General features: G+C 35.8%; 3 protein-coding genes and 1 pseudogene across 9 annotated transcripts; all 4 read left to right on the forward strand.

Moving 5' to 3' along the window:
- Positions 1–12,358: 12,358 nt before the first annotated feature.
- On the forward strand, positions 12,359–14,614 carry LOC113751896. The gene has a single exon (XM_027296043.1). It carries the CDS (start codon positions 12,359–12,361, stop codon positions 14,612–14,614), a length of 2,256 nt encoding a protein of 751 aa, XP_027151844.1.
- A 7,971-nt stretch (positions 14,615–22,585) lies between these two features.
- On the forward strand, positions 22,586–35,632 carry LOC113751897 (annotated as a pseudogene).
- Positions 35,633–37,030: 1,398 nt separating this feature from the next.
- LOC113753491 (transcription initiation factor TFIID subunit 12b) lies at positions 37,031–46,225 on the forward strand. 4 transcript variants are annotated; one of them, XM_027297655.1, is made up of 10 exons: positions 37,031–38,102; positions 38,558–38,764; positions 41,937–42,548; positions 42,789–42,863; positions 43,776–43,854; positions 44,297–44,361; positions 44,442–44,528; positions 44,796–44,831; positions 44,922–45,021; positions 45,834–46,225. In XM_027297655.1, exons 1-9 carry the CDS (start codon positions 37,299–37,301, stop codon positions 45,009–45,011), a joined length of 2,055 nt encoding a protein of 684 aa, XP_027153456.1. In that variant the 5' UTR covers positions 37,031–37,298; the 3' UTR covers positions 45,012–45,021; positions 45,834–46,225. The 4 variants fall into 4 exon arrangements, with proteins under 4 accessions (XP_027153456.1, XP_027153455.1, XP_027153457.1 ...); XM_027297654.1 differs by having other exon boundaries at positions 45,850–46,225; XM_027297656.1 differs by having other exon boundaries at positions 44,448–44,528; positions 45,850–46,225.
- A 3,004-nt stretch (positions 46,226–49,229) lies between these two features.
- Positions 49,230–53,688, forward strand: LOC113754336. 4 transcript variants are annotated; one of them, XM_027298723.1, is made up of 6 exons: positions 49,230–49,999; positions 50,485–50,615; positions 50,715–50,785; positions 50,903–50,984; positions 52,580–52,690; positions 52,782–53,688. In XM_027298723.1, exons 1-6 carry the CDS (start codon positions 49,414–49,416, stop codon positions 52,836–52,838), a joined length of 1,038 nt encoding a protein of 345 aa, XP_027154524.1. In that variant the 5' UTR covers positions 49,230–49,413; the 3' UTR covers positions 52,839–53,688. The 4 variants fall into 4 exon arrangements, with proteins under 4 accessions (XP_027154524.1, XP_027154525.1, XP_027154526.1 ...); XM_027298724.1 differs by having other exon boundaries at positions 52,580–52,677; XM_027298725.1 differs by having other exon boundaries at positions 52,638–52,690.
- Positions 53,689–72,089: the final 18,401 nt, after the last annotated feature.

The following is a 72,089-nucleotide window of genomic DNA, read 5'->3' on the forward strand; positions in this document are numbered from 1 at the left end:
GACCCTGGCCACTGTTGGAGCATCAAAGGGATGTGTTAGGCTAGTAATGTGAACATATTTGGTGAACCTGTCCACAGTCACCATGATAGTATCTCTCCTTTCTGAAATAGGCAGTCTTTCAATAAATTCTATGGTGACATGGCTTCAGGAGTACTGAGGTGTGGGTAAGGGTTGCAGGAGACCAGGATAAGCATTATGCTCATCCTTGCACTTTCTACAAGTATCACACTGCAGTACTGTAGCTTTGACTTCCTTGTACATTCTGGCCAGTGAAAAAGGCGTTTGGCCCTTAGATAATTGACCTGCACCCCAGAATGTCCTCCTAGCTGGGAATCATGGATGGCAATGATGATTTTCCTCCTAATTCCTCCTTCTTTTCCCACCACTACTCTCCCTTTGTATCTAACTATTCCATCTTGGTAAGAGTAGTCCTGCAGGGAGCCAGGTGTGAGAACCAGTCCCTTGATCATCTCCTGAACTTCTTCATCCCCTTGGTAACTCTCCATCACCTCCTTTGCCCATTCAGGGATGACACAGGTCATCTCTGTAAAATCTCATTTTTCTTTACTGGTTCTTCTGGACAGTACATCTACAACAACAATTTCTCTTCCCCTTTTGTATTGGATTTCATAACTTTACCCCAACAGCTTAGTGAGCCATTTCTGTTGGAGTGGAGTGGTAACTCTCTTCTCTAACAAGTATTTAAGGCTCTGGAGATCTGTTCTAATGATGAAATGGTGGCCCTCCAAGTAATGCCTCTACTTGATGACTGCAGTAACTAGTGCTAGCAGTTCTTTTTCATAAATGGATAGTCCCAAACTCTGGCTTAGGTATGCAATAGGCCTCCTTTCCTGCATAAGTACAGCTCCTATCCCTCCACGGCAAGCATCAATTTCTATGATGAAAGGTTTATCAAAATCTGGTAAGGCTAGTACAGGTGTGCTACACATAGCCATTTTTAGTCTCTGAAATGCCCCCTCAGTCTCCTCGTTCCATTGGAACCCTCCTTTCTTCAGTAGTGATGTCAGAGGGTTGGCAATGGATCTTTATCCACTCACAAACTTCCTATAGTACCCTGTCAATCCTAGAAATCCCTTAAGTTGTTTCACATTTTCAGGTCTTGGCCAGTTCACCATACCTTCAATCTTCTTAGGGTCTGCCTGCACTCCCTAAGCAGTGATTATGTGGCCTAGGTACTCAATTTGAGTTTGTGCAAAACAACACTTACTCTGCTTAGCATATAGCTGGTGCTGCCTTAGTAGTTCTAGCACTTCTGTCACATGTTGGAGATGATCCCCTATTGTAGGGTTGTACACCAAGATGTCATCAAAGAATACTATAACATACTTCCTCAACTGCTCCTTGAAAACCTGGTTCATTAAGCTCTAAAATGTAGCAGGAGCATTAGTCAATCCGAATGGCATAACCTTGAATTCATATAGTCCCTAGTGAGTTCTGAATGCAGTCTTATGTCTGTCCTCCACCTTGACCCTGATCTGATGATATTCTGCCCTTAAGTCAATTTTAGTAAAGTACCTGGATCCATGTAACTCATCAATCAGTTCATCAATCAGAGGCATTGGGAATTTATCCTTTACTGTGAGCTCATTGAGTTGTCTGTAGTCCACACAGAACCTCCAACTCCCATCCTTCTTTTTGACCAACAGCATAGGAGAAGCAAATGACCTGTTGCTAGGTTGTATAATCCCCATCTGTATCATCTCTCTTACTAGTGTCTCTATTTCAAATTTCTGCACATAGGGACATCTGTAGGGTCTAATCTGAAAAGGTTTGGCTCATTCCTTTAATGGTATTCCATGGTCATGACTCCTAGGTGAAGGCAACCCCTGTGATTCAGCAAATACATCCTTGAACTGATTTAGGATCTCTTCCAAGCCTGCTGGGATCTCTTCTTACCCTACCTATTCCTCCTCTACCATGGTTAGGTTGGCAGTGACTCCATACACCTGTTTCCTCTTCCACTTGGCTAACTTGCTCCCTTTGATAGCTGTAAGTTTCAGATCACCAAGTTCACCTTTCAATTCTATCCTTTCCCTTCCCTTGCAGAACTTCATGCTTAGTTTGTTGAAATCAAACTCGATGGGACTGTACTTGGCTAGCTAGCCAACTCCCAATACCATATCATAGCTCCCTAACTTCGGAGTGTTGAGGTTATGTTGAAACTCATACCCTTGTACCCTCCATTCCAAAGGTCTGCTGAGTTGTCTGGACTCCAGTCTTTCTCCATTAGCTACTCTAACTGTCAGTGGGGCTCCTGTTACTTGTAGCTGTAGGTGTGTAGCCAGCCTTTCATCTAAGAAACAATGTGTGCTACCACTGTCCACTAATATTAAGACCTCTCTTCCTCCAAGTGCTCCTTTAAGTTTGAAGGTTCTATGCCCACTTCCCCCAGCCAAGGTGTGAATTGATACCTCTATTTTCTTATTATTGATTCCTCCTTCAATACAACCACAGAACTCCTCTCCTTCATCCCCTACTCCATCAGTAACCTCAACCAGCTCAGTCTGCTCATCCTCAAAGATATATTGAATCTGAGCTTGTTTGCAGACATGGCCTAGGGTATACGGTTCTGTACACTTATAACATAACCCCCTCTCCCTCCTGTAATTAAATTCTGAGGGGGAGATCTTCCTGAACTGATCTGTTGTTGTACCTCCCATCCTATTTCCTTTGCTGTCATTGTTTCCAGGACTCTTAGAATTACCATTAGGCCATTTGTATCTCATCTGTGTTGCAGGATTTTGCCTGTTAATTCCAATGGAATTTGAGTTAAATGGGTATTTCTGAGGTATTATTCTTTGTGTCTTCCTTTTAGCTTCCAAATTCTTCTCCTGTAGTTTAGCAGCCTCTATGGTATCTGCTAAGGTGCGAGGTCTAGCCATTCTCACCATGCTTACAATTTCACTCTTCAAGCCACTTAGAAAGCATGATTTGTAATATGAATCAGGTTGACTAGGAAGTAATGGCATTACCAATGATTTTAGCAGTTCGAATTTCTCCAGATAGTCAGCTACACTCCCAGTCTGTGTTAACTTGTTGAACTCTTCTATGGTCTCTTCTAGCATCCCTCCTCTAAATGTCTCGCACACTGCCATAGACAGTTCATCCCAGGCGACCATATCTCTTCCGTGGTACATCCCATGGAACCATATGTCTTCTTTCCCTCTGAAGTGCAATTGAACCAGGTCAAATTTCAACTCCTCTTCGACCCCTTGGATCTGGAAATATTTGTTGGCTTGCTTGACCCATTCTCTGGGATTATCCCTATCAAACACAGGGAAGTCAAGTTTAGGTAGCCTAGCTCCTCCTTTCCCTTCTGTCTTCTCAGATTTCCCTTTAACCACGTCCAACTTCTGATTCCCTCCAAAGCTGCTTCCTTCTTTTATTCTCTCTTTGTCATTCAACTTGGCCATCATCTGAACCATCATGCTCATCATACTCTCATACTTCTGATCCAAGTTTTTTATGGTTTTCTCAGTACTCTCTTGCCTGTGTTCCATGGCTCTTATAGCCTGCTCCAGTCCATCAGTCTTATTAGCAAATGTTCCCATGACACTCCCCAGCTCAATCATATCCTTCTTTAACATTTCTTCCTGGGTCTTAGTCATCCCGTTGGCTCGTAGCTGGCTCTGATACAACTGTAATGGTATCAAGCTGAGCTAAGGGAAATGAATCAGAATGTGGAAGCTGAGTTTGCAAGTAGACTTGACAAGGAACTCAATTGTAGTAGAACGAACAAGAATTCAATAGAACAATATGAACTTGTATATTGATATCAATCGAGAGAATACAGAAAGGGTGGGAAAAGGTGAGAGGATGAACAAGAAGGGAGGAAACTTGGGTAAGAGGGAGACTAGGAAGGAATCCCAAATCTGATCAAATACAAATGAATCCTTGATCTATTACAAGAACAAATCTCGTTATTTAAAGCTATTTAAATCCGTAACTAACTTCTAAAAGCCACAATCAGGTAAAGACACGTGTCTTCTATCGCGTCCAAGTCGCTGTAGGACCACCATTGCTACTTCACATTGATGAACTGAATTTTTTGGAAAAGGCGTGCTTCCAGAACCACGTTTTCGTTTCTCCTGCTTCTTTTCTGATCGCGCCTTCTGCTTCTAGTTTCGCGCCTTCTGCTTCTAGTTTCACGCCTTCTGTTCTTTGTTTCTTATTTACATTCTGCTTCATGACATTGGATACTCTATTGTTTTCTTCATCTTCCTCATGAGACCCGCATACACTTTCACACACTACCCACAAATCCTCAATTTTGACCATTAAAACTTTATAATTTCTTCGCCAAATCATTATCCCTATCTTTAAAGCTTGTTTTACCAATTGAAATCCTTCAAAAGCACCTCCAGATTGGGATTAAGGTTAGGTGCCTTAGGGTTTCAAGGACACTAAATCTTTCCATTAGGGTACAATTTGCACAATGTTTTTTTGGGATTTTTGCATCTTTTGCATCCCCAATCATGGTTCGACAAATTGGAGGTAACAATTCCTCATCAAAACTTTTCATTTAAAATTTGCCACTGTTAATTATTGATGAATTTTTTGGACAATTTTGAATTTATTTATTTTGTGATATTTGTAATTGTAGTCGGTTTGGTTGATGTTATTGATGTTATTGATGTTTATTAATGATGGTTATATGATGGGTTGATGGTTATTTCATGCATTTGGTGAATTTTGGGGATTTTATGCTAAATTTTACCTTCATGAATTGTTGAGAATTAATGGTAAATGTGGTAATTTAATTTGCTCAGTAGGAATGTTGTCAAGGAGATATTGGTCTTCTAGATTACCTAAATGTATGAGAATGTGAAATGGTTTATATAATTATTGAATTTTTAGGTAATTCCAGAAGTTGAGTTGAATTGAAAAATGACCTTCAATGGGCAAAATTCATGAATGAACTCATGCTATTTGCAGTTACATGGTAATTAGCATTCCGTGAATGCTCAAAAAGGCCATTAATATGTTAATTTTGTGTGTTTGCCTCTATTTTGGAAGTAATTGTGGACTTGTATTAAATTTGGGAAAATTGAACATTAATGACAAAATCCAAGAATGATACTCACATTGTTCATAATTGTTGGCAAAATTTGTGAAGTTAGTTTAACTTTATTTTGGATATTAATGCATATACTTGTTTTGTAAAATAAGCTAATTACATATTTTGATCATCCTTTGAACTACAACAAAAATGGCCTTTCCTGCCATGCCTATAAGGACATTTGATGGTTTGTGTCATTATAGCACTTCTATCATGACACTTGTTATCAACTCAATAATATATACTCTTTTTTATTATTTTATCTGATATAAGAATAATAATGTGCCTTTAGACTACCTATCATGACACTTGAAAAAATGTGAGATATACCCAAATAAAAAAAAAAGAAAGACACTAAACGACATCGTACTCAATTGGCGGAAGATTCATTTGCCATGAAATACTCAAAACTTTCAAATTGCTGGCCAAAAGACTTAGCCCACAAATATCTTACGAAAAAATGGGTGGGGAAGAAAAAGCTTCTGCGAACGCCCATACCATATGCATTTCAAAAAACACTTGCCGGACATCTTCTCATGCCCGCCATTAAGCTCAAAAACCTCGGCAACCTTTTCCGTTCGCCTCTAAATTCAAAACCACCACTGCCACACTGCCACCTCAGCTGAAGACGTTGCTCTGAAAAAATACATCTCTTCCATAAATGTCTCCACCTGCGAGAGTATCCGCAAGTAGTTACTCAACTACAAGGCACCTAACTCAGACATCTCTTCTTCTTCTAGTATTGATACTGTTTCTTTCCTCAAACCTCTCGGGGATATCGGTGGGATCGGAAGCCTAAAGCTTCTCTCTGCTGCTGATAATAGTATTTAGTTCATCATTTTCATTTTTTGCTTCAATTTTGTGACTAGTACCGTTACTTTAAGCTATTTTTGTTTTGCTAATGGTGTTTTCTGGCTGTTGTTGCAAGTAGACGAGTCGGTGAGGCTGCTGTCAGAGAAGATATCTGCAATATTACGTGGTTGAGTAAATCATTTTTCGATTTTTACTTGTACTTGTTTTGAAAATTTTTGGCCATTTTTGTACTGCTTGTAGGATGGATATTTAAATAAATAATAATAATGTTATTGATTGGAATTATAGATATTCAGATAGTGTTTGTTATATTTGCAGTTTGTGGAGAGAATGATACTGTTATTTAGTGAAATGTTAACTCTTGCAGTAATTACATATCAAGATGCTTCCAAAGCAGCTTATTTACGTGGTATAACATTAAAATGTCCGGAATGAAATACTTGGTCATTTAAGGTCTCTGATTAGTGGTTAATGCCCTTTGTTCCTTCACTCTCAGTTCTCACTGTCCCCATTTGGCCTTCCCTGCTTCTGTTTTCCCCTTTAGAAATTGTTTTAGAAAGAAGGAAAAAAAAGAGGTTCAACCTGTAGAATAGAGAAAGTTAAACATTTTTTAAAAAATATAATTGACATTTAGAAAAAGGTTTGATTATATTATAGGAAAGCATTGGGTCTTAGGGCTTGCTAAGATGCAGTATTATAAGTTTGTTGACTGGATGTAGCCAGAAATTTGAAGTTTCGAGAGAGCATGGAGTCTTGCTTATGATGATCTTCTGCATAAGTAAGATATGAAGTTATGTGTCTGCACATTAAGCTTATAGGTGCCTGACGATTAAAGGTTTGTCCTATTTAGGACATCATAATGGACCAAATGGAAAATTCTTTTGTTTTTGCATTGTGAGAATGGAAAGTATTGGTTGGATTCTACCATTTTATTTTTGTTCTTGACGGTTAATGCAGGTGAGCGAGATTACTATATGGATGGCTCATATGATTCAGCGAGTGATAGTGAAGAATCTTTCAGTAATGTTTTGCATGATCCATGGATCTCACGCTCAGCAGACAACAACATATCTCTGCGTAGAAAAGAAATATCCCGGGAGCGAAAGCAGAAGTGGATCTTTAGCAGTAGTCAGAAAAATAATTTTGACCGACTAACAATAATGTGTGGGGAGAAGTTGGGGCCAGATGTGACCATTCATATACTTGGTAAATTGGGACGAGGAACTGGATTGAAAGAATTTAATGCTTTAATTTGACTGTGCATAGAAATAGCCAGGAAAACTGATGATGAAGAAGCTTCCCTACAGTAGATTTTCAAGGCTTACAAAATTTTTGAATGGCTGAAGGAGTTGGGATTCCCAATAGGGGGAATAACTTATGGTCCCTTCCTTAGGTATCCTATTGATTTTGGTTTGGTTCCTGAGTTTCACTTCTTCTGTGAACTAATCAGAGACGAGAATTCACTCCCCAAATTAGCTTTCTATGAGATGCTTCTTTACATTGGAGTGAATGATGAAGAAAAGATACAGGAGCTTTGTTATAATCTTGCACTATATGATGGCAATGATAAGTCCTCCTTTCAACAGAGCAATCTATTAGCATTTTGTGAAAGTAACCGGAAAAATATAATTGACATATTTCTCATTGGCTTTCTGCTGTAGGGGCTTCCAAGATTGTCAGTTTGTTCTAAGTTCAATTGCAGTCCCATTAAAGATAGACCTTTCAAGATGCACTTGGTGCACCAGCTGCTTGGCCTTGTCATTTGGTGAGATATGCACTTACTTACATTGTGGCCTTTCTGGAATTTTATTGCTAGCTATGATGATCCAATGATCCCCACAAACTTTGTGCACAGGTGGAACCAGCTAAAGATTGATGGGGACTTCGTGGTTATGATTGAAGCTTCTCATTTCATTGGAAAGTTTGGATGCTACTACAAGTTCTTTCAACTTGTTAGGGATGAAAATCTTTTAGTTTGTGCACAAGAGAGTCTTTCAAGTTTGTGCACATGAGAATCTTTTAGTACTTGTTAGGGATTTGCTATGTTAATACTTGTTACCAACTTTTAGTTCAACAAATTATATTTGAGCATTGACATTTGCTTTTAAATTACTATATGCATTCTGCTCTTTGGGATAATTTTACAAGTCCTTTGGGTTTCTGCTTGACGGAATGTACAGCAGGGAGCACTACCTGCAGGTTGCTTCTATATAAAAAAAAGAAGAAGAAAAAAAACTCCTGGCAATTAAAAGTGTCAGCATAGCTCAGCTTCTAAAGCAATATCTAATGACACTTTCGATTCTAAAAAAAAGGGATTTTGGTTAGCAGATGAGACGCTATAACAGCATAATTTTCCTGACACATTTGAATGCTATGAGCCTATCCCCACATTGGAAGGGGCGACATTTGTCCGAGGTGTGAGGAAAGGTAAAGTGTCAGTTTAGATTATCTATAATGACACATTTAAATGCCGTTAAAGGTCATTTTTGTTGTAGTTTGTTGGATCCTCATGCTTGACCCTTTCCTATTCTCTCTTGATTTGCATGAATACTTTTTGATGGTTGCAAGATTTTAATTTTTAGTTGTTCTTTGTATTTTTTTATTTTGGTTTTGCCTTTGGAAGTGATGCATTAATTGAACTCTCCTTTATTTGATCTTTCAAATAAGGTTGGAACAACACAACAAGGCACTAGAATTGGATACCATGAGTTCATTAGGGGAGTATTATCTCTTACATTTTCTTTATTTTCCTTTTCTCACATTGAGGACAATATGATGTTTAAATGTAGGGGAGGGGGAATATATGAATTTGCAATTTTGTGCTTTGTGATGATTTTTTGTGGATTGGAATGTTTAAGAAATATTAGAATTGTGATTGGAATATTGCCTTGTGAAAATTTTGTTGAAAATTAGGCTTGCTGGCAAGAAGTTTTATTCAATTATAGGGGAAAACTCTATTAAAATCTTTTCCAAAATTTCAATATGACGCAAAAACTTTTGCTTTGTGGTTTTTAAAGGGCAAAGAAGTTCCAACTTAAAGCATTTTGATTCTCTTACTTGTTGAAACTTTATATGTGCGTTGAAAAATTTATTCCTCATTTGATTTGGAAATAACTATTATGTAATTAGTATTTTTGCATTTTAGAAAGTATATCTTATAAAGTATGGAGTACATTATGCTTATATCTTACATGTTTAATGAGATTTCTACTTTTTACTTAATTTTATAAGTAAATGATTGATATAGTCAATGAAAGCAATACTCTTCCTACGATTATTTCTATTTCTTTAAGAAGGTCATGTATTTCTTTGAAAAAAATAAAAAAAGTAAAATAATAGTTTTTGCTCTACTTTAATGATTCTTATGCCGAATAAGTGAGAGTTTTCATCTAAAAATGTTGACTTTCATATAAGGAGTTACGTGAATTAAGAGTATGTAAAGCAACTTAAATAAATAAAGTGTTGAGTAACTAAGGGTTCTCATCCGAAAATGTCGATCTTCACGTCAAAAGACACTTTCATAATTTGAATAAGATAGTAGTAAAATATGAATAATACCCTCTTTGACCTTGCACTTGAGAAAAAGATGACTATAGGAGAAGGATTGCTATGAATTGATTATATGAATTGCTTATTTATGAAATTAGGTTAGGATGAAATATTAAGTTGAACTTGTTGATTTTAGGGTATAATTGTATATTCATTACTTGATATTATAAGTATTCACTACAAGAAATATATTTTTCAGTGACAAAAATTTATGTGACAACAAAAATCTTGTCATAGATAACCTAATTCAGTGACGACATTAGGTGTCATCACAGATGAGTACAGCACAAGCATAATCAGTGACAACATTGGAAGTTGTCATTCTCAACTCGTCACGAAATAGTTGGCGCGCATCTCATTTGATGCCGCGGGAAATGATTTTATGACAACTCAAGTAAAGTCGTCACAAACGCTCTCTCTACAGTGACAACATAACTTGTTGTCATTGAAAGTCTACCCGGTTCCAATTTTGTGACAACTTTTTGCGTCACTGTATACTACAGTATTTTCATCAACTTTCACTAATTCTACTATGACACCCTAATTTTATTATTTAGCCCCCAATTCTTTTATATTAGCAAAAGCACCGAAGATATGACACCCTAATTTTATAATTTAGCCCCTATTCATTGTGTATTAACAAAATGCAAATGATATAATAACAAACTATTTTTAGATATTTGTAATTTTTGCTAAGTTGACATAATAGACATGTCTGAGCATAAATTTTTTTTCATGAATTGTTTATTATTACTTATAACAACCCCCAAAAATCAATAACTGAAATAATTTGAAAAAGTGTAATTGAATATAATTTGTAGTCTAATGTTAGCACTGTGAAAGATTAGTATAACGTGTAATACATCATAAGTAATAATTATTTTCATATGGAATGGGTATATACGAAATTAAAATTATTCAGTAAAATATCTGTCGTGCAATAAGATTGAGAGTTGTAACACATTTAACAGAATATTTGATTACATGTTTCTTTTAATTTATTATAAAAACTAAGTAATAGACAAAGAGTAGGATAAGCATGAGTAAGAAGTGCTATACTGTATATAAGCAATTCTATAGTATTTTCATCAAATTTCACTAATTCTACTATGGCACCCTAATTTTATTATTTAGCCCCAATTCTTTTATATGAGCAAAAGCACCGAAGATATGACACCCTAATTTTATAATTTAGCCCCTATTCATTACGTATTAGCAAAATGCAAATGATATAATAACAAACTATTTTTAGATATTTGTAATTTTTGCTAAGTTGACATAATAGACATGTCTGAGCATAAAAATTTTTTCACGAATTGTTTATTATTCCTTATAACAACCCCCAAAAATCAATAACTGAAATAATTTGAAAAAGTGTAATTGAATATAATTTGTAGTCTAATGTTAGCACTGTGAAAGATTAGTATAACGTGTAATACATCATAAGTAATAATTATTTTCATATGGAATGGGTATATACGAAATTAAAATTATTCAGTAAAATATCTGTTGTGCAATAAGATTGAGAGTTGCCACACATTTAACAGAATATTTGATTACATGTTTCTTTTAATTTATTATAAAAACTAAGTAATAGACAAAGAGTAGTATAAGCATGAGTAAGAAGTGCTATACTGTATATAAGCGATTCTATGCATGTTAAATTTTTGAAACATGTTTTATTGTGTAAGTTTTATTGTAAGGTAATTTCTTAAATAATTTGTATATTGAGTTGTCCAAACCCAAAAAGATGTATATAGACACAAACAAGCACACATATATATATATATACATGCACAAAAAAGAAACCAATATCAAATAATTTATTTGATATTTATAGATGAGATTAAGGAAAAAAAAAAGAGATTAAGTATGAAAAAAGAAACCTGAAAAAAAAATTTGACCAGGGAAAAAAAAAAGAAAAAAAATGTATGAAGCTAAAGGTGTGAATCCTGGAATCTCAAAGATGTGCTTAGATGCCAAAAAAAAAAGAGCGCCAGTCTGAAATCTGAAAGAGGCGCGAGGCGGGTGGCTGAAATCTCTACAAAACGACGTCGTTTTTGGTTGTTCACACACAAACAAAAGTCTCGCCGCTTCTCTCTTCCAACACTTAGACAAATTTCATTCTCAGTCTTTCCTTCCTATGGTGAACTAACCCTTCCTTCCCGTAGATTCGAAATGCCGCTCGCCACCGTTAGCCGCTGAAGTCCGCCGCTATCCACCACCATCAGCAGCTGAAGTTTGCCGCTACCCAGCAACTTGAGCTTTATTCTTCAGCCTTTCCTTCACCACTGACGATGACCCTTTCTCCCCTCCATTGACCCGCAACCGTGTCGAAATGCCGCTCACCACCGTTAACCGCTGAAGTCCGCCGCTATCCACCACCATCAGCCACTGAAGTCCGAGCTATCCAGCACCATAATTTATTCTTCAGCATTTCCTTCACCACTGACGATAGCCCTTTCTCCCCTCTATTGACCCGCAACCGCGTCGAGCTCTTTAGCACCAGCAAATCCAAGGCAATTGGGGAAAGCTATACATTTCTTAGGTAAGTTCAACTGAAGTTTGTTCTTTGTTCTTCATTTCCTTGCCATTTTCGAACCTACATTTTAATTTTCCCCTGTTTTTGTTAGCTCATTATCCAATGGCTTCTGTCCTACCCCCGAAAGGCTTCATTTCCTTGCCATTATCCGAGGCAATTTGGGCTTCTGAAATGTTGCATTTTACATATTACTTTTCTTGATATATGATACTGATTTCATGGCTTTTCATATGAATTTTCATATTACTTTTATGGCTGCTTTTCATATGACTTGTAGCCTTAATTTTTGAAAAGGCTAGTTAACAAATTATTCTCTTTAGTTTGATATTAGAAAAGTATTTTGTACTAAAGGCTGATGTGTCTATATCTAGGACATGGATAAAACTTGGATGAAGATTAGCAATAGGAAGGACAAGGCTTATGAACTCGGAGTAAAAAGTTTCCTCAAGTTTGCATATTCTCAAAAAGTTGAAAATCAGAAAATCCCATGCCCATGTACACAATGCAATAATTTTTGTAACCAAACTAAAACAGTTGTGGAGGATCATTTATTGACTCAAGGCATTCGTAAAAGCTACACAAGATGGATACACCATGGGGAACAATTTCGACACCAAAATTGTGGGGATAGTACTAAACATGGGGATGGAGAGGAGGATAGTGATACTGAAGATTTAAATGACATGTTGCACGACATTGGGACAGCACAATGGGGGGACAATTGGGCTGGTAGGGAAGAATCAACGGATGATAGTCTAAATGCGAATCATAGTGACACAGATAACTTTCTTAAATTGTTAGAAGATGCAAAAAAGGAGCTGTATCCAGGGAATCATTTTTACTCAAAGCTATCCTTTGTAGTCACTTTGCTCCATTTGAAAACAATGAGCGGGTGGACTATAAAGTCCTTCAATGCATTGCTGGAAATTTTTAGGCATGCACTACCTCCTGAAGCCACAGTTCCCAAGTCTTTTGCTGATGCTAAGAAGCTCATTCGAGACTTAGGTTTTAAATCTAAAAAAATCCATGCTTGTGTCAATGATTGTGTTCTCTTCCGCAAGGAAAATGAAAATTTTGACACTTGTCCAAATCTAAATTGTAAAGAACCTCGCTACAAGATGGCAGGTTCAAGAGTTCCACGCAAAGTTTTGCGTTACTTTCCTTTGAAGCCTAGGCTGCAACGATTATATACCCACAAAGAAATAGCTTCAGATATGAGATGGCATAAAGAAAAGTGTGTGCATGATGATAACATCATGCGGCATCCAGCAGACAGTGAAGCATGGAAACACTTTGATAGGTTGCATCCGGACTTCGCCGTTGATCCTAGAAATGTGAGGTTAGGTCTTGCAACTGATGGTTTCAATCCTTTTGGGACCATGAGTAGTGCTTATAGCATCTGGCCTATTTATCTAGTGCCATACAATCTGCCCCCTTGGAAGTGTATGAGAGATCCTTTCTTTTTCCTATCAATGCTAATTCCTGGGCCTAAATCCCCGGGAAATGAGATTGATGTTTACATGGAGCCTCTAATAGATGAACTGAATGAAATGTGGCTTGGTGTTGAAACATATGATGCATATAGTGGCAAGAAATTTGACCTCCGGGCAGCTTTACTATGGACTATAAATGATTTTCCAGCTTATGCAATGCTGTCCGGATGGAGTACGAAAGGGTATCAAGCATGTCCTATTTGCATGGTTGAGACAACTTGCGTACATTTACCACACCGAAAAAAGTTGTGTTACACAGGTCATCGCCGCTTCTTACCCATTGACCATTCTTGGCGGCGAGAAAAAAAACCTTTCGATGGCAATGTGGACTTTAGGAATCCTGTTGCACCTTTATCTGGAAATGAAATTTTGGATCAGGTACAAAATATGGAGGTAAATTTTGGGAAGACCAAGGCGCAATCCAATGCAAAGAAACGCAAGCGTTCTGAGAGTGGTTTGAACTGGACAAAGAAAAGTTGTTTCTTTGAGTTACCATATTGGGCAGACCTCCTTCTTAGGCATAATTTGGATTTAATGCATGTGTCAAAAAATGTCTCAGAGGCTGTCATTGCCACAATTATGGATATTGAAAACAAAACCAAAGACCACTGGTTGTGTCGTCAAGATTTGAAGGATTTGGGTTTGAAAAAAGAGCTACATTTGATTCCAAATGGCGACTCTTATATCATGCCACATGCCTGTTACAGCCTAACCAAGGAGGAGAAAAAAAAAGTATGTGAGTTCTTGAATTCTGTCAAATATCCAGATGGGTTTGCCTCAAACATTTGCCGATGTATAAAGAATGGCCAGTTTCAAATTTCTGGAATGAAAAGTCATGACTTCCACATTTTTATACAAAGGCTACTCCCACTTGCAATCCGTGGAAGTTTAACAAAAGAAGTTCGGCAAGTGCTATTCGAGTTAAGTGAATTCTTCAAAAAATTATGTGCTAGAACATTACATAGAGAGGTTCTGGAGGAGTTAGGCCAAAAAATTGCAGTCATCTTATGTAAATTAGAGAGGTTGTTCCCTCCAGCTTTCTTCGATATAATGATGCACTTGATGGTTCACTTGCCTGCTGAAGCTATCCTTGGCGGTCCAGCTCAATATCGTTGGATGTTCCCATTTGAGAGGTAGAGAGTTGTACATATAGCCTTGTAAGTTTTTTTTTTATTAAAGACCACTGCAATCTTCTAATTTCTTTTATTTTCCTTTGAGAAAGACATATGGCAGTGCTGAAAAGTTATGTTGGGAATAAGGCCCGGCCAGAGGGATGCATTGCTGAGCGGTACATAGATAAAGAATGCTTGACATTCTGCTCTATGTACCTAGACAATATCGATACGATATTCAACAAGCCTGAACGAAACAATGATAGGGGATATAATACTGGTGAATTGTCCATTTTTTCATGCCCTGGTCGTCCATTTGGAGGTCCCAAAAGGGGCAATTTCCTTGACTCAGAGCTGGAAAAAATTCATACATTTATATTGAACAATTGTGATGAGCTTGAGGACTATATAAAGTAAGCTTTTAATGTTAATTAAAGCTTGTACCTTTGTTCTATATTTTGATATGTTCAAAGGCAAATTTATACAAGGTGATTGTTTTTGTCTATAGTGCGCATAAAATGGAGTTGGAGGCAGAGAGTGCTGAAAATGTGGACCAAAGGCACGATAGAGAATTTGCAAAATGGGTTAAACAACGTGTATGTTTGTAGTGTCATTTGGACAGCCTACTTTTTTTTATCTCTAATACAATAAATTACTGATTTAGGTGAAATTGTCCTTACTAGGTTATGTATGGCAGCGAGGCTTCCAATGGTGAGCTTAGAGCATTAGCATTTGGGCTAGACAACCGAGTTTGCATGTATACGGGTTGCATGGTTAATGGGTATAGGTTTCACACGGAAAATCGGGAAAGGCAAAGAAAGACTCAAAACAGTGGTATTGTAGTTAGAGGTGAGCATGGTAACAAAATGATCGATTTTTATGGTGTGATACAACAAATTATTGAAGTAAGATACTGGCTCGGGAAAAAAAAGGTTATAGTATTCAAGTGTGACTGGTGGAAGACCGATGATAGTGCTGGGATGCAAGTGGACAAAGAATGGGGTATCACAAGTGTCAATTCGTCTAGAAAATGGTATGAAGACCAACCATATGTCCTCCCTCAACATGTCCAACAAGTCTTTTATCTTGAAGACTTGAAACTAGGCAAAAACTGGTTTGTCGTCGAGAGGTTCAGTCCAAGGCACTTGTATGATGTTCCTGAAGATTTAGAAAAAGAACCAATTGTTGAGGAAATATATCAAGAAGAAGCAACTGGGGATTTCACTATTATAATAGACCTCGACAATCCACCATTACTTTCAAGAGAAGACAATGAGATACCAAAGGCTGTACCTTCATCCATTGTACATGCTGAGAAGTCAAAAAATAGCTCAAATGGCACCTTTGAAGACTTCATTAATGATGATGATGAAGTGAATGAACATGAGTCTAACAATGAGGAAGACAAAGAGGAGATTCTTAGTGATAATGACATCGATTCGGAATAGGTGAAATTGATGAGGACTACATGACACTAAGTTTAATCTCTTTAACTTCGGCTAACTAGTTTTTATTCCTAAATTATACTATGTTGTAACACTAACTTCTTGTTACTTTTAGATGGCTGGACCAGGAAAGCGAGGCCAAATGCTGCAGAGAAAAGCTCAAGGTGCACAACAGCCTGCAATACCTAATTCAGTTGGAAGCAATCAACCAAGAAGTGCATCCAAGAGTGTATCCTCAGAGAATGCAATATCTGTCACTCCAACTTCTTCACCTAGAGAAATTGCTAGTGAGAGTAGGATGATACACCCTCAGACATCTGAGTCTCGTGTATCCGGAGAAAATGAGACTATTCCAGTTTCTAATGAGCAAGAAAATGGTAAGTTAGACTTCATTTTCACGGCTGAAATTAAAAACCAAGTTTCTATTTCATGACTGACTTTGTTAATGTGGTCAAAGTAATGTATGGACTGATATTTGTTAATAGCTATGCTGCTGTCAGCAAGAAGAAGAGGACATACACGAAATCTATCATTATCAAAAAAAAGGGAGGCTAATGAGATGCTCACCATTGAAATTGATGATTGTATTCGGCAGATTGTTGGGAAGGATTCTCAATACTTCATCACAGAAGGGGGTTGTGTTGTTAGGAAGGTTACTAGGCTTAATGTTCCAAAGTGGTCCCATCTCAATCCCGGTGACCGAGAAGGCATATACAGCACGGTTACGGTATTTGTTGACCTGTTAATACTCTAATTTCATCCAGAAAGTATGAGACATTTTACTGCTTTAGATTTGCACTACTTTTGCACTCAAATCTTCCTTAGATTTAATATGTCATTTTCACATAGATTTGCTTGGTTTTAAGTAGATTGCACTGTTATTGTAGGATGACTTTCGATTTCCAGAGCACATCACCTCAAAAACTGCTATTAATAGGCAGTTAAACACACAATATCGAAACCATCGATATCGGCTTCACAAGTATTTCCAGAGTTTTGAATCAAGGCAAGAAGCATTGAGGCAAGTTCCTGAAGGTGTGAGTGAAGAAGATTGGAAGTGGCTGGTCAGCTACTTTGAAAATGATGAATTTAAGGTTAGCTTGTCAAAATAACCTATCCTTTTATTAAATTTCAGATTTCACTTCACAAATTTGCTAATCTTTGTCAGTTAAAATTTTCACTAATTTGTGGCAGAAAATTAGTGAACGTAACAAGCAAAATCGTGCCAAAAATGACTGCCACACTACTGTTGGCACAAAATCGCTTGCAAGAGTTGTTGAGGAAAAGGTAATCTGAAACCCAGCCAACACTTGTACATGTACATCCTTTTTGTCATATGACTGAAAATGAAAAAATTGAAAATTTGGACAGAAAAGGAAAGAAGATGTCGAGCTTTCAGAGATAGACATGTTTGAGTTAAGTCGAAAGTCAAAGAAGTCAGGGGGGCTGGTAAATAACAAAGCAAAAGAGATCTTGGTGAGCTGTTTCACTTGGATAATGGATTTTTAAATTATTGACATCCATTCCAGCTACATAATGATCATATTTTTTACTTGCCTAGGACAAAATGAGGGAATTGCAGGCTACAACTTCAATGACTAGCAAGGAAATATGCGAGCAAGAACTTGGTTACATACCTGGACACATCCGCGGTCGTAGTGCAACCAAGAAGCAAGCTGCTGAGGTAGAACGCTGGAGGCATGAGATTGAGGACAGCCGAAAAAGAGCAGATGAAGCAGAAAAATGAGCTGCAGAAGTAACTCAACAATTCACTGCTCAGCAAGAGTTGATTAAGACCTTGCAACAGCAACAAACAGAAACAAGAAGCCTGTATGATGAGTTAGCTAACCAGCTGAAAGACTTGCACAAATAAGCAACTTCTGTGTCAGGTATAAATAAATTGTTTGCTCTTCATAGTTATTACAATTGAGGCACTTGAATTCTGGTTCTACAAAATAGAGATTCATTTTTAATACAATTGGGTTGCTTGATGTCAATTTAGTTGCTTGATGGCACTTGAAATCTGGTTCCACCAAATCTGATTCCTGTTTAATGCAATTGAGTTGCTTGAGGCTGATTTAGGTGCTTGAAATCTTGTTCATGTTTAATTACAGCCATTGAGGTGCTAGATGTTGCAACCAAAACTTTGGTGTTTTTAAAGCAAAGGTGTTTGAATGTTGGGATGTATTCCACTTTTTTCTTTGTCGAACTCATCTAAATTTTTCTGTATCAGAATTTTTTTTTGTGCTAAGGAAAAAGAGGCACCTGTGATTGTGCGTGTGTGTGTGTGTTTTTTTTCTTGATATACTGTGTGGTTCACGATCATCTAGGCTCTCAATGATTTTAGGATTTTATTGTTGTTATTGTTATTGTTATTGCATATATATTTGTGAACATGCAGATATTTATTGTGTTTGTATTGTTATTCTATATTTCACAGAATATACATTCAATGTCTTATTTGCTATAATTTCACTTTATTTTTGTGTTAAGCAATTTACTTAGATTGCTATAATTTCAAATTAGAGTGACATTAGTTTTTATAATATGGTGCCTATCTAGAAGTGTAGTTCCAGTTTTAACACCAGTGCTCATTGCTTCAATTTTGGTAACGTGTAGGTTCTAACACGATTCCCAAGAAGAAGAAGCCAGTCATTGCTGTGAAGATGGTTTTTGATTTGAAGACTACAAGGCCTATCGTGCTCATGTTTTGTTCTAGATGGGAATCGTGCTCATATTTTTGTATAGAACTTTACTACTCTCTATTGTGGATGGGAAATCACTAGTATTGTAACTGAATGGCTTATTTTGGATGGTGCATGGTTTATGACTCATTTGAGGCAACATTTATATATATATGTATTTGGGTTGATCTTCTATTGGAAATGAATGTTGGCTTTCTTTTCGTATGTTGGCTTTTTTTTTCTCCTTGCTACTCAATGAACGTTTTGTGATTGTTGGCAGCTATGTTGCGTAATTAACATTAGATTATTGCTTTTTACAAAAAAATAAATGACAATAAAAAAGTTGTCACTGCCAACAAGTTTCACTAGTGACACCAGAAAGTCGTCACTTTTTATGGATGGAAAACAATGACAACAAAAGTCGTCACTGAACGGAAGCATAATGTGACAACTCCAAGGGTTGACTATGACAAGAATTTAGCCAGCTTAGTGACAATAAAAGTCGTCACACAATGTACAACAATGAGTGACGACAAGAGTCATCACAAAAGCGAAATCGTTTGTGACGACTTTCAACAGTCGTCACATGGACCCCCTTTTGTGACATAGAACTAGTGACAGCTCTGTGACAGCAGTAAAAGTCGTCACTGACTTTTTTTGTGACGACTTCTGAATTTTTAGTGACGACTTTCGCCTGTCACAGAAACGCAATTTTCTTGTAGTGATTTGATGTGAACTAAATGATTGTATACTGATTGTTTGTCTAGTTATAAGGAATTGAATTTGAAAAAGTACATGTAGTGTCTCAACCCTTGAATCATTGTTGGTGATTACATGTTATTATTGCTTGAAAATAATTAATGATTTAAGTGTGGGGAGTTGACATGTGACTATTTTGTGAGATAATTAGATGATATTTTTAGTGACTTCTGTAATGGTACAAGAAGTAAAGGGTCCATTTTTATTATAATTGGTTCTAAGCACTATCTAGGGTTTTAATTGAAATTCTGTCCCTTTTAATCTCATAATTTTGTTGTTTCTGTAGGATTTGAAGAATGAGATTGAACTCAAACGTGAGACGAGATCATGATGCATTTGATAAAGTCCAAAAGCTCATGAAATTGGCAAGTTTCAAAGGAAAGTTGGAATTGAGCGCGACATGTACAAGATGAAGAATTGTTGAGCAAGAAATTATCCAAAAGAAACCTTATCAAGGTGTTCAATTAAAGGACCCAAAAGAAACACATCTTGTATCTTCCTTCCTAAGAATTGATTCTAACTATTGTCTCTAAGGGTTTCTTTCATGTAAATAGCCACTAAAAAGGGATTTAGGGTTTTTAGAGAGAGTTATCAAAGGAGGTAGCGGCAGAAACAAAATAAAGGGAGCGAAAGGACCAAAAAAATGAGAGCAAAAGAAAAAACAATTTCTAGAAAAAAACCATAGGAAAACATCTGACCAGACAACCTCATTGAGGACAATTTTCTCTTTCATTTTTTGTTCTTTTTGAGAGTTTGTTTTTCTGCACTTTCTAGGACTCTGGTAGAGCATTTTCTCTGTGGGTGACTTCTTGAAAAGAATACCATAAGGGCCTCAAAATTAGGCTCAAAGATGACCAAAAACTAACCCTCAGTCATCGTTTTCGGCAACCTTCTTGGGTCCGTTGATTCCTTGCATTATTTTGCCTCTAAGAATCTCTTGTCTAAGTCCTCATCAAACATCACGGGTAATCATATTAAACGCTCTTTCATTCCCAAAGATTAGAATGTCATTTCATTCTTATCTTGGTTTGTCTCAATTTTTGGATTTGGATTTATGTTTGCTTAAATGTATGTTATTGATAAAATTCTATGGTAGTTTACGTTCCATTTTGGGTTAGAGAGCATGTTAGAATCAAGAAGTGTCAAGTTCTTGAAATAAAATAAGAGACCCATTTCCTTTGAAGCTTTCATGCGTCGATAACGGCAAATTTTAATGTGATTGTTTTGAGCCCAGAAATTTTAGTACGCTTTGCTACTTATCATTTGAGGAATCTAACCATATGTTTTTCTTTGATTTTTGTTGAGTTTTGAGGAGGAAACATGAGGTTGAAGTCTCTTTTTATGTTCTCGTGCTTTGGTTATTTTTTTCATAAAAAAAAATATGAGATTCGAGTTGAATTGGATGCTTTGGTCATGTTTTGGATGTTGTCTAGACCTTTTTTATATAAAAAGTTCCCTTTGAAAGCCTCTACAAGGCCGTAGTGGCTGGAAATGGGTCTAATAGAATTATTTAGGACCCAAATGCCCAGATTTGTTTATGTTAAAAGTTGGGTTAAGGAAACATGGACCAAAGCTTTTGTTTTATGTTTTCTTCATTTTTCTTTTAATTTGTAGTTTTAGAAATCTTGCGTATTTTAGGCACTTTCTAATTTTCTAAAAATATATTTGTATTGTTATAGGATAAACTGGTCCTGATTTTTCATCTAAGCACCTAAGAAATATTTACAATTTGACCCCTAATGTTTTAAATAATTGTGTTGATGTCTAAAATTTGAGAAAATGATAAATTCTTCCTTTTGATTTCTTGACTTTTCCTCATCATGTTTATGATTGTCTTTTAATTTTTCAAGTATAATTGTGGATTAAGTGAATTTATTAAGTTTAGGATTTTAACTTCACAACCTTGAAAAATTAGTGTGAATAGTCCTTGGTTCGTTTGTTTGATAATCACTTTGGATAATTAAGGTAGGTTAAATTTCAGTAATTTATGAACAAAAGGGTAGTAAAACTAACATTTAAGAATTTGCACTTAGGTCTCTTAGATTTAGAAAAATTATACTTTGGCCTTAAAAACTTTGATTTTTCTTATTTTAGTCCCTAAATATCATTGTTGCCTTTATCATTGAATTTTTCCTTGACTCATTAATCCTCTTTTTATGTTTGGTGTGTTAGTTTACAACTTATTTCGTCACTTTAGTGAGTTTTCTTTAATGAATTGCACTTTTTGTTGGATCTTTTGATTAAATATCTTGTTAACATTTTGTACCAAAAATGAGTTGAAAGAAATTGTACGATTGTCCAATGAGGAAACAAGAAGGAAAAAGGGCTCTAAAGAGTCAAAAAATAAAGTTGCAACTGGCCTGAAGTTCTATAATTCTTACGTGGCTAGAAGAGGAAGATAAGGGCATGTGGATCGTACCGTACGCGCCCCCGATATGAGATTGGGACATTACTGAGAAATGTGGCAGCCAATGGAGCGGTGCCACTTGGTGAGCTCCGTTGGGCTTTTTTGCTCTTGGGCCAAGATTTGGGTCTTTGTTTTTCTGCTTAGAGTTATTTGCTTCTTTCCTTTGGGTTTTTAGGAAGAGCCTTTGGTGGTGTTAGTTTTTGGGTTATTGGAATTGGGTTTAAATGGGTTTTTGTTTTCCTAAATTTCTTTTTCTTCTCTTTTTTTTTTAAAGAAAATAAAATTCCAACCTTAACTTCAAAGAAAAGCAATCTAAATAAATAAATGAATAAATAATATAGGTTCAAGCAAAAATTATAAATTGGAGTCAAAATTTGGTGTCTACAGACAATATATGGATTAAAAAGATAAATCTGTAGGTTCAAAATTCGGTTTCTAAATAAATAAATGAATAAATAATGTAGGTTCAAATAAGAGGCAAAATTCAATATCTACACACAATAGATGGATTAAAAAATGAATATGTTGGTAAGCATTTTTATTATTACACACATTTGCTTTACACTTCTCCATATATTATATTCACACTGTGTCTGTTATTAATTATCAAATGTTTTGGGGGATCATCGTTCCTGCATTGGAGAAGGAACTCATCAACCGGTAATCAAAAGATTCATATGTCCAAAAATTTGTAATCGTCAATGAAGAATGAGATGTATAATTCTACAATTTTATTCAGCAATATACGGAAAATCATGTTATCAATATGGGATGCCTTCACTGAAAATGAAGTTGCAAAGATCGTAGCAGAACTTCAAAACTATCCTGTTATCATTGGGAAGAGGTTGAAGGTTTTAAATTACAATGGCAACTGGAATAGCTACAACTTGAATACCTTGATAGCTTAGTTGCTATACATGCTTTCTGCATAAACAGTATATATATATATATATATATAATGACATTTCCGGTTTACTTGTAGGAGTTGCTCTAACAACTTGGTTTAACTCAGCTATTCTTGTTGATCCACCTGTGCAGGAAGCAAGATCAATGAAGAACAGAACTGGTTGGGTTATTACATATTTCTAACAGTTTAAGTTTTCAAAACTTTATAAGTTGGCTTGCTTGTCCGCTATTAATATTGCCTCTTCGCAAGGCAATGAGAAGTTCTAATCTACTTGTAGAGATTGTCAGTCACAGGACAAATAACAAGTACAATCCAAAAATTTCTTTCTAGGCAGATCAAAGGATTATTAATATAATAAATATCACAGCAGGGCAAAAGATGATGGATTTCTTCCCGTCAACGAATTTTCTAATACCATTAAATAAACAGGGTGAGTTTATTTATTTATCTATCTTTCAAATTGTCTGGGTGAAGGCAGTGTTCTTAGCACGTATCAAGCCTGACCTTTTTTTCCTTCCATTGTGCAGAATATATGGAACTTCCATTGGAAAGGCTGCACCAAGAGCTAAAATAAAAAAACTCCTCTAGCAGATGGAATGTGAGGCAGTACTATCAAGAGGTTTCTGATGAAAACTCCCCCATGTTGAGGACAGGATATGAAACCTTTTCTTCAACCAGCTAAAGGTTCTCTCGTTGAGAAATTCAATCAATCTAATGACGCGTAGGAAAGCATCTTGCAAGATAAGCTAGGTAGAGTTAAAACAGTTGCAGCAAGGGTCATGACTAAAACTTTTGTTTTTCATTGCCTCTTAGTGAATGCTCACCAGTGTATTTATCTAGACTAATTTAGCCACTGATTTTGGACAATATCATGGTTTGTATTTAACTACACGATACTTTTGAGGAGCTGTGAGCATCAGGATAGGTGTGTGGACTCGTTATGCTTTCTAAGTATTGTTCTCTATCAAAGATGAAATAGACCTTCCATCTCATTATGCGTTGTTTAGCACTGCACATGGAACCATAACTTACCCCTATTTTTGCATTCACCACACTATCTACCTTCTTATGTCTCAACACAAACTCAATCTTTTGTTAACACAAGTTTAGTGCAGTAATAACAGTCTTGATCAATATTCTACCTTAGGTAGAATTTCTAGAAATGAAGGGAACATTGACATATACATTTGTGATTACCAAATACTTCTTTTCCAATGACCAAGTATACTACAGATCTTGCTATTAAATAGCAGATTAGTTTTAAAGTCTCTAGACTTGCTTTCTCTATAACCAACAGTGCACCTGCAAATATTAATTGAAGCACTTAATATCATCACGCTATCTACTAAACACTGCCACAACTAACCAATTCAATCTTACATATTTCGAAGTTCTTCCATTTATACAAGATGAAGAAGTTGCTCCTACACAGATACATAAGTAGGCACTGAATCTTCAGTTTTAGCTGAGAAAAATGGAGGCCATTGAAAGTGTTGGATAATCCAGTTGGTCAGCAAGAAATATCAATTTCAAAGCTTGCTGGTTCTTATTTAGATTTAGTAGAACAAAATAATTACTTTGATTCCGCAGAAATTCATTACCATTATTAGAAATGAGCATGTTATTTCAGCTGTCAGCATACTTACATTTTGGTGTAAACTGCAGATGTTACCTACTCAATTTTGAGTCATTCCAATTAAACACCTGTGTAGTCAATCAAACTTGACTGACAATGGTTTGGGGAAGGATGACAAGAGATTTGTCGTAGCAACATCCTAAAAGAAAATTATCTTTTCTTGCTCTATCATTCTGGAAGTTTGATTTTTTTGATTTAATCCACTTCTCAGAGGATAAGAAACAAGGATACATGCCATGGACAAATCCATTACCTAATGTTCTACATCTACAACCATCCTTGACTCAGAAAGTTAGACTTGCTGTATTTGGTTTTACTAATTCATTTCTTTTTTTTAAACCTATTTACCTCAGACATATATAATCTACTTTCCAGTGAACAGGAATTTGAGAATAATACAATGATGGGTATAATCATCAACGAAAGCAGATTTTGTGCAAAGTTTAACTGAAGGCATATGCTTCTATCAAGTTGTTAAGAAACACAATCGACATAACTCTGTAAGTTCAAATTGTATTTTTTTCCCTTATGAACATCTATATTTTGCAACAATCTTGACTTTGCCTGACGTAACATTAGAAAGTTCCAAGATTTGCCGTTCACTTCATACATGTTGACAAGACACCTTCGATTACTTCGACAACTGAAAACAACACAATAACGGTTACAATCTGCAGAAGGCAGTTTGCAGATGATTGCAATGTTTCTGTAGCTGAGCACCAGATGCAATTTGAAGAGATATTGGTCTCTGTTCCTCAATCAAGTTCCACCTGCACTGTCCTAAATCTTTGATAAGTATGGTGTGGAAAAGCAATTCTTATGGTATATATAACAGTTTTTATGTGTATTCTATCATGGAAAATGAATGAACTTAGCTGTATCTGAGAAGGCATCTTCATTGGACCGTGTTTCTTTCTTCAACATTTAGCATGAGAACTTTGTTTATTGCTGTTTTATCCCATTCTTCATGTGGACATTTTCTTTACAACGTTAAACTCAGCAGATTAAACACTTCCTTACTCAAACATCACCCACAGTAGCTCATTCTTCTATTTTCAATGTACCCTCTAACAACTGCTGTGACGACTCCACTTTCCCCTAAGGTGAACTAGAGGCGTCGGCAGGCCGCCTGCCGAACTCTCGGCAGGACTCACTAACACCTCAAGACAAGAAGTATGAGTAAATCATTCAAGATCACCAATAAATACTAACTATTACAAGTTGAAGCGATCATCTCCAAAATGTCTTAATACATAATTCAAGGTTCAGCTTACAGTTCAAAAGTATGAAATACAAAATATACCAAGTACTGGCACGCTCACTTCTCTCAAGGTGCTAACACTTTTTCCCCTGTTAAGGAAAACAAACATACAGTGAGTTTTCACCCAATGAGGTTCTAAAAAAATCATGCAGTCAAACCAACAAGAACATTTAATTCAACACTAATTCAAGAAAGAATAAGACAAATACTTGGAGCGCAAGTTGAGAAGTAATAATCCAATTCAATAATACAAGGGCTTCCAAAAGCCAGATCCATGTAGCTCGGATATCTCGCAGGTGGTTGACACTCCGTCAACGTTTATCAAACTAATAACCGTAGAACACCGTTTTACTTCAATTCCCGCACGCCACAATAAACAGTGGTGGTAATACTCGAGCATACCAATTAGTTGAAAAGATATCACTCCACTCGACAAAATAGTAGACCCAAGGTTCGTTATCAATCGACCAGACCCTTACCAACTCGACTCAATTAACTAGCTAACAGGGTTTTGGAATTCCCAACATGCAGTTGTGTTGGTGGGATAACAGTCCAACCAACCAATCAAATAGTCATAGAATAACAACTCACAATAAAGAGTCGATCGGACAACAACCCAAACGACTAACAGGACAAGTACAAGTATGAAAAGGGTTGAGCAAGTTAAAGTACATGCTCACCTAAGTCAAATATCAAACAGTTCAATAACAGGCAATTTTATAGGATACACGCATGTTGAACAAGTATGAAGTGCAACATGCACTTAGAACACTTACCGTGTGGAGAAAAGTTAACTTTTCTCAGTGAAAGGGTCTGCGGGTTTGCTTTCGAAACCTGTGATCAAATACATAGGATAAGTGAACTAAAGAAATTCACCGTTTAAAACATTTGAATAAACCCTCCCTCCCCCCAAGTGCAAACTTTTAGTCAAAAGTATCACCTATTCTTGTTTAAACCATAAGGGAAAACTTTTGACGCTAAAATTAAAAATACAAATTTAAACGGAAAAAAAATAAGGTTTCAAATAAGGCATGAATATAGTAAGATGATATAATAATGTTTACTCTTATCAAAACGTTCAACAAGCGACTCGGGAAGAAAAGTCACTTGTTCTTTTAAACATCCTAGTTTTAAGTGAAAATCCATGTATAAGTAGTGATCTAGGGGTTAACAAGGCATAGTGGTCTAAAAGTCACAAATTCACTATCCAAGTACTAAGTTATAGTTAAAATTCTTCTTTATAAGTCCTACCATCTTATACTAAACCTTTAGCATCATCAAATAAGGATTTCATGCCATGTGCTATTCGAATAATGACTAAGGGCTAGTAGGGAAACTTGGTTTCGAACAATCAACAATCACTATTCAACTCAAAGGCATAAAGCTGTGAGAAAACCTCAATTCCAATTATAAAATCAAACTCACAATGGTTTAACAACTCCAACTTAAAGAAATGGAAGCAAGAACAACTTTAGAAAACAGAATTTTCTCCAATTTTGCGCGACACTGTTTGAAACATCGTATCGCAAGCTTCTTAAGTCCAAAATTTATAAACTTTATACCATTGGAAAATAGACTCAAAGAACTACAATTTCCCATAATACACATTTGTAAGATTCTGTCCACAAATTAGTCAAATTCTAGTCTCAAATTGCTGCTTCATCAGGTAGAAAAATAGAGCAGGTGTGAAAATTCAGTCAATTTTGAAAAATCATAGATATTCATAGTAATTGAGAAAAATTTTGAAATTTTCACGGTAGAAAGCACTCTGAATCTAGTTTCAAATACAATAAGCGAAACTCAATTTGGATTTTTCTACACCAAGGTACGACAGTTTCCCTAAGTCTGTGCAGTGACTACTCCGAAAGTTCAACAACTAACATATCTTGAAGCAAACTACAATTTCACCATTTAAAACTCAAACTGTTTTGCTCCAGTCAGCCTCACATACATGAATCAACATCTAAACAAGTAATTAAAGCAATTTTTCAACTATAACTCAAGGCATCTTTAGCAATATATATAACAACCATTTCCTCCAAACTTCCAACGAAAAAAAAAATATTACAAGACAAACTACACGTCAAAACCAACCTCTCAACTCCACAAGGGGAATGATGTTAGGATGAAAATCTTACTTGGAACAAAAGTTGATTGACAAGATGCAAAGCTTTTTCTTCCTCCTCTTTTGCCCCAAGGAACCGGCCAACAAGCAAGGGAAAATGAAGAGGAGATGAAGGAGAAATCTTAGTGATTATCTAAGGGTTTGATCAAAGAAAAAATGGTGGAAGAAATTGCAGCCAACTCTCTCTTTCTCTACCTCTCAAGGTTAGGGCAAGGGGAGTGGAAAAAGAGAGAGAGAGTGATGAGAGAAAGGGAGAGTTTGTTTGGTGTTACAAGCAAATCAAAGTCAACTATGAATAGCGAGAGAATAGGGTTCAACTCTCAAGTCTTGTCAATCTCCTTCAAGGTTCAAATCTTATTACACTCTCATGGTTATGATCATGTTTTGCTAGTTGGTCGCACTAGTACATCTCAGTAGAATTTAATGTAACTACGCTAAAATATGCGCGTAAAAGATTTTTACTATTCCAACTAGTGATTAAATTACTAAGCAATTACTAATAGAAAAAAAAGAAGGAAAAATAAAAAATGATTTAAAACGAATAAGTTGAGAAAAGATAAGAAACTAAACATGTGAATAAATAGTTAAAGAAATAATTAAATGATTTAAACACTTGAATAAATATATATAAATAAAATTTTTGAGTTCTCGCAACTGCAAAAGAACAATCAAAATAAACCTCACACCTTAAAAGATGAGGGGATATCTTTAGTACATGTCCATTTGAAGATCTTATATTTGCATTTCCAATATATTCTCTAAGACCTAGTAAGAAGTCTTTTATATAAACAAACTAAATACTATTTCTGTACTAAGAATCTATTTTCAACCATATGTTGAAACATTAATTCAACCAAGTACACACACACACACATATATATATGGGCAAATTATCCAATTGGCCCTTGAACTCTTTGTCTACGTAAAAATAAGCCCCTCATCTATTTTTTGTTGACTTTAAACCCTTGAACTTGTAAAATTGGACACCCGTGACCCTTTTAGCCAATTTCTCCGATTTTGCAACCGGAAGGCCAATTCACACGAATGCTAGTGTGCTTCTTCAAAGGGCATTTTTGTCTGCATCTTCTAAGCAAAAAGGGAACAACTCCTCCATCTTCTCCCTACCTTGGTTCAACCAGCCCAGTCCCTTGCTCGTCCTCCCATCTCCAAATTCTCCGTCGGAGCCGCGTTTTTATAGGCGTCAATCTCAAGTTCCCTAGTCTCCCCTTAAATCAATTTGTCCACGTAGAGCAGTTCCTCTGCAACAACCTCGCCGTCCATGGCTGCCCTCGCCTCATTGCTCTCGCCGTCTCTGCCGCCAGTTCTTCCAAGAACTCCGGGATTCTTCCTCTCTCCAAATCCTCATCACCTCCTGTTGTAAATAATATTTCAAAAGATTTTTTCCACGTTTTCTTTGTTCTATGTGCATAGTAAAGTGAATCAGATTTTCATCAAACGAATTATTGGTTGGTTAGAAGTTTGACTCTTTCAAAAGTTATCTCCCGATTGCTTTCATGAGTTTTCTTATTTCCGTTGCAAGCTTCAAGGGATAAAGCCAATAGATATCCTATTAGCTGTTAGCAACGTCAGAAGACTTGATTGAGAGTCTTCTCTGTAGCTATCAACTTTTTCCACGTTTCCTAATTTTTTACAAGACTCCAGCAGATTCCTTTGTTAGTGGAAAATCATATCTTATCTCCAAACCCAAGCACGTTTTAAAATTTCCCTGCATCTGACGTACACTTCTCAAGCCTATAAATACCAAGCACTACCAAGGCCATCGTGACCACGGAACACTTGACTTCCAATATTTCTCCACCCCATCTCATCTCTTTATTCTTTTTCTTTTCTTCTTCTACTGCTGGTTTTAAAAGGATTTGCTGGTTCTAATCCTTCTTGTCAGACGACAAGAGGAAGGCTTGTTTAATCCTGGAGAAACATTTCAATACCCTGAAATAGTTTCTTAGAACAGTGCTATTTAGCACGACTCAAGCAATCTAAATTATAATTGCTAACGTTGTTATTTGCCACTTTGCCAACAATCTAAGAAACTATGGCATCTGACAATGTTAGCGCCCCACAGCCTTCATCAGCAACTATTGCAGTGGCACTACCATTTGCCAAGCCCTTTCCAGATGTATCCAAAATCGAAATTTTCGCCAATGAAAATTTTAAAAGATGGCAAGAACGTGTGCACTCTCTACTTGACATCCATGGAGTAGCTTATGCGCTCACTGAATCTCAACCTTCTGCAACTGCGGATGCCAAGACTCAAGAATCATAGCAATACGCCAATAAGGTATGCCGACACACTATCTTTCAAACACTCTCTAATGAATTATTTGATGTCTACTGTAGCAGCAAAGAAGCCAAGGCAATTTGGGAAGCCTTGGTAACAAAGTTTACTGCCGAAGATGCAACCAAACAAAAATTCGTCGCAGGAAAATACAACCAATGGCAAATGACTGATGACAAGAAGATGAAAATTCAAATCACCAAGTATCAAATGCTGCTAGAGGACTTGAAAAATGAAGACATCAATCTACCTGAGAAATTCGCTGCAGGCATGCTGATTGAAAAGCTACCGGAATCATGGGCCGACTATAAAAACAACTTGAAACACAAGGAGAAAAATTATACCATGGATGAGCTCGTGAAGCACATCCTCATTGAGGATTCAAGCAAAAGGGAGTTGAGAGCTACCAAGGCAAAGGAGATGGCTTACAAAGCCAATCTGGTGCAAAGCAATAATAAAAGGTACGCCAATAAATCCCAGAATTACAGCCCAAAAAATTTAATTTCAAGCCTAACAATCCCAACTTTAAGAAGAAGAAAGGCAATTGCTTTTATTGTGGAAAACTAGGACATTATGCAGTCCAATGCAGACTTAATAAAGGTGACAAAGCAAATGGTAATCCTCCTAAGGTGCACTTAACCGAAGGAAATGATATAATTGCTGCTGTTATCTCTCAAGTGAACATTGCAGCCAATGTCAAAGAGTGGGTGGTAGACTCTGGGGCTACTCGGCACATATGTGCAAATCGAGAAGCATTTTCCTCCTATACTCCTATAGGGGATAATGAGGAAGTAGTCTACCTTGGTGACTCACGAACTGCTAATGTTCTGGGTAAGGGCAAAGTATTCTTGAAACTCACTTCAGGAAAAACTTTGGCTCTCAATGATGTACTGCATGTGCCCAACATTCGAGCAAATCTGGTTTCCGTAGCATTGCTAGGAAAAGTCGGAGTGAAAGTGTCATTTGAATCTAGAAAGATTATAATGACAAAAAATAATGTATTTGTGGGGAAGGGCTATTGTAATCAGGGACTCTTTGTATTTAACATTTCCAATGTGATTAATGAGAATGCTTCTTCTTCTGCTTATATTATTGATTCAATTTCTTTATGGCATGCAAGATTAGGACATGTTAATATGAGTTATATAAATAAACTGCAATCTTGTGGCCTGATTTCTGGTGTTAATGATAAAATGGATAAATGTGAGATATGTGCAGAAACAAAATTAAAAAAGAGAAGTTGTGTATCTGTCCAAAGAGAAATTGAACTGTTAAGTTTAATTCATACAGATTTAGGTGACTTAAAACAAACTATGACTAGATGTGGGAAAAAATATTATGTTACCTTTATAGATGATTACTCTAGATACACTAAGCTTTATCTACTTAGAAATAAAGATGATACTCATAATGCCTTTTTATCTTACAAGACTGAAGTAGAAAATCAACTTAATAAAAGGATAAAAAGAATTAGATCGGATAGAGGAGGTGAATATTTAGCCTTAGATAATTTCTGTGAACGTGAAGGCATTATACATGAAATAACACCACCATACTCACCAGAATCTAATAGGGTAGCTGAAAGGAAAAATAGAACATTAAAAGAAATGATGAATTCTATATTAGTTAGCTCTCATGCTCCTGATAATTTATGGGGAGAAGCTATTTTATCTGCATGTCACTTACAAAATAGGATACCTCATAAGAAAACTGGCAAAACTCCTTATGAGTTATGGAAAAGTTATAAACCAAATTTGAAATATTTAAAAGTATAGGGATGTCTTGCTAAAGTATTGTTGCCTGAACCTAAGAAAAGAAAATTAGGTTCTAAAACTTCTGATTGTATGTTTATTAGATATGCTAAACATAGTGCTGCATATATATTTCTTATTTTAAAAAGTGATGTGCTTGATTGTAATACAATTATTGAGACAAAGAATGCTGAATTCTTTGAACATATTTTTCCATTGTCTAGTAAAATTTCTCATGCACCTGTTGAAATAAATAGAGAAATAATTCCGAATGAGGAATTAAGAAGGAGTAAAAGGCCAAGAAAAGAATTTTCTTATGGAAATGATTTTCAAACTTTTCTTGATGATAATGATCCTTTGACATACTCCGATGCTATTTCTTCCCCTGATTGTAAATTTTGGAAAGAAGCAATTAAATCTGAAATTGATTCTATCTTGTCAAATAAAACTTGGAGTTTGGTGGACTTACCTCCTGGTGCAAAACCAATTGGTTGCAAATGGATTTTTAAAAGAAAATATAACTCTGATGGCTCTATAGAAAAGTACAAAGCTCGTTTAGTAGCAAAAGGATTTTCTCAAAAATAAAATATTGACTATTTTGATACATTTGCACCAGTAACAAGAATTGCGTCTATTCGAGTTTTATTTGCTTTAGCTTCTATCCATAAATTTATTATTCATCAAATGGATGTCAAAACAGCCTTTTTAAATGGTGATTTAGAAGAAGAAATTTATATGTTTCAACCTGAGGGATGTATTGTATCTGGATAAGAAAATAAGGTTTGTAAACTAATTAAATCTCTTTATGGCCTAAAACAAGCTCCTAAACAGTGGCATGAGAAATTTGATCAAGTATTGATGAAAGATGGATTCTCATCTGTAGAAGTGGATAAATGTGTATATGTCAAAGTTATGAATGATCAATATGTGATAATTAGTTTGTACATAGATGACATGCTTATATTTGGTACCGGTCTAAGTATTGTAAATAGTACTAAATATTTTTTGTCTTCTAATTTTGATATGAAAGATTTGGGTGAAGCCAAAATGATATTGGGTGTTAAAATCATAAGGAGAGGTGATGGTATAATGTTGTCACAAGAACATTATACAGAGAGACTTCTTAGGAAGTTTAAAAATTATGATGTGACACCTGTGAGTACTCCTTATGACGCTAACACTCAATTAAAGAAAAATAATGGTGACCCAATTGCTCAGTCTAAATATGCTCAAATTATTGGGAGTCTGATGCATCTGATGAATTTCACTAGACCGGATATAGCTTATGCTGTATGTAGACTGAGTAGATATACTCACAATCCCAATCGTGAGCATTGGTTTGCATTAGTCAGACTAATGAAATATTTGAGAGGTACCATGAATTCTGGTATCCTGTATAGTGGATTTCCCACTGTATTAGAGGGTTACAGTGATGCTAATTGGATCTTTGATTCCACTAGTGGATATGTGTTCACCCTTGGTGGTGGTGCAGTAGCATGGAAGTCAGCTAGACAGACAATTATTGCTCGGTCAACTATGGAATCGGAGTTCATAGCTCTGGAGTTGATTGGTTCTGAGGCAGATTGGTTAAGAAATTTCTTAACCAATATTCCACCAATTAAAGATATGTCGCCTCCTGTGCCTATACACTGTGATTGTCAAACGGCTATTGCTATTGCTAAAAATAAATCGTATAATTGTAAAAGTCGACACATGAGATTGAGACATGATGTCGTAAAGCAACTGCTTAGAGATGGAATTATTTCCATTGATTATGTGAAGTCAGAGTTGAATTTGGCCGATTCTCTGACTAAACCTGTAGGAAGAAAATTGATTCTTCAAACTACAAAAGAAATGGGACTTAAGCCAACGATTGTCAATAGAGATGGTAACCCAACCTATGTGATTGGTGATCCCATGAAGTAGGTTCATATGGATAATAACAAGTCAATATTGACTGTGAAGCACTAAAAATTATATTCCCTACTGAGATAAGTGCTTTGACTGCTAGTAGTTGTGAGGTTGAGTTTAAAACTCTTCATGAATTTATATCCCTTTAAGGAGGTGTATCTATAGCAGTATACACTTGATAAATTCACCTATATGAGAGTGGAGTGGGGCCGCTCCTATAAGATTTTTTGGCCAAATCTTTAGAGCTCTCATGAAAACCCAGGCAGGCGCATGGCCTAAAGGCGCAAAACCGCAATGAACAGCAAATTATGGGGTACAATGTGATTGATAAGACCGCTGTTATATAGCAAGAATTGTTGGTTCATAGAAATTCACATTTCACCAACAAATCTGTAAATCATGTCTTATTAATCTAAGTTTGGTTCATAGTCTAAAAGACACCAAACTAATTGCATTAAACCCAAAACAAATCCAGCAGATTCTTTTCTTATTTCTTATCCAAAAATCTTTTGAAATAGGTGGGAGATTGTTGTAAATAATATTTCAAAAGATTTTTTCCATGTTTTCTTTGCTCTATGTGCATAGTGAAGTGAATCAGATTTTCATCAAACGAATTATTGGTTGGTTAGAAGTTTGACTCTTTCAAAAGTTATCTCCTGATTGGTTTCATGAGTTTTCTTATTTCCGTTGCAAGCTTCAAGGGATAAAGTCAATAGATATCCTATTAGCTGTTAGCAACGTCAGAAGACTTGATTGAGAGTCTTCTCTGTAACTATCAATTTTTTCCACGTTTCCTAATTTTTTTGCAAGACTCCAGCAGATTCCTTTGTTAGTGGAAAATCATATCTTATCTCCAAACCCAAGCACGTTTTAAAATTTCCCTGCATCTGACGTACACTTCTTGAGCCTATAAATACCAAGCACTACCAAGGCCATTATGACAGACGGAACACTAGACTTCCAATATTTCTCCACCCCATCTCATCTCTTTATTCTTTTTCTTTTCTTCTTCTACTGCTGGTTTGAAAAGATTTGTTGGTTCTAATCCTTCTTGCCAGACGACAAGAGAAAAGCTTGTTTAATCTTGGGGAAACATTTCAATACCCTGAAATAGTTTCTTAGGACAGTGCTATTTAGCACGACTCACGCAATCTAAATTACAATTGCTAACGTTGTTATTTGCCACTTTGACAACACCTCCGACCACCCAAATCAAAACTTTTCAAAATCTCCCCTCCCCTTTAAGCCATTGCCGGAATTCTTAACCAACCCATTTGGCCCCTGTGATCTATTGGATAAAGAATCTCCCCTCCTCCTCGAACCCCATAGGAATGGGCTATCTTTTGATACTTCTCGAAAACACGCAAATTTATGCAATGGCTATTCAAAAGAATCCGAACTTGATGGGAATTTTAAAAATTTAAGCAATGGATTTTACGGAGAGTTGGAAGAAAGTGAGGCCCTTCTGAGGATAGAAGCCTTAGAGGCTGCCAACAAGTCACATGCACCGTATAGCAGGTGCCCATCCGAGGTGGCCCTGATGGATCCCGAAGGGAAGGTGTACAGGGGATCATATATTGAGTGTACAGCATATAATCCGAGTTTGGGGCCGGTTCAAGCCTCACTGGCAGAGTATATAGCTGGGGGAGGAGGTGGATACGAGAGGATTGTGGCGGCAGCTCTGGTGGAGAGGGAAGGTGCTAAAGTCAGTCATGAGGATACGGCGAGGTTGCTGTTTAAGAGGGTCTCACCTAAGTGTGAGTTTAGGGTGTATCATTGCTCTTCTGTTGAGAATGGATGTAAAAAAGCTTCAGAATTATCTGAAGTAACAAATAGTATTCAGGGTAGATGTAGTGATTGAATTGCCTGCAATTGTGGATTTTGTACGTCAGATATCTCAATCGGCAATGAAGGGATGAGTCAATAATATTTGAGAATCTAAGTTCTTCATTTCTATAAATTTTTGTTTTTGGTGTGTGTGTGTTTCCTGTTTTCATGGGATCCTAGTTGCATAGGCTATATGTGTATCATTGCAATTGCTATGTGATCTCTTCACTTGAACTCGCTCCGACTCCCTGCGCTTATGGATATGGTGGTCTCGCGCGGAGACAACTATGGTTGTTTCGCCGAGAACGGCGGCTGCAATGGCATCTCCATTGGAAGGTTTACGAGAATAGAGTTTTAGTGGCTAATTTTGATAGGACTGGCGTCCAGAGTGGGGGAGAATTGGGCAGTCAAAGGAATAGCTATGACTCTGCTAGTAGGGAGATTCCTAAGAGCGGTGGTATCACTCTCCTACAGAGAATGATAAGAGAGAAAGCGGCGGCAACGAGGGTTTTGCAGAAATGGAGGAAAGAAGAAGGAGTTGTTCCCTTTTTGCTTAGAAGATGCGGACAAAAATGCCCTTTGAAGAAGCACACTGGCATTCGTGTGAATTGGCCTTCCAGTTGTAAAACCCGAGAAACTGGCTAAAAGGGTCACGAGTGTCCAATTTTACAAGTTCGAGGGTTTAAAGTCAGCCAAAAATAGATGAGGGACTTATTTTTATCTAGACAAAGAGTTCAAGGGCCAATTGGATAATTTACCCTATATATATATATACACAGATCACAAATCAAGGTGATCCTCTCCAAGTTGATAAAAAAATAAAAAAAAATCAGAGAATTTGACAATGATTGGCTCTCGAAGTTGGCGACAATAGTCAAGAGAATTTGCTAGTGATTGGGCCACATGTTGGCAAGAATAGTAGAGATAGTGAAGCATGAAAAATAAAGAATTTTATACCTAGATCCTAGACAATTTTGAGTGACTTATGAAATGAAAATTAGAATTAGCGTCTTATCTTATATAAATAAGTTAAACTTGAACATAATCTCAAATTCGTTGAAATAAAAATACAAGTTTTAACACTACCTGACGTGTCCAGATTAGTCTCGTTTGGTTTGGCCCCTTTAATTTTAAGTTAAATTGGAGAAAGAGCACTGAAAATTGAATAGTTTGATTCTCCTAATTTTAACCACGGGGCCAATGGCTCAGTGGCCACCAGCCCCTATCACAGCCTCCGTAGGCTCCCCCTTCCTCTAGATTAGGATAGAATAGGTTATACAAATGTATCGTTGCTGACAAAAAAAAAAAAAAAAAGATTCTCCTAATTTCATGCTTTTATTTCCTTCTAAATTAAAATAAAAGAATGTCATTTTTTGAGTTCAACTTCAACATGAACTGCTACCAATTCTTTTGAAGTCCGTCTCCCTCTTTCTTTCTGCTATGGAACTTGTACATAAGCAGACAGTACCAAGTACAAAAACACACCTTGATCCCTCTTTGGCCGGGGTGGAGTAGCATCCCATACTCCCACCTCCAAAACCCAATTCACAATTTACAAAACTCAACTCTAAAATTTCCCTTTGTTCTTTTAGCAAATTCCCAATAAATTCTCCAGATTTTCGTCCCAATTCCCCCAAAATAAACCCTAATAATTTCTTACCATTCATCTGTAAATTACCCCCAATAAACTCAAAATTTAGATGAAAATGGCTGACATTTCATCTCCGTCGCCGAACCCAATTCAATCCAATAATCAATTGATCGAACCCACAAACCCACAACTTCAATCATCGTCATCGGCTTCAGCGGCAGTTGTTGTGGGGACACCATCTTCTTCCTCCAATTTAATGCAGCCTTCTCCTTCAGCAACGCCGTCTTCGGTGGATCTTCCCCCGCAAATCCCATTAAATTCGTCCCAGCAGCAGCAATTGGTGCAGCAACAGCAGCAGCAGCAGCCGATCCAGGTACAGCAGCAGCAGCAGCAATTGGTGCAATCCCAGCAGCAGCAGCAATTGAACCTACAACAGCAGCAGCAGCAGCAAATTCAGCAAATTCAGCAGCTTCAGCAACAGCAGCAGCAAATTCAGCAACAGAGTAGTGGTAATGCAGGTAATAATAACAGCAATGGTGGGAATAATTTGATGGCTGCTGCTGCGGTGGCGAATTTCCAGATGCAGCAGAGTTTGCAGAGGTCCCCGTCGATGGCGAGGCTGAGCCAAATGCAGCAGCAGCAGCAGCAGCAGCAGCTTGGGATGATGAGACAACAGGCTGGGATTTATGGGCAGATGAATTTTGGTGGCAACGCGCTTCAGCAGCAGCAACAACAGCAGCAACAGCAACAGAATCAACAGCAGCAGCAACAGATGGGGCAGATGGCTCAGATGGGCAGTGGGAACTTATCAAGGTCCGCATTGATGGGACAGACTGGCCACCTTCCAATGCTTTCTGGTCAAGCTGCAGCTGCTGCTGCCCAGTTCGATTTACAGTCCCCGTTTTTGACTTCGGTATACAATGCCTGTTTAATTGAAATGTTATTTAGAGCTTTTAGATAGTTTCTTTTTAGTTTTCAATTTACTTCCAAAGGTTGGATTTTGAGCCTGTAGAGTTAGTCTCAGTATGTAGTTAGTGTATTTTCCTAGGAGATCCTTTATTAGTATGTTTTACGATGTATTTTCAATAATTCAATGTATTTTGAGCCCCTACATGCAGTCTTAGCATGGAGTTTCGTGTGTATTGATTGAGAACCAACCATTACGAGACCCTTGATTTGAATGGTTAATTTACATTTTGGAATTAAGATTTAGGTGCAAAGACAGGACTTTGAGCCCTTGGATCCAAACTTAGGTTGTACATTAGTTCATATTGATGGAGAGTCAACACATAGAAGAGGTTTTGTTTATATCTTTTATTTTAATTTTTTTGTGTTGATATTTCTGAAACAAACTGAATTGGGATGCAGCCACGGCAGAAGGCTGGTATGATGCAAGGGTCTCAACTCCATTCTGGGAGTTCAACTGGGCAAGCTTTGTCAGGAATGCAGGCCATGGGGATGATGGGTCCCATCTCTCAACTTAGGGCCAATGGACCGATGGCATATTCTCAACAAAGGATAAATCAGGGCCTGAGGCAGCATTTGTCACCGCAAAGTCAACTTGCTATCAATCAGGTTAGACTAGAGGTACTTCTGCAGTAAAAGTAAATTTTTTAAATGAGCGATAATTGGACTAGGAGTTAGTTCGGCATATCTATAGTCCATCAATAAGGCATCTTCCTGTAATTGTCATAAATTACCTCAATCTTCTTAACGTTTGTCTGGGCACTCTTTGTTGTGACTACCATTGAATTACTTGTCACTTATTCTGCCTGGGTCGCTTTGACTTTCTGCTCAATTTCTCATTCTTTTCTCTTTGAATTTTTTTTTTTTGGTTGGGGGGTGGGGGAGCGTAATTAATTAGTTTGTGTAATGTATTAGTTTTATGGCGTCAATGCTGTTTTCATTTTCTTCTTAAGAGCTGAGTTTTGGTTTGATTTTGGCTATTTTAATCATTCTTCTGATACACAATACTTTATTAAAATTTTAGCTCCTGCAGACCATTTTTCCCTTTATATATTTTTGCATAGGTTGTCTCCTTTTCTTGGTGGTGTGAAACTTTTAAGGGGACATCTACTTGGTCCTGTTCCTTTTCAAATCTTCAAGCAGGTCTAGGTTAACTGGATATATGATCTAAAAAGGTAATTTAACTATGATTCTGCCACTTTTCTGATTTTTATATATCAGCCACATTCAGAAGAGAAATCGTGATTTGATTGTGGCTAGAATTGTTTTCAGCTTGGGCCTTCTTAGGAAACTAGGCTGGGGAAGATTTATTGCTGGCCCAACTCTTGGTATTAGTTCTTCGATGGTCGCTCTCATACTCATGTTCATCTCTTTTGGGAAAGTAGATATTGTCAAGTATTAGAATGTGATACATAAGATTTTTCCTGCTGTCCTGGCCCTTTTTTCTTTTCTTTTTTCCTTTTTTTCCCCTTTCTTTGAAAGGTAGTGTGGGTTGCAGGGCCCTCAGGAGGGTTTGTTGATGATTTTCTTATATTTGTAACTCTGCTATTGTGACTACTATCAAATCATTTGTCATTTATTCTATCTGATGTCACATTGACTTTCAGCTCAGTTTCACAAAAGTTTCAATTTTTTTTTTTTTGGGGGGGGTTGGGGGGGGGTTGTGTGGGTAATAAAAATTAGTTGTGCAACGTATTAGTTTTATGGCATTAAAGCTCTTTTGCTTTTCATCTTTAAGGCTGAGTTTCACTTTGATTTTGGCTATTTTAGTCTCTTATGGTACACATGCTTTTTAACATTTTAGACCCTGTAGACCATTTTTTTTCCTTTATATATTTTTGCATAGGTCATCTCCTTCTCTTGGTGGCGTGGAACTTTTATTTAGACATCTACTTGGTCCCACTGCATTATTGATTCTCCAAATAAGTCTAGATTAGCTAGAGATATGATCTAAAAAGGTAATCTTAACTATGAATCAGCCACTTTTTTGATTGTGTCAACTCAGCCCCCTTCAGAAGAGAAATCATGATTTGATTGTTGCTAGAACTCTTCGCAGCTTGGACCTTCTTAGAAAACTAGGCTGGGTTACATATATTGCAGCTCAACTCTTGGCATAATTTCGGAAATGGTCACCCTCATATTTATGTTGATCTTTTTTAGGAAAGTAGATATTATCAGGTATTAGAACGTTATGTATATTGTTTCTCCTGCAGTCCTGGCCTTTTTCTTTTCTTTTCTTTCTTTGGAAGGGGCTGGGGGTGGCCTGAGGGGTTGTTGGTGGTCCATTTATTTATTTTTATTAATGCTCGTAACTCTTCTAGTGTGTCTACTATGAAATCATTTGCCATTCATTCTACCTAGTGTCCTGTGATGTTCAGATCAGTTTTGCAATACTTTTGCCTTCTCTCTCTCTCTCTCTCTCTCTCTTTTCCAGGTGGGGTAGGGGTGTGTAGTGGAGGGTAATAAATTAGCCTATGTAACGTATTAGTTTTATGGCATGAATGCTCTTTTGCTTTTTTTCTTTAGAGCTGAGTTTCACTTTATCCTGGGTATTTTAGTCATTCTTCTGATACACATACTTTCAAAACATTTTAGACCCTGTGGACCATTTTATTCCTATATATATATATATATATATATGTATGTATGTTTGTGTGTATGTATTGCATAGGTTGTCTCCTTCTCTTGGTGGTGTGGAGCTTTGAGGGAGACATCTACTTGGTCCTGTTGCCTTTTCAATTCTCCAAATAGGTTTAGTTTAACTGGATATCTGATTTAAAAAGGTAATCTTCACTATGAATCTGCCATTTTTGTGATTGTGTCATATCAGCCCCATTCAGAAGAGAAATCATGATTTGATAGTTGCTAGAGCCCTTCACAGCTTGGGCCTTCATAGAAGACTAGGATGGGGTAGATTTATTGCAGGCCCAACTCTTGGCATCAGTTCTGAAATGGTCGCCCTCATACTCACGTTCATCTTTTTCAGGAAAGTAGATATGATCAGGTATTAGATTGTTACATATAAGATTTCTCCTGCTGCCCTGGCAACTGATTTGATTTTCTTTGGAAGGGGTGGTGGTGGGCGTGGGTGGCGGAAGGGATTGTTGATGTTTTTCTTATGCTTGTAATGCTTGTCCATTCATCTAGTAAGAAATTAATTATTAAAGAAGACTGTTAACTGGACATGATGTGGCTTAGCTATTCGCTAAGGGTTAGACTAATTCATGGCTCAGAGGTTGAATGTTGTAAACATTGCATTCTGCCTATAGATGAGGAGAATTTCTAGACCTTAAGTTTCGGTACCTGGGAAATGTCTGATTGTATGGTGTTGAATGTAATTAGATCTTATTAGGATGCTAATTTCATGGATGTTTGATCAGAAATAAGATTATGTAATCATAGTAAATTCTGAAAAGTAGAAATATGGGGCTTAGATAGTTGTGCAACATGTACTGGTTAGAAAAATACTTTAACTTGGCATTTAGCGAATTCTTCTGTTACCTGTAGCAATTAGCACTTTTATACTTTCCATGTGGCGGTTGATGATTCGTCTCTTAGCCTCTTTGAGAAGTAAACGACAATGCTTTGGGCTTGAATAGGTTGCTGTTTATTGACTTCATTAATCCTGTTAATACCTATAATTGTTTTCATCTTAGTTCTTTACAACACCTGCTTATTTCATGGTCAGGGCATTTAATGATTTATGTATTCTTTGTCACCTTCTTTTGCTGTACTGGTCTTTGGCTCATCTGCACTTTTCTGATTCAATGTTTTTCTCTAGAAATTACAGACTCAGGGTGTCCCAAGGACGTCGTTAATGAATGCCCAATTATCTGCGTTGGCTCAGAATGGACAGCCAGCTTTGATGCAGAATAGTATATCACAACAGCAGTGGTTGAAGCAAATGCCATCTCCTAATTCTCCCTCATATCGTCTTCAACAGCAGAGGCAACCGTTCCATTCGCAGCAACAGCTATCCTCACAGTTGCACCAGAATTCTATGGCATTGCCGCAGCAGTTAGCACATATGGTTCAACAGCAGCCACAGATTGGGCATTCTCAGATCCATCAGCACCAACAACAGACACAGTCAACCCAACAGCAACAACAGCAGCAGCCACAGCCACAGCCACAGCCACAGCAGCAACAGCAACAGCAGCAGCAGAATCAACAACTGCAGCCGCAGCAGCAACAACTACAATCAGCTTTGCATCAGCAGCAGCAGTCTCCCAGGATGGTAGCCTCTGCAGGACAGAAGTCTCTTAGTTTGACTGGGTCACAGCCAGATGCTACTACATCTGGAACAACTACACCAGGGGGAAGCTCGAGTCAAGGTACTGAAGCAAGCAATCAACTACTGGGCAAGAGAAGGATACAGGACTTAGTTTCACAGGTCTGTCCTTATATCTCGTTTTTTGACATTCCCATTTTTGGGATTTGAGAAAGGCAGGTAAAAAAAGGGCAAAGAAAGAAATATTTTGTTTGTCAGAATAGCTTATGATTGTTATGGGAAAGTTTTACGTGGGAAGAGATTTCCATAAGTGAAGTTTTATGATATAGATTTTGATTATGCCGAGAAAATTTTTACATAATAATTATCTCGAGTCATCTAATATCTCCCGTGTATTTTCAGGTAGATCCACAAGGAAAGCTGGATCCTGAAGTTGAGGACCTTCTTTTGCAAGTTGCTGATGACTTTATTGACTCGGTTAGGCTTTGAAAATATGATAACTAATTATCATTCAATCTTACATTTACACTGTCTTCCAGGCAGAGCATTGCCAATCTCTTTCTGTGAATCTTTGTTCCTATCACCTGAGTCTGGGGTAAATGTTAGAGATCTTTCACTTGAATTTGGTATTTGATAGTGATCTGACGACATCTTTAAGGTCCATTCTCTTTAAAATTCTTCGAATCTCATTGTCTACAATGGAGTGACTGATATTGTCATCTGATGGTATTATCTTGGTTGGCAACATTGATGCTAGCTTTATACTTCCTTGACTTGATAGTTGCAAGCATATCTTCCAATTTCAATGGCAGGCTACCATGTTTTGTGATCATAGACATCCAGAACCATTGATATATGAAGTAATACTTGGTTGATGACATGATAAAAGCAATATACACTGGTTGAGAGCACATGGGCTATTTTTTGGTTTAAGAATTGAATGTTATGCAAGAATTTATTGTAGATATTTGAAGTATTTAGCACATTCAGTGTATCCTAGTTGTGACCGGGGGTTGCTGCATTCTGTCTTAACTTATATTATGGGGATATTATGATTGTCTAAATAACTGAATTTCAGTTCTGGCACAATTTAGATTTCCCTGCTTTTTCCTGTTTGACTCTTTCATCATTTTGTCACAATTTGACCTTCTCTTCACATTATTGAACCTTGTTTGTGGCTGAGGTTGAAGTTGAAGACCAGCATTTTGATTCTTTAATGTGCTATCAGAATTAGCATATTCCTTTTTACTTTGATTACATGTTGAAACAGTAAACCATGTTGTGGTTTTTTACCACCATTCTTGGACTATTCTTAATAATTCACATTGCAAAATGATCAGTAGTCTTTGAGATTGTTTACTGAACTTTTTCTTTGCTTACATTTTGCAGGTGACTTCATTCGCTTGCGGCTTGGCAAAGCATCGGAAATCATCAACTCTGGAAGCCAAGGATGTATTGCTGCATCTAGGTCTGTTTTGCATCAGTTAATAGCTTTGTTTTCCTCTCCCCTAAATGGCATGATTTCTTATGTTATCATATTAGAGAAATGAAATTTATTACTATTTATTACTGAGCGTAAGATACCGACTTCTATATGGCCCAACTGTTAAATTACTTCTGGATCATACTTGACTCTATTGGATAAATAGACTGGGACCAATATTCATCGTCTTTTGTTGATAGATCTATGTAATACAATGACTTCATAATTCATTTTTCATCTTGAGATTAGATCTGGTAATTCATTGCTCAGTGGATTACTATGTTGATGCGTTTAGCTCAGTATGCAATAGAAGAATGAGGATCTTATATATATGATGATATCCTAAGCATGATTTTAGCTGCTCACGTCAGATGGAAGTTGGATAATTGGATTTTGTTTCATGGTTATAACGATGATATTTTTGCAGAGAAGAACTACAAATTGACTATCCCTGGTTTCTCTAGTGAAGAGAAGAAGCATCAACAGAACCATGTAAGTATTTATGTATATATTTGTTTGCAAGAGTTTTTTTTTTTAATAAATCCCATGGTTGCTAAGTATATGAATTTTAGTTACAGGCAAACTTGGTTTGGGATGGGGTCCTAAGCTTGAAATGGACTGCTAAGAAGTTAATTTGGAAATACCATTTCTGTGCAAAGGTTCTTTTGTTTAATTACACTAACCTTTTTCCTTTTTCCCCCTTTGTATGGCTGACATTTTCATCTCCCTCCCTCCCTCCCTCTCTCTCTATCTCTCTCTCTCGTGCATGCGCGCCGCACACGTGGACAGATTGCTAATTTATGGCTTGTAGGATTTATGATGCTGTTGATGGGGTTTCAGATGCTAAAGATATGAACTTTGTTGTTTTTTTAATCATCTCGGAGCAGTGTTAATTAATATTCATTTCCATTTGATATGTAATGCAGCCACCAAGTGATGCTCACAGAAAACGTATGGAGGTGGTGAGTAGGGATTTTCCTGATTACCTATTACCTGTCCTCCTTTTGACGTACCTATAATATTTTGCTTTATTTAATGGAATTTTGACTCAGATACATGCTTTGATGGAGTCATCCTCTGAAGCAACTACGAGTAATGCTGCGGAGATGCGCAGAACAGGCACTTGGCAACCAAGCTGTTAAGCAACACATAGTAAGACCTAGTTCTGAGCAATTAGCTTCCCAATTTATTGACTGCTGTAGCAAATAATTAGGTTTTAATTTTGACTATATTCCAAACTGACCTGATTGGTAAGTTTCATCAATAAGAAAATAGCTTGATTCTTGATGCACAAACATATTCATTTGTCTTTTGTTGTGGGTGAATGACATTGTCTTAATCGAAGGAAATAAGATTTTATGAGCTGCGTGCTACATGTTATTTGGACTAATTCCTGCTGGCATTACTTATTATGTTGCAGAGATGAGTCCATTTGCTTGTTTACACCTCAATGAATGTCTCCTCAGTAAAGGACATTCTTGCTATTACTCGTTTGTACCAAATTTAAAAAAGGGAGATTACCTTACATATCTTATTTTGATAATCACAAACCTGCAGAAGCTAACACAGAATTGAGGGGAGAATATAAACTTAATATAAAGCTGTCATAGTTGTTTCGAGTTTTGTGTTATTCGTTTCTTACTGTTCATTTCTCTGCAAAATTCATCCAGTGCATTGTGAAATGCATGTCCACAGAGCTTGTTTACTGTGCTTCCCTTGTCTAGATATTTTTTACATTGTTGGTTTTTGAAAGCAGAAACAATTGATGTCCCGTGTTAAATGCAGGAAATACCAAGTCTTTGTCAATATATTGAACCATCATTCACCCATTAGTTTATATGTCATGGATATCATTACTGTTGCATGACCTATGTACCTCGGTGACTTTGGTTGTTGCATATAGTGTGTTCAATTTGCCAGAATTGTTTGCTGATTGCAGATATTTATTGCCCTCACCAGTTCAGCTCCATGAACTTGCAGGTTCTCTGATGCAAAAGTTGGTCAACTTTCATGGACTGATCTGGTCCAGAAGATGTACAAAGAAGTTTGGACCCATCATATAAAGTACTGTGAACCTAAGTCATAGATGATCTACTGTTCAACTGATCCCATCCTAGTTTAATAGCTTAATTAGCTTGACAGGATGAAGGGGGTTATAAGCATGTAAACTCTCTAGGACCCTCACCCCCCTACTTGCCATGTCAGTTAGGGATTCAAACAGTAGTAGAACTGACTATTAATTATATACATATTTGCATGTAAACTAAAGTTTTGGTTTATAGGGCAATCTCTGTGTATAAAATTTGCTGGAATATGTATTTGGTTGATTGTATTTGAATGACCTTTTCATCTGTTTGTAAAGTTTATCTCATTACAAAATTGTTCTGGGGCCTGTGAGTCATGGGTCCTGTACTACAACACGGATCATGATTATGATTTATGGCTTGGTCCAGAGCTTAAGGTGAGCTGACAAGCAGAACTATTAATGTCACCAAAACCGCCAAATAATCAATGAATGATCAGAGCACGTGTGTTTTGTATTCTTACTTTTTACGATCTCGAGGAAATATGATCAAATGATTCAATGTTACTTGTTTATTTAGACCATTTAGACCTGGTTGAGATTTGAGAACTAGCGCGTTCCTTGTTTAACCCTGGAAGTCTATTGTTATTAATAAGGGTTAATTGCAGTTTGCACCCACCAACTAATCAAGAATCAGACTTTACGTCCTAAACTTTGAATTTCGGCAATCAACTACCTCAAACTTTTAACCTTTGGCACAATTTAAAAATCAAACTAACGATAATCACAAAAAGAGTGGTGCGACTAGTTTACCCTTAATTTCTTGTTGAGCTTCCAAAAATACCCTACCTATGACAAGTTTTTTGGAGACAAAAAATTCTCAAATTCCTAGAACCCAAATTCCTAAAATCAATCAAATAAGAAAATAATTAAAAACCCCATGTCCAATTCTTACCATCCGTAAAAGCCATACCAGCACCATAGCCTCTTGAAACTCATCAACAAATTAGAACCTCAAGAACTCATCAAACAAACCACTGAATCAGTTCCTCAAAACTCATTAAACAAGAAAGAAAATAGGTCCACAAATATCCCATGTCTAAGTCTCATGACCAAATCGCACCGCCACCACTATAACTTCTTAAACCTCCACCACTCTTACCTAACAATTCATCAAACATGAGACAACTCATCTCATGAGAAGCCTATATCTTACCATCGTCAAACAGCCACACTCATCAGAGAGAGAGAGAGAGATCCCATGCCGAAATCTCACTAGCATCAAAAGCCCCATCACAACCACCAAAACTTCTTAAATCCATGGGTATTGACGTCTCCTATATAGAAGAAGAAAGTACCTTTTTTAGTCAACACCATATCTTAGTTTGAACTCTCTTCCACAACAATTTTTGATTCAAGCTCATCCACCACCATTTTTTGGTCAAAAACAAAAGAAGAAACAATGGATCTTGAGATTAGGCTATCCCTATCACCAAGGTCTTTGTCGTTGAATTCAAGTGAGGCAAGTGGGTGATGTTGTTGCCGCTTCTTCATTGGGAGAAGGGGCCAGGGCATGCTAGGATGGCTTACTGATCGTGTACAGCCCTACTTACTGCTATTCTCTGGGATGGTGGATGGGGGTTATGGGGATAGTGGGCATTGCTATTGTTTTTTTTTTTTCATCCAATAGGTTGAGAGTCAATGGGAGTTTTGGAAGGTTCTTAGAATGACTAAACTTTTCAAGGAAAAACACCTTTTATTTTTCTTTCCTTTTCTTATGATTGAAAGCCTTTGTCTGTTACCATATTATTTTTGCAAAGTTAAGAAAGGGTATTTGTAGGACAAACCAAGAGTAAGGTGTGAAACGGTCTTTTTATTTGTCAAAATTAGGTGGATTGTACTATGTTACGAAAAATTAAAAGTTAAAGGTAGTGAATTGCAAAAATTAGAAGTTTAGGGTGTAGTGCTCAATTTGGAAATAGTTCATAGGTGCAAAGTGCAATTAACCCTATTAATAATTATAAATCATTTGAAAATATCAATGGTCCATGTAAAACCACAATTACCTAGGGAGAATTCCTCAGGGTTGCCAAAGAATTCAATTGGCACGGAGGGGTCACGTTTTTACAAAAAGTTGTGTATTCGAATTTTGCTTTAGGTAAGGATAGATCAATTTCACATAAAATATGCATTTGAATTCTATTATGGATTCATGTGCGGGTTATACATTCATATTTCACCAACACTAATATAGGGCATATTAGTGGGCGAGATGTAAGTGGTTGTATGTTTAAATCCAGCTGTCGAATTGGTGGGTGAGATGTGAGGGTTGTGTATTTAAATCCCACTATCGATATAAGAGCTGTGTTGGTGGAGGACTACTTTTAAGAGTTTTTATGAGCTAGTACAGGATGACTCGTGAGCTGGTGGAGGATGACTTGTAAGAATTTTTGTGAGCGATTTATAGTTTTGAAAGCATGCTCACCTATGATTATGATTTATGATTTCGATGTCTAACTATGATTCCGGAAGCATGGTTGATCGGTGATAATGACCGAGTCAACCCATCCAAAATTTTCTTACCAAAAAAAAAAATTATAATAAAGTCAAAAAAAATATATAATAAAAAATCCAAAGGACAGTGCTTAGCTTTGATGTTTCGTAGCCGTATCTCCCCCTACCTCGAGTAGGGATGGCAACGGGGTAGAGTTGGGGCGGGGGACCTCTTCCTCACCCCCTGCCCCATTGCCCGCTAATTCCCCCCGCCCCGCTCTCCTCCCGCCGCACCCCCGTCCAGCCTCGCTCCCCTCGCGGGGCTAATAAAATGTTATCATATAATTTTTTTATAGTCAAAATTTAGCAAATAATCAAGTACTAAAATATCAACACATCAATAAACTTTTATCCATTGTAATTTCACAATTGAAACTCATAAAAATAATCAAACAAAAGTTATTTGAATATAATCTAACACGATGAAACAAATATAACTAAAGTAGTCAAATTTTCATTTTTGACACAAATATAATTATTAAGTCATTATTGTGTTTTTTTTTAAGAAAAAAATGTTATTGTGTTAAATGTAATTATGAATTTAGTATAAATATATTAGTTAATTTAATATAATTAATTAATAATTTCTATTAATAGACATGTGTATAATTATTAGTTTAATTAATAATATAAATTATATTATATATATTAATATCCATTATATAATACATATAACTGATAATATCATTATTATAAATTTGTAATTAATTAAATTAAATATTATATATATATATTATTTTTTTAAACGGGTGAGGAGGCAGGAGATGCGCTCCGCCCCATTAGCCCTCCGCGGGCGGGTGCCCCAATTGCCATCCCTACCCTCGAGCGACTCTGCCTTTCATTCTCCTCTGCCCTCCTGAGTCTCCTCTCCTCTCCTCTCCAAATTTCACCACCACCCACTGCCGTGCATATGATATCGATGAGTCAGTACGGGTTGAGTCTGTAGACTCAGCCTAAGTCTTTGAACCATGGTTATAGCAGAATTCTTCCCCTTTCTGAAACTCCAAAGGCTTGTTACTCACTTCTTTACTTCCTGTTCTTCTTTCTCTTCTTTGAATTACTGCTATCGTCCTGCTCTATCTTCTCGTGGTTACTTCTACCATGCCAGCACCACTGCTGTTAAATATCCAAAATCAAAATCAAATGTGTGGGCAATTGAAATTCAACAAAGAAATACGAGGGCCAAGAATTTCTGCACGAGTACTACAAGTACTAGTGATAGGAATTTCGCCAATGGTTATGTTAACAACAAGGCAGCAGCTAGTGGCAATAGAAATGTGAACGGGGACATTGATGATGATGGTGGTGGTCTTCCCATTGCTGTTTCGGGCCGCGGTTATTTGACAATGTCGGATGAGCAGTTGCTGAGGGGATGCGAGATGGATACCTTTAAAGCTTCTGGTCCAGGGGGACAGCACCGTAACAAGCGCGAGTCTGCTGTGCGCCTCAAGCACCTCCCTACTGGAATCGTTGCCCAGGCTGTGGAGGACAGGTCGCAGCATAGGAACCGTGCGTTAGCTCTATCTCGCTTACGTACACTCTTAGCTCTCAAAGGTTCCATCTGTTCCACTGCTCTTTCTTTCTGTTATCCTTATCTATCTTTGTTCATCTGTGCTGTTGCTAGTTTAGTTTTAGCAAAATAGATGAGTTGCTTAGTTACTATTACTTAGGATTTAGAAAAAGAGCTCTTGCTGTTAAGATAAGTGTGGGGATTGAAGGCCTTTGGATACACTTCTTGATGTGTTTAGCAGTTTAGACATTTAAGACAATGTGCATCCCCTGATTCTCTTTTCTCTTTTATTCCACAGAATCTGAGAATTTGGGTTCTTGATTGTACTGTAGAGTTCCTGGAGACCCTACCCCTACCCCTACCCCTACATACCTACGAGCATATGTTATTTATGCCAATTGTGGAGCCATCATTTTAAGGTCTCATTAAAATGTGGGACCGAAAGCCATCATTTTAAGGTCTCACAAAAATGTGGGACTGCAGCCATCATTTGGGTTCTGATTTTTTTGTTTTGACTCTTCTAAGTTAGTTAGGAATCCTGTGGTGCTTGATACCTACACGCCTCCTCAAGAGCTTCTTCAAATACTTCCTGCCAGATCAACCATCAAGGGATCAGACTGCGGGCCACAAATTGGACCAAATAACCCCAAATTTGTTCTGGTTTGCCAATCCTTGTTTCTTCCAAGTTGTCTTTTTGAGTACTGAATCTGGCATTGTGTATGTGAGTCTCTTTTGCTCCTTTTCTGCCTTCATCCACAGGGATTGCAAGCTTTACTTGATCTAATATTTGCAGTTAATGGATCTGTCTCGGATGCTGCACGCTTGTTGGGGTACAATGATAATTAATTCTAAGCTGCATTTTCGTTTTATTATGTTTTACTGCATTATTTGATATTACCACTGTCTCAACTTAATCTTCTTCCTTTTTCCTGGGATGCTTTTTTCAGCTTAAGCACAGGTGCTCTATCTCGGTTGATCTTATCGGATGATTCACTGAGAATGGTTGTGAATGAGTTTAGAGCATCCAAGGTGAAAAACAGTAAACTTCCATGTGACACCTTATGAGGACTGTTTCTTCAGTCAAGAAAGCTACATTTCTAGACATAGATTCAACATTGCCTTTTACTTGGGATTTTACATGCTAATCTAAAACATATCATACTACATAGGCTTTAGCATGCAGTTTGTTGAGTCCATTCATCTCTTTCTTCTTCCATTCTCAAGGCATTGGCTCTTAAGAGATAAGAGGAGCTAGGGAATCTGAGGATAATGACCTCCTCCTTGTTGAAAGTTTTAGGAGCTTCCTGAAGTTGTGTAGCTTCCACTGAGCCCTTGAAAATGGTTTGCTTAAGGGAAAAAAGTGGATTTCTTTAGTCAATCAGGTATCTAGAAATAGACTGTCAAGTAATCAACAAACTACAACACAGCAAAGGGGAAGAATTGGAAAAAAGATCTTTTTAAGTCTGCAGCTTCCATTTGTGAAGTTTAATAGGTTTGAGGTGTTGCTTGATGCAGTACTTATCTTTAAAGGCATCATTCATAGAGTTTTAAAGGAGTGTCTTCCTGATGAATTTGGCCTTGTTTCCAATTTGAAAATTTAAAATATTCCTCAGAAAACTAACCTTCTGTTACAATAGTGTTGAAGGAAGAACTCCATTTAACTTCAATTTCAAACATTAGAAGCAACAACATAAGGCCTGATACTGTGCCCCAGAAAAAGAACTCAAATTCCCATGAGATGTTGGAAGCTGTTTAGTTTGGCTTTGATATCCCAGTAGGCTTGGTTTTGATGATTAGGTGCATTAGTTGGTGTTTTGATGATGTCTCACTGGATGATGTTGAGTGTTCCCTTAACTTGGCTATTGTCAGCACATGCTGTTTCCTATGAACAGAGTTGGTGGAGGAGAATCTAGCTACTGACTAGGCCAATATCAGCACTTTGGGGGTATGTCAAGCATCATGTAGTGTCTTGATGGGGAAGAGATACAAAGAAGGTGTTTTTGATGGTGGAGGAAGGAGCCAATTGTCAACTTGCTATTTTATGGCTCTGGATGCACATTTACAGTGCCACAACATCTGTTACGCCGTATTTTAAAAGATTGTTTTCCTTCTAGAGCTTTAATTAGTTGGAAACCAGTGCCTTAGGTTAAACAAACAAGAGAATGCAGAAATGATCCTTTTCTAAACTTCTAATTTTTTTGACATGCCCAAACATGGGTAAGGTAATATAAGATTCCTTTATTCCCTAGAATTATCATATCTAGATACCTCTTATGCGTTACCATCCCTGACATGCATATGCACCGTTAGTTCATTTGTGCAATTTCCAATATATGTTTTTGGCTATTGTCAATATTTCTTACGTAACTTCAAACCAAAATTTGAATTTGACCAAGCTTTCTGTGTTATAAAAGTGAACGAGTAGTATGAAAGGTCTTGGAGATGTTATACTTTCAGAGAATAAACTGACTGAATGTTAATCATCTTTTTAGTGGAATACATATTTCTAGAAATCTATATCATGGTTAGACTGGTACACTTTTGGCTCTGTATAGGCAACTTAAAAATTGATTACTTGAATTTAGTTCGTCTAAGCATGCCAAATGACTTTTTTCTGTTAATAGTCTGAGCTGAACTCGCAAATACTCATGGAGAAACTGAATTCGAGGTACAACTATGCAGGGGATGAAGCCTCTGAAGTAGGATTCCTGTCTGACAACAGGTGGATGCTGCAGGTGCTATTTACTTTTTTTTTTTTTTTGTCTTCAAGTAACGATGATTCAGTTGCCAACAGTTTTTTTTTTTTTTTTCCTTTTTTGAGTGCAGGTGAGATCCAGTGTTTTGGTTGGATGGTTAGTCACAAAGTTAACAGAAGCAACATAAGAAGAAATAGGATTTATCAACTTAACGTGGCAGCAGCTTTAATGAATTTGGATACATCTGCATAAGTTTTTCGAGGTAACATAAGAAGTTCTGGCACATCAGACTTTCTTCTGCGAAAAACAAAGAAATCAAAAACCGATAAAAGCATATGGTAAATTTATTGAGGAGACACATTTCATGGGATTTATCAGAGCTTGAACAGCAGGTAGGCAAGTTTGAATCAATTTGTAGAGATTTTCTTCCTTGTTGCAATATACTGGTATGACTTGTGACATTTTTATAGATCATGGTGCTTTTTATTTATTTCTTTAACTTTTTTAAAATTTCTGCGCCTGCCAAAATTTTGGCTTTTGGGTCACTTTGCAACCCAAACTTTGATTGTGGACATCTGCACCCTAAGCACTTTAGTTGGTCAAGTTGTTGATAAGTTTCACCAAAATAACATGTTATTCCCATAGTTGATTAATTCTTCAATACGAGGATGGTTTTTAAGAGTTTAAGGTGCAAAACATCTCAGACTTAAAATTTAGGGTGCAAAGTGAGAATCAGTGTAATGTTTTAGGATGCAAAGCAAGATTTACCCAAAAAGGGTGGCTGCTCTCTCTTAATTCCATCATGCCTATGAACTCAACGGTATTAAAATCCAACAGTTAGCAGGATACATGGTAGTTCTGTAAATATAAGCTGTATGTACTTGGATAATTGGTGGTGGACCTCAAACTCAAAGGCAGAAACACAGAATTTTCTTGGCTTTCAGGGCTTTTTCTTTTTCACTTTGTTGTGTAGTCAAAATAATGAAACATCCACGAATTGTATAGTATTGCAATTTTATCCACTTAAGAAAAGCTAATCAGACGAATTCTCATTACGATTGTAACGATGAGGAAGTATATTGATGGATGTGTATGGGGAAATATTAATGGAAATGTATTCTGGGATTGTACATGCAAGTGTTAAGTCTGATGGATTGGATGATTAATTGGTAAGTGTTTCTTCTTCTTTTTTTTTTTTGAAAGAATCAAAGAAGCAAACTAAAGCCAGCTCAAAATCCATGAATGCTTGAAGATAGTCATGTGTAGCTCATATAATATTTGACAGTAAAAGCTCTTAGTCCTCTGCAATATTCTATCCAGTGAGATGTAGCTGAAAACTTCTTTCTTGGTCAATATGAGATAATGAACGGAGAATGCAACTTGATCAATCTCATTTGCAAGACAAATCCTTTTAAATTAATTTCATTCTTATCTAAGAAGCTGCGTTTTTTTATGCTTGGATTTGAATTTGTATGGACTTCAAAACATGTGTTGTGAGCTTAATTTTGACTATCAATAATTGGAATAGATAACAAGAGAAAAAAAAAAATCATATTTTTTATGTACTGATTTTTCTTTTATCATTTTTTATAAATTGATCAAGCATTGTCAATAACTCAATATACACGAAAATGGCTTAGAAACAGTAACAAATGAGTATCAATAATTACGGAAAAAACAATTTACCTAAGAAAAAAAGCATAAACAATTGAATGACAATTGACAGGTTAGTGGTCATCGTATAATTAGAAAAGGAAATGGTGCCAAACTGCCAATCACAAACAAAAGGGAGAAATTTCCCATGACAGCAACAATGAAATTAAGCCTAGACAAAGGCCACATATTCATTTCAAGAAAACAAAAAGATGGTGAAGATGCCATATTGAGATTTTTAGTAGTATTTACATTATTGTTCTATATACTACATTTTTACGCACGTCTTAATATTTTGTTATCAAAACTTAAGAGGACTAAATCTTGTTGCTCTAATGATTAATTTGAAAAGAATAATAAACCTTGAAAACAAGACTGAAATTTAGAGCAGCTTTTCTTGCAATTACTCCCTCCGTTCTATATATTTAGTCATGTTTGGGGATATGTGCTTTTTATATATAGTATACTATCCCAAATTTTTTTTCCTTTTGTTCCACTTTTACCCTTAATCATATGTTGGTCAAAATAAAAGTAGAAAACAATTCTATCATATTTGTCTTTATGCATCATTAACGAAGGGTATCCAAAAAAGGAAAATATGACACTTTTAATAGGACGGAGAGAGTATATTGAAATGATGGGCGTAGCTAGACATTACGCATACTTTATCTTTAGCAGTAGCACTGAAATTTTGTATAAATTACGTTTCATTGTCATTATTCTTGATTTCAGACTAGTCAGTAATTAGCCATTGTGGCATAGACATGGTGATTACATTCGTGCATGCCATACATATTTTTTTGAATAAAAGAGGAAAATATTGGCATCAAGGTTAGAGATTCCTTCATGCCACAATGGTTTCTTCTTCACTTTGTTTGGAAATTTCTCCTTGTAATCTCTACCTCAATATTTAAGAGCATAGGGGATAAGGATTTGTAATTTTTGAAGCATTTATGTTTTACTTTGTGAAGAAATAGATGGGTTGGAAAAGGCCACTTTGTCTCTAACCTTCAAAGTGGATTTCCTCACATCTCCACATTCCAGCAATGTAGAACCTGAAACTGCATCTACTAATTTTGACACCTTGACATTTTCATTTTTTTTCCCGGAATCATTCCTGTTACCTTGTGGGGGAAACAAAACAAAAGTAACCTCCTCAAAGATCAACAAAATCAGCACAAGGGCCAGGTTCTATGTCACAGTCCAACATGAGTAGCCTCCTTTGAACTATGCCACCAACCATTTTATAAAGCAGACACAGGAGGATCCAAGATAGGCACATTGCACAACAAGATATCCTCCACATATAGAGGATGGCATTTTGAACAAATAGGAATGAAGGACTATATTTACAATCCCGTTCTAGGACTAGCTGACGATATTCTGAAAGGATGACTCGATCCAGTCCTTTCTTGTTCACGCAGATCAACATTGCCATTCTGATCGTGATCAAGAATCAACTCATAAGCCTCACAATCCCCAGTGCTAGTGTCGAAAGCACACGAGGCACTCCAGGTTGAAACGCATAATTTCTTACCAACAACTACGTATGAGTAGGGAATGCCAATCCTCAGGAAAGGAGGGTTTTGCAGATGAGTCCATTTATCCGCGCAAGGATCATAAACCTCGAAGACAGTGTCGAGTAGGTTACCTCTTTTCACGGGCGGCACAAAAAGGGCATAAATAAAACCATCAATTTCATCTACAATGGGGAAAACACTTTCCCCTATGCATTGTGGACTTCTTGAGATGCATATCATCTCCTTGAGGTGGCCAGAGACTGGTGAAACTCAACTCCATGGGCGAAATATCTTGGCTATCATAGTAACTCCTTTTGTCATCATAACCACCAATGCCATAGAGCCAATCCCCTACACATATGAATCTCATACCATAAGGTAAAGTGGTGTCTCTCCATGCTGCTACATCTTGGAGTTGCAACTGCCTTTTGCGTTGAGATGAAGTACCGCTGGACAAACTCGATAATGGAATAGACTTCAGAGAGTACCACATTGGATTGGGAACAACGCCGATTGGCATGAAGCAGATGAAGAAACACTTGTCGTCGTCGGTTCGGACATTGTACTTTGCTTCTTTGGTATGTGTGGGGGAGATAAAATATCATCAGCTTTCTTGTAGACTCATGTTTAACAGACTTTCTTGCAAAAGCACTCGAGTTAGAACAGAAGAAAGGGGAAATGGAGGCTGATTTCTTTTGCAAAGTTTTTCTCAAATATTCCAAGCTAAAGATTCCGTTTCCAAATGATTTCTTGATAAGAATCTTGGTTAATTGATTAGTCAATGATCTTTCCTTTTTTCTTTGACAGATTCACATCTTCTGTTGATTAATTTTTGACTGTCAGAATTCATTTATTCATCTTTGTTGCTGCCCAGATTTATTCCGAATCAATCAGTTGCTGTGATTGATTGATTACATCTTTTCGAAATCATTAGTTTTTATCACATAATTTGTTATCAATTTATTGACAACTCACCTTGTGATTTTAATATCACAACTTAATAGACACGGTTCTTCTCCAACTTTTGTTTTCACAACTTACAATTAGTTTGACAATTCTCGAACCAATCTCATGGTCCAATCTTCACCAACTGGATATTCAATGACCAACCTTATAGCTTTTAGCTTGATGACTCATGATAAACCTTATAGGTTAATCTTGATACAATGAAAATATATATATTATCAGTTTTGAATAATGATAATTAATGTAAATTTAAATTTAAAATTCAAATTTTAGATATATATTATACATCAAGTGATGATAGTGTACATTGTCAGTGCACAGGATAATTATTAATGCATCAAGTAATGATAGTGTACATTGTCAGTGCACAGGATAATTATTAATGCACGTGTGATGGACATAAAATTTGTGAAACTCTCTAGCCTTGCCTTGCATGAACAAGATGGATTAGTTGCCCCTTCAATGACATTATTTTGATCAATGAAAGTTCTTGAAAGCTACACCCTCTAGGATTGACGAAACGATCCTCATTAATCTGGCCAAGGCAGCAACAAAAGTAAGATTTCATTGTGACAGTTCCTCAAAAAAAAAAAGCAACACCTTCGGCGTGCGACAAAATAATCCTCATTAATATCACCGGCGCATTGCCAATGCTCTTGTTGGCTTGAGTATTCTATTTAGGGCAGCTGCATCGCCAAGTTCTCCTCTGATCTTTCACTTGAGTGCGTGCGAGTGCATCTGTGTTGCCAAAGTATGATTTTTAATTTGAAGTTGGAAAGTCAATTTGGGAAATATGAAAAAGTCCATGCAAGAGCAAAGGCTCCTTTTCTTTCATTTTTTATGAAGCCCGCAAAGATTAGGTCAGATTCCAGAAAAAAATTAAATAGATGAGGTACATACAATTACTTTACAAAGCGTAAAACTTCTTTGCAAGCTTCCAAAGCTTTTGAATCTTCTTCTCCCGTGTAATCTGCACTTCATTTTGGGTAAAGTTGAAAGAAAGATTTAAATCATTTTTTGCATTAAAAAGATCCATCACAAAAGAGCCAAATTCCTCCACCACAGGAATTTCATTAGACATGCAATACCTTGTTTGTTGTTGGTCACAAATATTAATTTATAATCTCAAAATACTACAGCTAATTCAGTCTTTATACAAAGCTGGAAAATACATTTAGGTAATTGTAGAGGAGGATTCCCAAGTTCTTCTCCACTCACTTCACTGGTTAGATGAATTCTTTGGTGGACAGATAGAGTTCTTAGTCAAATATGGCTATCATATGAAACATGTAAAGTCACCAAATCATATCACAACCTTATGTATCGTGCAGAGATCGTGCAGTTCTCCTTGTATCCAGATCACTTTTAGCATGTGTTGGCATTAGCCAATCACCTTTAATATCAGTTTATGTTATAGGTGCAAATGAGTGCTAAGAAAATCACATGATGCTAAATGGGCAAGTACTTAAATAGCTCAAGTTGGGAGCAATGGCAGAAAAAGAAGAAACTAATAAGCCTTCTTCTTTTTCTTTCTTTTATTGCTTGATATAATTGCTTTTGAAAATTTGGACTTTTTCCACCATTCAATTTCACAATGAAACCTCCTCCCTTCCCAATTGTTGAAAACCAACCAAGTATCAAATTAGGAAACTAAATTACCCAGAATCATCATGCATCAATTACTATCAAGACTTGTAATAAAACCATTGTAATAATTCAAATTTATTAGTAAGTCATGGAAATATTTAATTTCATATCCCAAGTTTACTCTCAGCATCTTATACATGTTGGCAAAAAAACAAACTTTTTCTGTTAAGTATCATAAACCAAAAATATGGCAAAAAAAGGGCTTTCAAACTTTTTCTGTTAAGTATCATAAACCAAAAATATGAAGATTAGGGTTTAGATGAGTCTTACCTAAGTATTTAACGGAGATTTCTTAATGGAAAATGGCTTCTAAAGAAAATAAGAAATGGTTGTCAGGTGTTGTTTTAGTTTTTCATGACCGTTTTGATTCTATTGGTGATTCCAGTATAGGTTTTGTTCATCTTATTCCTATCATGATATATGGAAGAAGCAATAGAGATCAAGATTTTGGAAAAATGTACTATGTCATGCTAAGTAATAGACTCTCTGCTGGAATTTTTCGTATATATTTGAACAGAATGTGGTAGAAATCCCATTTGTTTTCACGATTACCACCTTTTAAAGAAAGGGATGTTTTCAATCACTAATTTTTGTATTAAAAACCTGCTCAGATCTTTGAATATAACAGACATGCTTCTTCAAATTACCCCGAAAGTGAAATCCATATGGAAAGAAACAACTGAAACAACACAAAAAATTAAACACTATCAAACAATGACATCACAAGGAACAATAATTTTACATAAAAAGGTATCAAGGTTGGAAAAGCACCAAGTTGAAGTATTTATGATTTTGTGTAAGACAGTACTAGTTATGAAGGCCGATTTTTTGGTTACTCTAGGAGCATGATAACTTTGGACACAAAGAAGCACCAATTATACTCTTCCCATGTATGTCACTCTATTGACGTGTGCTAGCATTAGCAGCATCACCTATTATACTAGATCATGTGACAGTTTCGTGCACCATGTAAAGACCTTGGAAACCACCTAGTACTCATGTTACCTTTGTATGTATTAACATCACTTATACCATATTTTCAGACCAGTGTATTTCATCAAAATATGGAGGAGGGTAACTTTTCAAAAGAACGCACTCACCAATCCAAACTTCTTTTCTTCTCTTCATCCTGCTCTCTTTATCATCATTTTTGCTTCTCTGATTGTGGTGCTTAGTTTGCAACTCCATCGTTTAAATTGTAATTATTCGATGTAATAAGTCCTAAATTTCGTTTTTTGGAAAACCATTATTATTTTTCCAATGCGTCGGCAAGTCATGGAAATCTTTAGCTATGATCTAATCCCAAATTCAATTCAAAACTGATTTTACAGAGAAATTTTCTTAGAGTAAAACTGCCCATTTTGTTTCATCAGTAATCGATGATCTTCTTGTGAAAAAATTCCCAACCCATGAGCATAATTTCCTCCCAGAATTTCCAAGTGAAATGGAACTATTTCTTGGTTCTTCCGATAGGCTCTTACGCTTCAACATTTTAACTTCGATTTTCTTATGGAATCCTTTTATCGAAACAGGAAGGAAGACTCTTGGTGGTTGTGTACAACTGGAAGTATACAGTATTTTGTTTGATCCTTCGTTATACTTAAGTTTGTCTTAATCCAGGAAAAAAAGGAAAGCCCAAAAATTGATATTTTTGGGCGTTTACATGATGCTAAAGAAAACGGTTGAGTATCTAATGGACAGTTATCAGATGAACTCAATTCGAAATTCATATAGCTATTGCAAAACCATTCTTGAAATTGTAGATGAAGATTGCATCAACTATAAGCCTAAAGACTCCAATATTATCTTGACATAAAATTTGCAAGTTAATAAGTTAACTTGCACTTTTCTTCAGACTATAGCATGTGAAGGTACATGGCACCTACCAGTTTTCCAACCAAAGGTTAAAAGGGGGAAAAAAATTCCAATGCCTGCAAAATGATTTCTTCTTGGACGGTTTATAAGAAGTGGAAGAAGCACAAATTCTATTCTTTGTTTTTTTTTTTCGATTGTCATCTCTACTCCTACTTCTACTCTATCTACGGGGAGGCTCAACTGAGCCTATGGGGACCGATAGGGACAGAACCACCACCGAACCAAACGGGTGCGAAGTGCACCCGTCTGGATTTGAAGCAGAGCCACAAGAGTGGCACCAGCCCAAGAGCTGGTGGTTTTGTTAGATATGAATACTATATATTGCTAAAGGGACTATGACCATTATTTTTTTTGACGTTTGATTAGAATTAACCTTAAATTTGTAGTCAATGCACTATACTCTGATTAGTTTTGCACAATATGTAGAAACACAACTAGACAACGAACCCAAGAAAAAAAATGAAACATAATCATATGTTTACAACTGTGTGAGAAAATGACATAAAGTAAGTTAAGCTCCGTCATGATTTCAAATATTTCAGAAAACAAGCAAAATCACAACTGCAAATGGAGAAAAGGGCTAGCAGAATATTTTGTTTGAATCAGGGGTTTCTACTATCATAGTTGTAACAACAGGGTGTACTAAAGGTGGAAATATGGTGTTTTGAAATTGGAGGGTAAAGATTACATGTACGAGATCAATTTTAATGTGTCAAAAAAATTTATTGTGATTTTTCATCTTGTTAAGTTTTAATCTGCTTGATATTGAATTTGAAAGCCACTATTGAAGAACCTTCTAAGCATCTGAATTTGTATTAGTTATACATACTTTACTTACATGTAATTTGGTACGAAAATCAAGAATTTATGCAGCAAATGGTCTTGCTTATACATCCTTGTAGGTCAGAGCACACAAAATTCGTTATATATCTAGCCTTTGTATCATTGTATGACTCCATAATTATTCTTATTGGGTATTGTCCATTTTTCTTATTGGACATTGTCCAAACCACTAAATTTTCTTGTTTGTACTTGAAACGGAAAATTTTTCTTTCATCATCTACTAGCTTTCTTCGCATAATTTAAATCTCTATTTAGTTATAAAACACAAGTTTCAATAAGATGGAAAGTGTAGATAGCATAGACCAACATAAAATTTTGCTAGACTCAATATTCTATGCCTTTTAAAACCTAATTACACTTATACGACTCTTTCTAAATTAATATTGAATGTTTATTATATTCAAAAGTATATGCCTGTTAAAGCTTAATACATTACACTTACACGACTCTTTCTAAATCAATATTAAATATTTACTAGATTCAATATTCTATGCCTGTTAAAACTTAATACATTGCACTTACACGGCTCTTTTTAAATTAATATTGAATGTTTACTAAATTCACTATTCTATGCCCATTAAAACTTAATACATTACACTTATATGACTCTTTCTAAATTAATATTGAATGTTTACTAGATTCCAAAGTCTACGCCTGTTAAAACTTAATACATTACACTTACATGACTCTTTCTAAATCAACATTGAATGTTTACTAGATTCAATATTCTATGCATGTTAAAACTTACTACACTACACTTGCACGACTCTTTCTAAATTAACATTGAATGTTTACTAGATTCAATAGTCTTCGCCTATTAAAAGTTAATACCTTACACTTACATGACCCTTTCTAAATGAATATTGAATGCTTACTAGATTCAAAAGTCTATTCCAGTTAAAGTTTAATACATTATACTTGTGACGTGCGCAGGGTATGCATACAATAATAAAGTTCAATCCATAGTCAAGTTCTAAATTTATAATCACCTAAACTACCTCACACGCGATTTTTTGCAAGTATACGGGTCGTGGACGAGTATAGGGTAATAAGGGTCGAACTCACAGGGAAGACAGACAATTACCGACACTATTAAAGTTTCTCTATTATTTAGATTGCCAACAAATTAAAATCAATAAATCTAAACTACTAATGGAAATAAAATACAAATAAAATCTCCCTGAGTAATGGAATCCCTATCTACTCATGCTAGTGCAACTTTTCAACTAATTGAGTACTAAAATCTCGGTTAAGTCATGGTGTAATTTCCTTGTGTACGTGATACCCGCTTTCTCTGGTGTACCAACTATACTTATAGTTAATCCATACTTACTTTCATGGTTATGAAATCAACCATAAGTTCATTTACTTCTATGAAATTACTACAAAACAAGTCACAAAGGTGCACCTCTACTTTCGTGAGTGTACTCCCTAGGTTTAACACTTCCATGAACTAGTGTCAAATTTCAATTTTCATTATAAATCTAACACCTTGAGATTATCACAATTAATGGCCAGTTAATCATGATTTTGAGAACAAAAGTGCTAAATAACTTAATCAAGATAATATCCCAAAATAATCAAAAAATCAACACATATCAATCATAGATAGTTCAACCAAATACCCAAGGCATAAACTTTAAAACAACATCAACAATATAGTATCCAAACTAGTAGATTCACTAAACATGGAGTTAAATACAAGATAAAGAGTTTGGGAAAGAGGATAACCTTTGTCACTAGAGCCTCCACCGTGCCCCTTCTTTATCCTAATCTTCCTCCTTGCTCAACTTTTACAAGAATGGATACATAATACAAATCCTAAACTAGTCCTACAAACTAAGAGAAATGGAAAAGGCTATGAATGTGGTGGGTTTGTGTCTCAAGGGGCAAGACACAACCACTTTTATTTCTTTCTTTTGCTCCAGAGCTCTCTCTCTCTCTCTCTCTCTAAAACTAACTAGAAATTAAAGGATTCCAAAAGGTCTTTCTAAGACTAAAGGCTTCTTTATTTATAATTTTCAAGATTTCTCCAATCTTTCACAAAAAGCTTCATTTTGTCTTGAAGAGTCAAAAAGATGCAATTTAGTGACATAAAGTTGACAAGAGTTGATGTTTTGGACCCAATATATAGCTGCCAAAATGTCATAAATGCTACAAGAAAGAAGGATGAAAAGATGTCTGCAATTTGTGCAAGTTGCGCAATTTGCAAATTTTTCCCGCTCAAGTATAGGACGCGGTATCTGAAGCGAATTTCACTATCTGGCCTTGTATACTGTTAAACACTCTTCTTCGAAAAATCCTTTGATGAGTATCTGGCGTGATTATCCAACTTCACTCCCTCAATCCAACGTTGTATACTACTCAACACCTTTTCTCTTTCAAAACCTTTGATAAGTGGATATTTTACATATTTTTAGTATGTTTTATTAGTTAGTTTTGATGTGTTTTATCTAATTTTATAGTTAATTAACTAGGGTTTTGGTCAAGTTATCTATGTTGCGGTTTAATTGGCAAAAATTGCATTTATATAGATTTTAACAGAAAGAACTTCATGTTTTTGTAGGTTTAAGGACTCAATCATCAGTTGGAGTGAATTGAGAAGAAAATTGGATGATAATTGATGAATTGAAGTGGTTTAAAGAAGGTATAAAGTACAAAACATTCAATTGAGGTAATTCAAGTAAAGACAGTTTCGACATATCTTGGTATTTCGGCTATATCTCGAGTTACAATGCAGATCGAGGTGATCTTGGTACCATTTTGAACCTAAAAGATATATCTACATTTGGTATGAAGACATCAACGTCCAATTCAGCCGTTTTCTTGGTCAAAAAGTCGAAACACAGAAACTTATCTGGATGGTCGAAAGCTGAAGCTTAGAATTGACTAGTCTATGGTATTTTGACCATATCTCCGTCCACCGATCTCCAAATTAGATGATTCTTGAAGCATTGGAATGTTAATTCAAAGGGCTACAACTTTTGTGTTTTGCATAATAGCCGGTTCAGTGGCTATCATAGAGAAAATTGCAGTTGAAGTGAGCTCAAAAGTGAAAATGCGTATGGCAGCCGAATTTCTGCAATTTGCTCAGCCATTTTTCTCATCTTCACACTACTTTCCAGCTAGAGTTGGAGAGAAAACGTAGGCTGCACATGTTTCTGATGCACAAAGGAAGAAAAATAGCTTATTGTCAAGTAAAAAATATACGGTAGAATCAAGAGGCTGGAACTTTGTTTTGTTGACTTGGTTAACACCAGATTTAGAGAATCAAAGGGGAGAAAAAAAATACGGTAGGTGAATGGATGATATGAGAATTTTAGGATAAAAACTGAGGCTGGTCATATTCTCTGGAGCTAGCAATTTTTGCAGGAGCTTGGAGAGTGCAAGAATTACCACAAAAATGTAGTTCTTCCATTTCTTTAGTGTAGGATAGTTTAGCTAGTTAGTTCATCCTTCTTGTATATTAGCTAGATTAGGATGAAGATGGAGATGAAGAAGGAGGAGTTGAAACTCAAGTGACATGGGTTATCTCTTCTCCAACTCTTTATCTTTTGTATTGGATTCTTAAGTATGGTTAATATACAAGTTTTGGATTTTATGTTTATTATGTATTTTTAAAGTTAATGCCTAGAGTATGGATGAACTTTCTATATTTTGTTAGTGATGTTTATCTGGTTATTTGGTGATATTATTTTGAGCCAGTTATTTATCACTTTTGATATTCTAATCATAATTAACTGGCCATTAATTGTGATTATCTAAGGTATTAAATTTGCAATGAGAATTGGAATTTAACACTAGTTCAAGGAAATGATAACATAGGGAGTTCACTCACGAGAGTAGAGGTGCACCTATGTGGTTTTAGTGACTTGTTTCATGTAATTTCATAGAAGAAATGAACTTGTAATTAATTCATAACCACGAGAGTAGGTATGATTTAGTTACAAGTATAGTTGATTCACTATGAGAGTAGGTTTCACATATATTAGGAAATTACGCTATAACTAGTCAAGATAATAGCATTCACTTAACTGATAATCTCATTTGCAAGAGTAGTGAGGAATTCCATATCTCTAGGAGCTTTCTAGTGTTAATTTTCATTACTTTTATATTTATGGTAGTTTAGATAATAAAGGACTTCGTAAATCACCGGTAATTGCAATCGTCCCTGTGGGATCGACCCTTAATACCCTATACTCGCTCACGATTCGCATATTTGCGATAAATCGCTTGTGGGGTATTTAGGAGTTTATAAATGTAAAACTTGATTGTGAATGAGCTAATTGTATATGTATACCCCGCGCACGTCAACCTTCTAGGGGGTATCCGATTTGATATCCGACTCGAAATTCATTGTCCGGCCCCGTATACTTTCATCCAATCCGATGATATCTTTTTATAAACGGTTCCATATTGTCCTTGCTTCTTCATCCCTACCAAAATATTATAAACATTAACAACTAAAAAGGATGAATTCACAAGTCTTCTCAACGTTACTCAAAAACATCAAATATTGGCAAAATGGTCACTCACATTGTTTTAGAAGCTCAGAATTAACTATAAATAAACTAAAATATGCATAAATTATTAGGTAAAACGAACACTTGCCACATGCCCATATTTGAATCATTACTTTCCTCAAACAATGCAGAAAATTAACCCAAAACCAATGATTCAAATTAGTGGAATACCAAACAATAGAGACTCATGTGTAAAGGTAGAAAAGAGATGATCACTATGTAAGGTTTGAATCCCAATTCTAGTACTCCATAATATCAAACAAAGGAAAATTTATCATACCAACATTTGATCAAGTCCAATGTATCGTCCCTATTCTAATCATACTTTTCATGCAACTAGCATAATTAACAAATGTAAAAACTAAACTTGTAACCACCCCTTAGAACTTATACAAACAAGGACAAGAAACTAAGAAAACTTTCACACCTTGATCACATGCTTTCTTTTTTTCTTTTTTTTTCTTTTTTTTTCTTTCTCATCAAGCTTTACTCGACTAGTGAACTTGTCTTTTGACGCGAAGGCAAACATTGGTAGATGCATGCCCCCAGTTACTGGATAAACTCACAAACTTTCATTGCTTTGCATACTATTAATTCTAACACTGTTTTACACGAATATCAATATTTGTAGATGCCGATCCCCGATTACTAAATGTTTCAAATCATTGGATTAGATGCGTATGTGATCAATAATCATAACATTTTCATTTTCTTCTTTTGTGAAAGCAAAAACACATTACTTGATCCTTGCAAAAACTAGAACTAAGGTAAAAGTCACAAGAAAAGTTTCACATTCATCAATCATACCAATTACACAACTTACATAAACAAATCAAGAACAATACATTTTATGAACTTAAGGAAATCTCAATATGATAAACTCCACTTTATAAGATATTAAATTTCCTAAAAATCAAAATTCTTCTCCTACATAACAACAATTGCAAAGCACCTTACACATAATCTCATATCCATAAGCACGACACAACCATCGACACTATTGGTACCAAAGTTTTTGAAAAAATTTTGACAAAATTTTCCCTTATATCTGGGCCATTCTCCCTGTCAATAATTCCAAAATTCAACATTTCAAACATACCAATATCACCAACTATCAAATTTTTTCAACAAATATATCAATTTTCACATGAATACCAAGGGATGCATTCAATTCTAACCAATCTTTACCCCACACTTAAATTACACATTGTCCTCAATGTGAAAAGGTAAAAGGAAATAAAAGGAACACTCCTCTATCATAGTAGGTGATTTGTCGTAGTTGGGCGTCATTGATTTTTAAGTATCTATTGAAAGTGCTCATTTTACCTTTATTTTTCAAACCTACAAAATGAAAACAAACACACTTAAAACACACCAAAAGACAAGAAATTTAAAAAATCGTTGGGTTGCCTCTCAACAAGCACTTGTTTATAGTCATTAACTTGACTATTTTGCCTCATTGTCAAGGAGGTTCTATCAAAAAGTAGTCCACCAACTCGGGTCATGGTGGATCTACAAATGGTGGCTCGAGTGAATGAGCCACATATCCAAAAGATAAGAGAGTAGGAATGGGTATACCGATCTCAAGTGTTTGGTAAATATCACCTTGAATGTGCACCATTTGAGAGCTCATCAATGGACTTGCTGCAGGGACTGGTTGGACAATTTTATCTTTAGAATATGCACTTTCTAAGCACTCAAGAGAGGTTAAAAATGAACCGCTAAAACTCATCTCTTGAGATTCAATATTAGTTCCAAAAAAATTATTATGCAAGGTGGACATTTCGTCATCAATACCACAATTAGATTCATCATTATCATCAACATGAGTCCACCTTCACTTATGACATTTCTACCATTCATGCTATTATTCCATTTATTTGAAAGCACAACTTCACACAAAACATGTAACTGGTCATATATTCTACCAAAGTATGAAGTCAATTCTACCATTCTATCCTCTATCCTAACAAAACGGTTGTCTAGCTCATTCGCTAGCTTTTCAAGTTTTGAATCCATTTCATTGACAATTTTTCTATAGTTAGCACCTAAGATAGTTTAGAATGGTTAGCTAATTTTCCTCTTTCTAACTCTCCAGGAAAAGGTGTATTAGTCAACTTATCAATTGCCAATTCCCAATATGGTTTAGAATCATATTGGACATCAATAGGTTAGAAATCATAAAAATTTTAAAAATCACTAGATGCACAATGATCATACCAACAATAATCATACATATTACCCCAATTAGGGTCATGGTGATCAACATAAGAAGTGTCATGCTCAAATCTCTCAAAGTAATCTACATGTTGTGCTAGCATACATTGATAATCTATATGATAACTTCCACACAAGACACAAATCATATAATTGGAATTCAAGACATTAACATTCATATATTGCTCAACAAAATGCATCAAACTGTCCAATTTAGCATTCAACCTTCACATGCCATCATCAAAGGACATACCTGCAAGATTTTCTTGAATTCCTCTATTGTTATAGTCTAGAAAGTACGGAGGATTCAATTCTTCTCTTCCTCCTCTCAAGCATTGTCTTCCAAAATGATCTATCCTTCTTATTTCCTAAAAATACTTTCAAATACCTCAAAAGCAAGATTAGACAAGAAAGATAGATGCTAATAACACATATTACAAAATAAAAATAGAACACAAAAAAACAAATTACACAAAAACACACAAACAAAAATGAAAAAAAAGACAAAAATAGCACAAGGAATCAAGTAAAAATGTCTAAGCTAATAGAGTCACTCTTCATGCCAATATTGCCACAAATTTTTCCAGACAACGGTGCCAAAAATTTGACGTGCGCTGGATATGCATACAATAATAAAGTTCAATCAACAGTCAAGTTCTAAATTTATAATCTTCTAAACTAACCTACATGCGATTTTCTGCAAGTATATGGGTCATGGGCGAATATAGGGTAATTAGGATCGAACCCACAGGGAAGACGGACAACTACTGGCACTACTAAAGTTTCTCTATTATTTAGATTACCAACAAATTAAAATCAACAAATCTAAACTACTAATGGGAATAAAATACAAATAAAAGCTCCCCGAGTAATGGAATCCCTATCTACTAATGCTAGTGCAACTTCTCGACTAATTGGGTACTAAAATCTCAGTTAAGTCATGGTGTAATTTTCTTGTGTACGTGATACCCGTTTTCGCCGGCGTACCAACTATACCTATAGCTAATCCATATCCACTTTCATGGTTATGAAATCAACCATAAGTTCATTTATTTCTATGAAGTTACTACAAAACAAGTTACAAAGGTGCATTTCTACTTTTGTGAGTGTACTCCCTAAGTTTAACACTTCCATGAATTAGTGTCAAATTCTAATTTTCATTGTAAATCTAACACCTTGAGATTATCACAATTAATGGCTAGTTAATCATGATTTTGAGAACAAAAGTGCTAAATAACTCAATCAAGATAATAACCCAAAATAATCAAAGAAATCAACACATAGCAATCATAGATAGTTCAACCAAATACCCAATGCATAAACTTTAAAACAACATCAACAACATAGTATCCAAACTAGTAGATTCACTAAACATGGAGTTAAATACAAGATAAAGAGTTTGGAAAAAAGGATAACCCTTATCACTAGAGCCTCCACCGTCCTCCTTTTTTCATCCCAATCTTCCTTCTTGCTCAGCTTTTACAAGAATGGATACACTATACAAATCCTAAACTAGTCCTACAAACTAAGAGAAATGGAAAAGGCTATGAATGTGGTGGGTTTGTGCCTTGCCCCAGAGGGCAAGACACAACCCCTTTTGTTTCTCTCTTTTGCTCCAAATCTCTCTCTCTCTCTAAAATTAACTAGAAACTAAAGGCTTCCAAAAACTCTTTCTAAGACTAAAGGCTTCTTTATTTATAATTTTCAAGATTTCTCTAATCTTCCACAAGAAGCTTCATTTTGTCTTGAAGGATCAAAAAGGTGCAATTTAGTGACATAAAGTTGACAAGAATTGATGTTTTGGACCCAATATGTAGCTGCCAAAACGTCATAAATGCGGCAAGAAAGAAGGATGAAAAGATGTCCGCAATTTGTGCAAGTTACACAATTGCAGATTTTTCCCGTTCAAGTATACAACACAGTATCTGTAGCAAATTTCAATATCTGACACCGTATACTGTTAAACACACTTCTTCGAAAAATTCTCTGACGAGTATTTAGCACGATTATCCAACTTCACTCCCTCAATCCAACGTCATATACTGCTCAACAACTTTTCTCTTGCAGAACCTTCTAACATTGTTCGGTCTCGTATACTCTCATTCAATCCGATGATGTCTTTTTGTAAACACCCCGTATTGTCCTTGCTCCTTCATCCCTACCAAAATATGATAAATATTAACAACTAAAAAGGATGAATTCACAAGTCTTCTCAACGTTATTCAAAGACATCAAATATTATCAAAATGGTCACTCACATTGTCTTAGAAGCTCAGAATTAACTATAAACAAACTAAAATATTCATAAATTATTAGGTAAAATGAACAATTGTCAACTTGCATGACTCTTTGTAAATCAATATTGAAAGTTTCCTAGATTCAATATTCTATGCCTGTTAAAACTTAATACATTACACTTACATGACTCTTTCTATATTAATATTGAATGTTTACTAGAATCAATATTCTACGTTTGTTCAAACTGAATACATTACACTTACACGACTCTTTCTAAATTAATATTGAATGTTTATTAGATTCAAAAGTCTAAGCTTGTTAAAACTTAATACAATACACTTACATGACTCTTTCTAAATCAATATTGATTGTTTACTAGATTCAATATTTATGCATGTTAAAACTTAACACACTACACTTGCACGACTTTTTCTAAATTAATACTGAATGTTTACTAGATTCAATAGTCTTTGCTTGTTAATGCTTAATACATTACACTTACATGACCCTTTCTAAATCAATATTGAATGCTTACTAGATTCTAAAGTCTACGCCTGTTAAAACTTAATACATTACACTTATATGACTCTTTCTAAATTAATATTGAATGTTTACTTGATTCAATATTCTACATTTGTTCAAGTTTAATACATTACACTTGCATGATTCTTTATAAATCAATATTGAATGTTTACCAGATTCAATATACTATGTGTGTTAAAACTTACTACACTATACCTGCATGACTCTTTCTAAATTAATATGAATGTTTACTAGACTCAATAGTCTTTGCCTATTAAAGCTTAATATATTACACTTACATGACCTTTTCTAAATCAATATTGAATGCTTACTAGATTCAAAATTCTACGCCTATTAAAGTTTAGTACATTACACATGGATGATTCTTTCTAAATCAATATTGAAATTTTACTAGATTAAATATTCTATGCCTGTTAAAACTTAATACATTATACTTACATGACTCTTTCTAAATTAATATTGAATGTTTACAAGATTCAATATTCTACATTTGTTCAAACTTAATACATTATACTTACACGACAAACTTAATACATCACACTTACATGATTCTTTCTAAATTAATATTCAATGTTTACTAGATTCAAAAGTCTACACCTGTTAAAACTATGATGCTTACATGACTCTTTCTAAATCACTATTGACTGTTTACTAGATTCAATATTTTATGCATATTAAAACTTAATACACTACACTTGCATGGCTCTTTCTAAATTAATATTGAATGTTTACTAGATTCAATTGTCTTCGCCTATTTATGCTTAATACATTACACTTACATGACTCTTTCTAAATCAATATTGACTGTTTACTAGATTCAATATTCTACCACTATTAAAACTTAATACATTACACTTACACGATTCTTTCTAAATTAATATCGAATGTTAACTAGATTCAAAAGTTCATGCCTGTTAAAGTTTAATACATTACACTTATATGACTCTTTCTAAATCAATATTGAAAGTTTACTAGATTCATTATTCTACACCTGTTAAAACTTAATAAATTACACTTACACGACTCTTTCTAAATTAATATTGAATGTTTACTAGATTCAAAAGTCTAAGCCTGTTAAAACTTAATACATTAAACTTACATGACTCTTTCTAAATCAATATTGACTGTTTACTAGATTCAATATTTTATGCCTGTTAAAACTTAATACACTACACTTGCACGACTCTTTCTAAATTAATATTGAATATTTACTAGATTCAATAGTCTTCGCCTATTAATGCTTAATACATTACACTTACGTGACCCTTTCCAAATCAATATTGAATGCTTACTAGATTCCAAAGTCTATGCCTATTAAAGAATAATATATTACATTTACATGACTCTTTCTAAATTAATATTGAATGTTTACTAGATTCAATATTCTACGTTTGTTCAAACTTAATACATTAC

The sequence above is a fragment of the Coffea eugenioides genome, chromosome 11, assembly GCF_003713205.1.
Source record: "Coffea eugenioides isolate CCC68of chromosome 11, Ceug_1.0, whole genome shotgun sequence".
Classification (NCBI taxonomy): domain Eukaryota; kingdom Viridiplantae; phylum Streptophyta; class Magnoliopsida; order Gentianales; family Rubiaceae; genus Coffea; species Coffea eugenioides.

What these genes read in the sequence shown, in the direction of transcription:
- LOC113753491 (XM_027297655.1), top strand. Translation starts at nt 37,299, where the DNA reads ATGAAAATGGCTGACATTTCATCTCCGTCGCCGAACCCAATTCAATCC. An exon ending in CTGATGACTTTATTGACTCG is followed by an intron (nt 42,864 to 43,775) that starts GTTAGGCTTTGA and finishes TACATTTTGCAG; the next exon opens with GTGACTTCATTCGCTTGCGG. An exon ending in GGATGTATTGCTGCATCTAG is followed by an intron (nt 43,855 to 44,296) that starts GTCTGTTTTGCA and finishes ATATTTTTGCAG; the next exon opens with AGAAGAACTACAAATTGACT.
- LOC113751896 (XM_027296043.1), top strand. Translation starts at nt 12,359, where the DNA reads ATGGATAAAACTTGGATGAAGATTAGCAATAGGAAGGACAAGGCTTAT.
- LOC113754336 (XM_027298723.1), top strand. Translation starts at nt 49,414, where the DNA reads ATGGTTATAGCAGAATTCTTCCCCTTTCTGAAACTCCAAAGGCTTGTT. An exon ending in TACACTCTTAGCTCTCAAAG is followed by an intron (nt 50,000 to 50,484) that starts GTTCCATCTGTT and finishes CTTCTAAGTTAG; the next exon opens with TTAGGAATCCTGTGGTGCTT. An exon ending in GATGCTGCACGCTTGTTGGG is followed by an intron (nt 50,786 to 50,902) that starts GTACAATGATAA and finishes TGCTTTTTTCAG; the next exon opens with CTTAAGCACAGGTGCTCTAT.